The 72,089-nt window shown below is 36.1% G+C and overlaps 4 protein-coding genes and 1 non-coding gene across 11 annotated transcripts in view; 3 read left to right on the plus strand and 2 right to left on the minus strand.

Moving 5' to 3' along the window:
- LOC107048788 overlaps positions 1-1,384 on the minus strand; it is a 1,840-nt gene extending 456 nt beyond the window's left edge. The window contains exons 1-2 of the mRNA XM_015272170.1: positions 676-1,384; positions 1-571 (exon numbers count right to left, since the gene is read on the minus strand). The exon at positions 1-571 is cut by the window's left edge and continues 456 nt beyond it. Of these exons, the coding sequence (XP_015127656.1) occupies positions 1-571; positions 676-1,278 (1,174 nt within the window). The 5' untranslated portion in view covers positions 1,279-1,384. The remainder of the gene's footprint in view (positions 572-675) is intronic.
- The window catches only part of LOC107048789 (thiamin pyrophosphokinase 1), a 10,810-nt gene extending 7,951 nt beyond the window's left edge, over positions 1-2,859 (plus strand). Inside the window, exons 4-7 of one of the 3 annotated variants that reach the window (XM_015272172.1) lie at positions 1,802-1,906; positions 1,984-2,152; positions 2,213-2,407; positions 2,489-2,859. In XM_015272172.1, the coding sequence (XP_015127658.1) occupies positions 1,802-1,906; positions 1,984-2,152; positions 2,213-2,358 (420 nt within the window). In that variant the 3' untranslated portion in view covers positions 2,359-2,407; positions 2,489-2,859. Of the gene's footprint in view, positions 1-1,801; positions 1,907-1,983; positions 2,153-2,212 lie in introns of all 3 variants that reach the window. The other 2 variants (XM_015272171.1, XM_015272173.1) reach the window with 2 other exon arrangements.
- A 6,456-nt stretch (positions 2,860-9,315) lies between these two features.
- LOC107048790 (V-type proton ATPase 116 kDa subunit a) lies at positions 9,316-53,265 on the plus strand. Of its 5 annotated transcripts, none has more exons than XM_015272175.1 (14): positions 9,316-9,609; positions 38,042-38,183; positions 38,372-38,551; positions 41,325-41,453; positions 41,564-41,643; positions 43,541-43,667; positions 45,916-46,092; positions 46,177-46,389; positions 47,462-47,675; positions 49,177-49,603; positions 49,687-49,814; positions 50,461-50,693; positions 51,646-52,055; positions 52,875-53,265. In XM_015272175.1, exons 2-14 carry the CDS (start codon positions 38,067-38,069, stop codon positions 52,969-52,971), a joined length of 2,532 nt encoding a protein of 843 aa, XP_015127661.1. In that variant the 5' UTR covers positions 9,316-9,609; positions 38,042-38,066; the 3' UTR covers positions 52,972-53,265. The 5 variants fall into 5 exon arrangements, with proteins under 5 accessions (XP_015127661.1, XP_015127664.1, XP_015127660.1 ...); XM_015272178.1 differs by lacking the exon at positions 9,316-9,609 and adding an exon at positions 20,211-20,287; XM_015272174.2 differs by lacking the exon at positions 9,316-9,609 and adding an exon at positions 27,723-27,920.
- LOC114841742 lies at positions 25,340-25,466 on the minus strand. The gene has a single exon (XR_003783200.1). It is a non-coding gene; the product is annotated as a U4atac minor spliceosomal RNA (small nuclear RNA).
- Positions 53,266-71,603: 18,338 nt separating the features above from the next.
- LOC107048804 (aminopeptidase N) overlaps positions 71,604-72,089 on the plus strand; it is a 71,686-nt gene continuing 71,200 nt past the window's right edge. The window contains exon 1 of the mRNA XM_015272214.2: positions 71,604-71,664. The gene's annotated coding sequence lies outside the window, so the exon portion shown is untranslated. The remainder of the gene's footprint in view (positions 71,665-72,089) is intronic.

The following is a 72,089-nucleotide window of genomic DNA, read 5'->3' on the forward strand; positions in this document are numbered from 1 at the left end:
TTTTGGTGGCATTGGATGACCGTGGTGGAGGTTTTCCTACACTTGACTTTTCAAATGACTGTAGAATTTTTCTGCAACGTTCATTTTTGTGAACAGCTGAGTCGTCTACGTATCCTTTTGCTGAAGTGAAGGAATCCCATCCACCAAACTGCATAATTTCCGTGACGGTTGCTCCAGTATTAGCGAACTGAGAAGTGCCGGCCCGACGGAAACAATGGCCAGTGTATTGTTCTGGGTTTGGTAGTTTCAAATACTCTGCAATGGCTTTTGCGAATGAAGCAATTTTGTTCCTCCCAATCGGTTGATTTGTGCAGTTCCCCTTCTGATAATTCAAGAAAAATTTCTTCTCTGTTGCATGACCAGGTCTTAATTTCATGTACTTCTCAACAATGTAGTAGTATTCTCCTAGAATGCTGAACCACCTTGGCTTTTTGGTCTTGGTGTCAAAAAGCTGCACTTTGAAAAATGACTCCTTAGTCTCCTGGTCAACACAGTCATGCACATGATCAAATTTTAATTTCCACATCTCGATTGTTCTACAGCCACCACAAAGACCGAAAATCAGGGCGACCTGCAAAAAAAAGATATGTAGCTGAGGGATAAGAATGAATGAATTAATTGAATGAAAATTAATTCAATTATACAATTCATTTTAACATTAAGTTAATAGTTTACCTTCTCTACTAAATACACCTCATCTGAAGCTTCACGAATGAATTTTGCAGTTTGAGGCTCCCAAAGAACAGCAGCTTTTTTAGGCTCGTACCCTTTTTTGAGAACTTTCAAAAAATGGAGTTCTGTGTGTTTACTCAGATCGAGATTGTGCAACCTTCTGACAACACTTTTAATGGCTGAGAATGTAGACCAGAGACTATTTGGTGCAGATGATTGGGACCTTTCATTGAAATATGCCAGCATTATTTCCTCAGAGAAGATGTATTTGGGTGAATTGTCTTCAAACTCATTCTCCTCGATCCAGTCCCTGTACCTTCTGTAAGTTCTCATGTACCTTTCTCGAGATTTTTCTGGCATTGATTTGTCTCGTGCATTTTCAATTGATTTGAGAATGTTCTCTGGAAGTTTTGGACGATCACTGGCTACTGCTGGTTCTTTTGGTACCCTCTGATGTGGTTTAGAAGATCTCTGAGTTAATAACTCACACATGTCCTCATCTTCACAGTTCACATCCATCGAATCATTTTCCATGAACACTGAATCGAACAAAAAATTGTCGTTCTCATCACTTTTCCACATATCATCTTCTTCAATCCTATCCATTTCACTCAAAAAAAAAAACTGAAAGATTTATTTTTATTCTTTCTTTTGGTGGTGTCTAGTTGGGTGTGACGCGTAGTTAAGTGTGGTTATGGCAGTCGAGTTGTTATTGTCGGTGTTGACTGTCATTGGAGTGTATCCAGGACGATTACACTCGACTCGGTGGCGATCGCAGCGCTGCATGTTATCGCCACGATTACCACCCAGTCGGCAACATGTAAACGCTGCGAATACACGCACGTGCAAGGAAAAATAACTCAATTTCCGTACACTGTCAAGTACAAGATTCGAACTGAAATGAGGCGAAAAAATGAAGAGCTACTGCAGAGTATTCAAAAGCTATGAGGAAATATGCGAAATTAAAAAGTCGGGTAGCCTCAAATACTGCGCTCTGATTGGGCGAACCGAGGAGGGAGGAAAATCTCATAAAAATTGGTTTACTAATTTTCCTTTTAATCCCGCACTAATCTGCAAATAAAGAATAAATTTATTATGTGTAAAGATAAGATATTATTCTTCATTTCAGATCGACTCAGTATACACCTTCCATGACAATGGAGGTAGATTCGATCACACAATAGCAAATATTAATACGCTCTACATAAGTCACGAATTGATGGGCGACAAGCACGTAATAACAATCAACTCTTCTCCAATGGCTCATAATTTGCATTCAATTTTTCTAACAAATACTCATCTCAATTGCAGGTCGACAGGATAATCCTGGTGTCTAGCAATAGTTTAACGTGGCTGTTGAGAGCTGGAAGGCACAGGATAAAAATTCCAGCGGTTCTACAAGGAAATAATTCATGGATTGGTCTCATTCCATTCGGCTGCACTGCTAATGTCTCAACAACAGGCCTCAAATGGAATCTAAGTAATTATTTCTCTATCAACAGTCATTCTAAGCGATCCTTTACGTCTACATCGATTGCAGGTAATCAACCGTTAGCTTTCGGAAGGATGGTCAGTACTTCCAATACTTACGATGGATCTCCGGAGGTGACGGTCAACACCGACTCTGATATTATTTGGACAATGGGAATTAAACTGTTGTTGGAAATGACAAATGGGTGCATCTAGCATTAATTTCTCATTTAGGAGTTCGAGAGGCGTTTGAGGGATTATGGCGGTCGGGAATTTATATAATTGTCGGAGTACTTATTTTCAGGTAGACGGGTGTAGTGTTCTGATGAATATTTTTGAATTTCAGGATGTTTCTCCAAAATCACAAGCACTCCAAAAAAATTAGGATTTTCCTTCCACTAAATGTAGACGTTAGCATGAGTTTGTATGGGGCTTAAATAAGTGGATTATAAACCTGGATACCTTGGATTTTCCCTTGACTATTGGATTCAACACATTTTTTCACATTGCTCTCTATTTTTTTTTTTTTTCGTTTTTGGAGTCTTCCTGTAGATGAATTATCAATTTGAAAGTGAATCTCATAAGACGCCGTGTATAAGAAAAAATTCATTTGTTTAATTTTGTCAAAGTTACTGTGACTAATTTTTCTTAATTATTAGAAATGTTAGTTAAATATGTTCCCTGATAATGATAAAAAATTACAGAATTTTTCTCGAATATTAAAAAATTGGATTTTCAAATAATGGATAAACATCCTTAACACAGATACTGGAACTTGTATGTAAAACATATAAGGGAACAGAAACAAAAGTTTTTGTTTTCAGGGATATGTCAATGATTTTCATGAATCTTTCACTAATTATTGGTGAGTCTGAACACCCACTAGAATAACCCTAATTGTCAGTGATTTTAATCACTAAAATTTAGTGCCAGATTTCTGAAAATTAGAGATTGAAAATTAGGAATGATGTCACTAGAAATTGGTGATAGACCCACTAAAAACTGATGACGAAAACCCTGAATTTCAAAATTTGGCACTCACTGAATTTCACAATTGTGAATTCTTAATGATTGGGGATAAATTACTGAGAATTAGAGACATGTTCCTGAAAACTAAAAACTTTTTTTTTTAATTTTCTCTGTAGAGGAAATTAAAGAGAACAGAAAAGTCAACCATTTATTTTACCCAACTATTTTGTTCTATTCTTCCACAATCGAAATCATTTAGTACTTAAAGCGCAGTACTTATGAAGTGTTCGAAAATGGAAACAATGATTTTGAAAAAAATCCACGACTTGAAGATTATATTGACATTGACCCAATAATCATGCATTCATACACACGTACTTAATTTCAATTGAAGGAAAAGAATACGAATGTTTTGATATTTTGTTATTCGAAAAATTGAATATTCACTCTGCAGCAGAGCGAAAAACAAGAGGGTATTGTTATCAATTTTTTGAGCCATGACCAATTCCATTTTGATAACATTTATTTGAGTGATCGATGAAAAATCGATTTTTGGAAAAGTATCAATTTTTTTTTAACTGATTGAAAAAAATCAATACAGGAAGCTGGGGTAGTCATCAATTAATTGAAAAGGATCAATTTTTTTCAATCAGTTTAAAAAAAATTGAACTGTTTTGAAAATTGGTGTTAATGAATAGAGCTTACTAAAGATTATTTTTATGAAAAATTCATGGAATTCGATCGATCCCTTACAAGAAAATTTTGAGAAAAAAGTGAACAAAAAAAACATATATACATACATACACGCACACACATGCATCCATACCTAAAAATCGCATATTCGGACTTTTTACACCATATTTAGTGACCCTACAAAAAAAATAGAAAACTTAAATTTAAGCGATTACAAAGCTTTCATTCGGAAGCAATACATGTTCTCAAGCTGTAATACACAAAATCATGATGATTACATTCTAGAATTTATATTAAACGACTATCACAAAGGAATAATTTACTATTAGCCCCCCTCCCCTTCCCGGTAGTCATTTCAGAGACGGAACCACAGTTGCATGTACATCACAAACCCCGACACCCAAAGTGAGTCACTCCCGCATAGCCGAAGGTCATGACCTCATAACTCGTGACTCGAAACCATTACTATAATTACTGGGATAGTCATGAAGAAATAATAAAGCTGCCACAGATAAAAAAAACTTTCGACCGAACCACAAAATTCAAAAGAGCCCAGCGAAATAAAATTTATACAGCGGAAACAGTGGTAAAGTGATGAAACGTAAAATCTTGAGGTCTCGTGCCTTACAAATTTTGAATGATCATAATCACGAGTCGTTTCAGAGAAACTGTGGAGAGGCTTTCTCACCAAAAATTTCCTCAATTACGACAGATGTCTCGAGATATTTTCTCCTAAAATGATTCGTTCCTGAGATGAACGCACAATTGCCGAGCATATCGAATTTGGTTAACCGATTTTGTGAGGGGAATAAACTGATATTGTTACGAACCAAACATTTGTAATACACTGAATAAACACAATACAATAAACATTCAATCCAAGAAACTTAATGTTTCATAGCACCTTCCTAACTGCTGAAACTTAATACAGTAGAGGCTTCGTAGAAGATAATTAGGGACAGTAGGAGAGTGGAATTCCTGGAACCCCCATGCCCCCACTACGCGCTCCCAGAGGAGAAAAATAGGGATCAGCGGGTTTCAAATAAGATACCTCGCTCGTTGCGCCCGAATTCAATGACATTCTCATTTTTACTGAATGAATATCGATAACTAATGAATTTATAACTGTTTAATGTTTTGGATTCGTATCGCCCGCGTTCCCTCTTCTCTCTAAACATAACCCCATGTGATAGAATAGCAGCTGATGTTGGGGGCATTGTTGGTGGACTCGAGAATAATAAATTAATATGATGATATGCTGAACGATAATGTTTACTCATTTTTAACGATTGAATGGAATTTATCATGTAATAGATAACCGTCAGGGATGAAGCTTTTATTGTGCGGTACCGGAATTTTTACTATGCAGCACCGGAATTTTTCTGGTGCTAGATAATTGAACCCACTTTACCAGATGGCATGGCAATTTTGGACTGGATTTCGCCAGAAAAACTCTGGAATTTTTTTCTGCGTGTATTCGCACAGAATAGTATATTTCGATACGAGTGAGACGGAATTCTCATAAGTGTGAAGTTGGCGGCCCGAGGCAAAGCCGAAGGTTGCCCATCACACGAGCTGAAAATTCTCGTCTCATATATGCCGAAAAGTGCCTTTGTGTTTACTCGTAAACAAAAAGGCTTTCCATTTATTTGTAAACGAAAAGGCACTTTTTAGCACGAGGTGAACGTAGCAGCAGTGTGAAAATGATATTGTAAAGTTATAAGACCAGTTATCAATGGACAGAGTTTATTAAATAAATGGGGCGAAAAGAATGATTAAGACCAGTTATCAATGGACAGAGTTTATTAAATAAATGGGGCGAAAAGAATGATTAAAAGAAATATAAAAAGGAGTGACACGTCCGCGGACTAGGAACGAAGATAAAACAATAATGAGTTAACAAGAGACGATCGTACATGAAGGTACGATAAATGGTCTTATAACTTTACAATATATTTCGATGATTTGGTGATTTTTAAATGCACTGCCAAAATGTCTCCATATTTAATATATTCATGATGTAACGCGGAACGATAATGATAAATGTGAATTTATTCGAGTTCCGCAAAGCGCAAACATTCTGACATTTAACCCGCTGAAAATAATTTACCTCTCTTAAGTAAATATGCTCTACATATTAGGAAACTTTTCTCTCAGTATATTGTAACTAAATACAATATTTTCAAAACCAGTATTCGAAAATCATAGTGAACCGCATGTCGATATATGAATTTTTCGTAGAGATATTTCATAAGGAGAAGCCTATTTATATTATCATACGGCATATACTAATTCCCTTAGGAGTGATTATGCGGGGAAATGTTGACAGACGTTTTTTGACGGAAGTTGCCGCAGTCACGGGAACGTTCTTCACTCGTTCAAAATACGTAATGCTGTTATGGAATTATTGACATTGTGGTTCAGTTCAATAATATTTGTTTAACAATATATGTTTCAAGGCGAAAGAACCTTCAAGGTTTTATCTAAAGTGGCTTAAATAATTCAAAGACTTGTGGTTCGAATAGAAGATTTTTGCGTTAAATCGTTGATTCGGACATATCGGGCGAAAAGCGCAAGGCCTGATTAAAAGAACATGTCTATGAATGGAAGGCATAGTTTTAAGAAATTTGGAGACGCTTTCACCTTTGATACATGGGCCGGGAGTCTCAGTGGATTTCTCCTTGCGCTTAGCAGTCATCACTTCACCTATTTGGTTACATCCTTACTTTATTATTTGGTTCTGGAGTTGAGAACAATTTAAACGCAAAACAAGCAGTCCCCAGTTACATAGGGATTATTCTGACTTGATTTGATAGATATTATCGGAAGGAATATTTTAACGTTAGAAAAATTCAATTCAGTCGTGTGGTTTTTGAAATATTGAAGATTCAGACATCAATTATTAGATTACTAATATTAAGAACTTGCGCTTTGAAATAATTAACATTTATCTATCTTCATGGAAATTTGATAATTTGAAAAACAATGAAATAATTGATAATCGAAATTTTCAGTGGAATATGAATTGAATAATCGATAATATAATAATTAGAAATTTCATAAAGAGATTTTTCGATTCGCCAAATAACCGTTAAACTTCCGAACTCAATTATTGATTGCTAAAATAATTCGGAATTTGAATATTTAATTGATGATTGATTTAATAATTAAAAACTTGGTGAGTCATATTAACGGACGAAAATAAAATTTTACCATATCATGGATTAAAAAATCCTTCTACGTCAGAAAAATTCTTACACATATGTAAATAACTACGCAATATTGAGCAATTATTCATATTCATGGTATTATTTTTATGGAATAAATGGTAAATTTTACAGTTTGGACACAAATTACACTCACGTTTAGTAGATTTTCGAAAAATTCACTACAGTGAATTTTTCTATTCGTCTGTCACTTTTTGGCGCGATATGGAGAGAAAAAGACCTAGAAATGGATTCCGTTCCACGATTACTTGATTTGTTTGGTAATTTTTCTTCAATTTTTTTCTCCACGTTTCATGATATTCTACATAATTTCCAGGCAAAATTAGAAGATTATCAAAATCAACGATTACGAAGATTCCATTCAGAAGTCAAAGTTCCCTTCACGGAAAGAAATTGTTTAGAAAAATTCTAGTGCTAGTGCACACAGAAAATTTCTCCAGAAAAATTCCAGTGCTCGCACGGGAAAAAAGGCGCAAAGTGACGGCCAAGGAAAAATTCCAGTGCTGGCAGTGGAAATTTTATTGGGTAATTCGTCAATTTGTCTCAGATTTCAATAAATTTTTCACTGAAATCCCCAGAAATTTTAGCCGCAAGCCCTAGAAATTTTACATTAACAGCACTAGAATTTTTCATAGACGATCGGCTGTGATTTTTTCCAGTATTCATACTCGAATTTTTCTAAAGAATTTCTTTCCGTATAGTGAAAAAATCGTAATCCACAGGCTATGAAAAATTTTAGTACTTCTGGTTGTCTGATGAAATTTCAGGAAAAATTTGATGTCAATCTAAGAAAAATTCACGTGTTAACGAATAAAACTTCCAGCATTAACACTGGAATTTTTCCCTAACAGACACTTTACTCCTCTTCCCGTGCGAGTACTGGAATTTTTCAACAGAATTCCTCTCCGTGTAACCATTCTTTTTCGGAGGCAGTAAATTCGACATAAAAAAAAAACAAAGAAAAATGTCAACACATGCACATTCCGCATTTTGTCATGTGAATAAATGGGTAAATTGTCCCCGAACTTTTCCTATCTCGTCGATCAATGTTACACCCCTGCCTATCGTAAAAAGCTGGCAAAACAAATTACGTCAGGCGTCCCCATACATTAAAAATTAAATACAAAACTAGAGCTTTCCCTACAAAATTCTATGAAAGTTCCATTACAATTTTTACGAAATAATTTCTAAGAAACTTAATTATGTATGTCTTACGAATTCTATTAAAAATTATGCGACTTGGCTGTGCGTTTTTCAATATATATTTTTCGATAGAAAAAAGTCTGTAGATCTTGATTTTTGTAGATAAAATAATTCTGTTAAATTTTTTTCTATAAAAATTTTTGGGCATTAATTTTTCTAATTTTTACTCTCAAATTTTATTGATAGAAAAAAAATACAACGAAGGAAAATGTAAAAATTTGTGCTCAAGAATTTCTATAGAAAAATAGAAACCTATTGATTTTTATCTATAAAATATCTGTCAAAAAATAGCACGATACACTGAGAGAAAGAAGTCTTTTAACAACATAAGATTCTCTTGTTCCGAGAAAATTGTCAAGTCTTTCGATAACTCCATATAGTTTACGTTATATCTAGAATTTAATGAATTGTGAGAATTCACACTTTTCAGATCTGATCACTCATCATCTCCAACTGAGGAATTCTTGTTTCAATTGCACGACGAATATTTTTATTATTAATTCATGTGCATAGAAGATCTCAAGAGTTGTCCTCTTTCTACAAGATAATCTTGATGACGCGGAGTTTTTCAACTCACTGTCGAGTATCTATCTAATCCTCTATATTCTGATCCTCGCCACAGACGTTGGTCCTGCTACCACTGATTTTTTATTTTATAAAGAATTTTTTCAACTCCTTATTGGATTTAACAAATTTTCTCATAGACATCTGACTGTGCCCTATGCTCATTCATTTGACATTTCTGACTTGGTTTTTTTTCATTTCTCTTTATTTTTAAAACTTTCTACTGTTCAATAAGAATCAAACAAAACTTTTCCTTGGCACATTTGTTTTACAAAAAACATTTGTTTTCGTTTTTTCAGGACTTCAATAAATTTTCCTCGAGAATGCGCTAGGTGTTTCTATCAAATTTTTCAAAACATGCGACCCCACGTAGATAATCATAATCATTACTCATAAAAAAAGTGAAACGAGAAATGGGGGAGTGCCACGGCGAAGGACAGAGCGAGAGTGGGGTAATTGAATGAAGTGGGATAGCCACCGAGAACTTGAGATCCGCAGTATTACTAAAGTCGATCAGCTGTCGTACTGTTTACATTTGTCGGCGATCGCCGAGGTATACGTACAGTGGGGCCTACGGCCTATGGCCAGTCTTTTACCGCCCGTCGTACAGTTGCAACCGCCACGCGAGTCAGAACCGAAAACCCGGTGATTCGTCTCTCTCCGGTTGTGACATAAATAAAAATAAATATTGCTGTTATATTGTGAATTGGATTAATCATCGTGAAGGAGGGAGTAGGTGGTGATCCGTGCAACAGGTACTCAAATGCTGCGTCGACCAATCAGGTGGATGCCAGCGATTTTGGAGCGACTTGTAAGCAACTGCCAAATACTACAAAAATGAAACGAAACAGAATGGAACAAAGAGTGAGAGAATTTCCGAATGAATGCCAAGTGTCTGTGAATCCGTTACAATTCTTCATTCTCTAACTCTTAATATTTTCTGACAATCTCGGAGTTCGGATGAATCACAAAACATTAGTGTGAAATTACACTCCGCCACATCAACTCGTAAACAAAGATGTGTTATTCATTATCATGAGATATCTCTAATTATCACGACGGCACCAATCATTACCGAAACTTTTCATTTTCGGGGACGTGAGTCACCTTAATGATGGAATGAATAATATTTACATGTTATCAATAAATATTAACATTAATTGATATTATTATTTCAATAAGACTCGTATAAATTCCTATTCCGCAAAATTAAATCAGCAAAACCGAATGATTTCCCTGAAATGTTTACATCATTACCCAAAACACTATCACAAATATTTCAATACCCATTACATTCTTCACCTTATAAAATTGTTATCTTATCGTACACACGGACTGGCACTCCATTCATAATTATTTTAACCGACAACCTTGCATTGGGACACCGGACTCTTCAAAAGCCTCATTTATTTCCGGAAAAAAACCCTATTGTCAATGTTGAATAGTACTTTCGTCATTATTTTCCTCAATTCACTTCCACATGTCTATTTCCTTCATGTTGACCATTGGCCGCGAGGTAAAAATATACGGGGACGTTGTATCGATTGTTGTCGGAGCGTAAAGGGAGCAGAACAAGGCGGAAGGGCGAGTGTACACTAATTCTGGTCGATACCTTTATCGAATTAAGAGTCGAGTCATGAAAAGCATTTCCAGGAAATTGAAAAAAATTCGAATGAGTTGTTGGTCGCTCGCTTCGCTCGTTCCCACTGCAGGTAGGTTGAAGTGGGTCTAATCTATTACGGATCGAACCAATAATTTCCCGAGCAATTTGTATTTTTCTGTTTATTAGAAAAAAAAACATAAATTTTGAAATTTTCATCCGAATAACAAGAAAATGGCTGAGAGTAATGAGAGATGTCGATTTTACTCAGAATCCACTCAAAATCAAATTACATGTAGATATATCGATCGTACAAAAACAAGTCGAGAATAATCCCCCACAGATGAAAATAATCAATAAAATGACGATACTTGACTTTTTAGAAAAAATGATTTTTGCATGAATTGCTCTGTACCAAGACGTATTGAATCGATCGACGCAAAATTTTATACGAAAGTGGGACCCAATAATACTAATTAGTAGCCAGAATCTCAGATGTTTATTCCAAGTTTTACGCGTATTATGGAACGCCACATTAACTGTCAATTGAAAAAAATAGAAAAACGCAAATATCTCGAAAACTTTGTATGAACGGGTATTCATATTTTTATTGGTCTTGATAGGGGGCGGCAAGACGAGTATTTTGAAAGAAAAATAAAATTAATCAGTAGTTAATTAAGATCAGTAGTTTGGGAGATATTGGACAAAATAGTTTTTCACAAAAGGTAAATATTTTCTAAACCACTTGGCCGATTTCGCCTACTCATATTCCAAATGAATTCCTCTATTGGAATAATCCATGGGAATAAAAATACAGAATTGTCCGAAAAATTCAGAGAATGAGAAATAATACGACCTCGGAATAAGCAAAAGATCTCTCGCAAGAGCATGATCCCTGCATACCGAGGTGGATTATGCAATGGCCCCGATCTCGGTGAATCGCTGTCGATACCAGCCTGACTTTTACGTAATAACAGATTGTAGTCGTAAGTGAGATTCGTCACTGGTCAATGATCGAATGAATTGACATGAGTAAAAGTAGGAAGCAATTGAGCATTTCTTCGCGTGACCTTTTACCGTATGATAGTGATATATGGGGAGTTAAGTGGAATTTGTTGAGGAGGGAAATTGTAGTTACGCATTGTTAGATAAGGCGTGATATTAATAAATCAAGTGGAGTTGAACGTTGGCTCGGTTTAGCGCGCCTGACCCATTGCTCTGGGTGTGAGCAGGAGATACTTTGTAATCTGGCCAATGTCTGTGTGTCACTTTGGGTTGTAGAGACTTGGGAGTTCATTCGGAGATGGGTGAACGGTTTTTGAGTTTTCCTCCCGGAGGTTTGAATGTCCCGGGTGATCTGCGCGGATTCCGATGCACCTGTTGCTTGGTACGGGTTTTTAGAGACTGGCGGATACGAGGGGCCATTCATTTGTAATACATTGGAAAAAAATGTGAATTCTGACGAGAGACACTTTTTTTGTTAAGTTGGAAAGAGACGTTAATCCACAATCCATAGGGTAGACTTTACCTTTAGTTTTCATTAATTGCCAAAGGTTGGAAATCAGGATTGATCAATCGGAAATCACGGAATTTCCATGATTTCTACGTAATTTTCAAACAATTACACCGGTAAGTGGCACCATGAATTTCATCGATATACTCTGTGTTTTGCTGAAAAAACTTCGATAAACGTTCCATCGAAATTGATCGGCTGATTATTTCTATGCATTCCGATACCTAACTGCGGATTTTGATAATAAGACTTGATGCAACCGGGCCTTTACATATTTATTCATTTAAGCGAATGGAAAAAGGTGATAAAAATGATTTAACAAATGTCACACCATTAAATGATGTAAAGCATTTTTTTTCAGTTTTTCTGGTCGTTGGTCATCGTATTCCGACGTATAGAGAATGACATGTTGCGTATCACAGTGATTTTATTGCGATTTTTCAATAAATTGACTGCCCAAAGGGAAATTTTCACTTGCGCTTTGCAATGAAAAAGATTGAATTCTTCCATTCTACAGAATAGTGAGACGAGACTCCCGTGACACGTTGATTTCCACCCATTTCCGTTTCGTTTCACACGACAACCAGTTGTCAATGCAAAACAATTAGTAAACTTCCCCAATTCTTCAATGATTGTCTCTCGCAACAAATAGTCAATTTTTTTTCTGAATTTTCCGTGTGGAATTCCCTAAGTTTTTAACAAGAGCCATTTCCACTTCAGAGAACCCGTCGTTACAAAGTCACATACTCAGAAAAAAGTTTCTAGTTTTCAGAATCGATGTACTAAATTTAAGAAACTCGTGGTTCTCGAAGTTATGGTTCTAAGAATAAGAAACCGGTTATTTCATCTCAGTAAAAAAATTCCTTAGAGAAAAGTCTTTAAATCGAGAACCATTGGGTTCTAAACCTGTCAGTAGGTGTCAGTAGGTGCGCTATGGAAGTTTGTCTCACAAAAATTTTGAAGGTATAGAAAAAATACCTTAAAATTGTAAACATCGAAAGAAACCTTTAGTATATGCCTCAAGTAACTATACTGCGTTCTCCTGGCGCAAGAAACTCCCTTAAAACAGAAATGTTCAATTTTCTCCGGTGGACACATCGTTAAAAAAATCGAAATCATTTAGTACCGAATTCTTAAAATATTTCTACCCTAGAATTTAAGAACTTTCAAATTTTCAATTTTCAATTTGGTCCATAGTTGAATGGAGTGCGAAATATATGCTCGGTATACAGTTCCACTTCCATTGCAACCTTTCCAATAGCAGAAAAATATCTTCATCGGTTATTATTGGTTATTTTATCAGCCTCCACGTTTATGGGTATACCGCCCAGAGTTTCTATAGGGCTGCTAGACTCTGCAGCTAGAGGGCGGTCAAGTGACAGCTCGATTGTTTGGGGTAGTCGCGGGCCACTGGATCATCGGGTAAATTCAGAATAATTTATTATTATTCACGTGAAATCTTTCTGAAAATGAAGCCAAAGAATGGAAACGAAGGATGAAAATAGAAAAAATTTTCACGTTTCAGATTTTTTCTCATCCATTCCTATAAAAATTGCAGGAAAACGATTCCCTACTGCGGATTATGTGAATTGTTCTGTAATTTTTACTGCATATTTCTCTCCGTAAAGGGGGACAAATCATGAAATTTCAGATTTTACTGAAAAATTTATGGAATTTCAAATTTTCTAACAGCATTGAAAGATAAGAATTCCTTAACCTTTCTGAATGTTTAATGAAATCATGAACATTCAGTGGCGAATTACGATGAATTTTCAATTAATTTAAATTTCAAGAACATATTTACCGGATTTTTCCTGATTTATACTAATTTTCAGGGAAGAATTGAACTTATATTCACAGTTCTCATTGATTTTTCCATGAAATTCTGAATTTTCAATTACGAAACTCCTTGAAATTTCAGTGGAATTAACAAGTGATAAAAATTTCCGAAATGTGTACCGACAATTTTAGACAAAAATTCTAATCCCCTAGTTTATGAGCCACTAAATCCATTTTTCCTCGCAAAATTTTCCAACAAACAAATTAAGTTAAACAAAAGCGTTTAAAAGTTCTACTTGTAGGGGTGATACTTCCGAACGGAATGAGGAAAATAGGTTTTGTGCGATAAGAAGAATTATGAATTCGTTTCAAGAATTGTGTGAATGGAGGTCAGTAAGCTCCAAGGTTAAGAGATAATCCGTGATAAATATACTAATTGGTTTGAGTGATAAGAGGTGAGTGAATTTTGCAAGTAAATTGGGAAAATTTAGCAAACTTAGTTGGTTAAAAGTTTTGTCATGAAAACACGTACGTATCTCTGACATTCAGTAGATAATTCGGCTTTATCATATACCTAGTCACTTACGAACACTATTAAAAAATCATTGAATGTTTATCTTCATCGACCATAATATCAATTTTCATGGATATCTGGAAGTAAAAAGTGATAAAACGTTTTAGGCCGATATGGCTGATTTCAATTGTTGGATTATCTCGATATTAAGCGATGTTATGGAAAATAACCAGAAAACTGTTTTTTTAGAAAATTCCCTTACCTACAAAAATGTTTTCCGATATTGTTTGCTTCCGAATGGAAGCTTTATCCTCTTTCAAATTCAAGTTTTCCATTTTTTGAGTTATATCGAGCCAGTCCTTTTTCATAAAGTTGATTGACAATAAATGATTGTTTTGATTGTTAACTTTTTATTCGCCTTGTGATCAATCAATGATTTCCATGACTACGAGGATGTTATTGTGCGTTACAGCGCTCACTTGAAGGTGATCGCGCGCGGTAGCGCGCATGATTGCCTAGTATGATCTAAAAAGTCCGAAATAGTACATTACATGCCTGAGCCTTGGAAACAGATCACCGCCCCCTACGTGCAAGATGGCCTTCCGAGTCGAAGGCGAGGATGGCAAGCACGTGGGGGAGGGTGATATGTTTTCCATGGCGAGATGTGTATATTAATTTTCAAGTCCCGTGATATAAAAATGCAATTTTTAGATCTCGTCCGTACGTGTGTGGATGTGTGTAGGGGAGACCGGGGCAAAGCGGGGTAGCTAAAACAAAGAGGCAGGTGTCAGAGCTTCTATCATACTGATATTGCTTTTTAGCAATCACAATTCACATTCTAAAATGATCAACTCGCGTCTCCAATGTATTATAGTTGGGAGCACAGTGGGATAGTGTCCAAAAACTTTAAAATAATTATAAATATTGTTTCTTTGTTTTTTACCTTCCAATCTCTAAAAAACGACAGAAAAACTCTGAAATCGGTAGGGTTTTAATCAAAATACCCAATATAACGGTCAATCTTTTTTTTTCAAATGTAGGTATTGTCACATGTAGGCATTGAGCCCTATCAATCGCCATTAATTAAAATTTATTTCATCTATTCCTTTTTCTAATTGTCTAATTTCTCCGAAAATCAGTAGTCCCATCGTTAATTAAAAAAATGTTCTGAACTGATTGAATAATGGCTTGAAAAATTTGTTTTAATGTCCTTTTGACCGAGTTCGAAGATGAAGGTGATTGTAATAATCGCTATTTTGAATTATTTGAAAATTGCAAAATTTTTGTATTTTTTGAAAATCTGAATTCCGGGGATATCTTTGAATATCATCCTTTAAATGAATTTACTCATCGTTTAAAATATTAGTTTTAATGCCATTAAGTCGAAGTTAAAAGATGATTACGATAGCTATATTGATTGATTTGTTTTTTATGATTGTTGACAATTTCGAATTTTTTATGAATTTCCCTGAAAGTGAGCGTTGTGATGGTATCTTCAAATGTGATGTTCCAAATTCACTTAAGTATGTGTAAATAAAATTTTTCTATTACTATTTTATCGAAGGGCTGAGGGGAGAGATGAAGCTGTAAAAAAGGCAATCGGTTGTATAGAAGAAAGGAATAATAAGAATAATGATGATGATAACATTCAAATAATTGAAAATCGGACAAAATGAGGTAAAAGGAAATCTTATTGAATTTAATAAAATGAAATAAACAATAAATTATACATGATAGAAGGAAATGATGTGCAAAATACCCATTGGGAAGCATGTTATTAATTTATTAGCTAAAATAACTGTACTATATGCAATACGAGAGCAATTTTTCGCTTGTTTCTATAAACATTCATTTCTTAGATGATGACCAATTCAATAGATAATTCATACTCACAATTCCCCAAGTTACTTACGAACTTTATCGAAAATTTATTAAGCGCTGTCATCTCTATCAGAATTGTTTTTTTCGATGTTTCTAAATACCCTAATAAATTTTTATCATCTGGTAAAGACGTTACAAACAGTCTGAGTCAATATTACTATCGCTAATTGCTGAATTATCGCGGTACAAAGTGACTTTACAAAAAATAACCAGAAAACATTTTTTTCAGGGGCTTCTCCAATCAGCGAAAAATTGTTTTGACAATTCTTTCTCGGTCCATTTTTCCCTATAAAATGCCCCATTTATCCAAACATTAATCAAACGCTCAATTTAATCACAATCGCTCTACTCGATGTTTTAATATATTCTTACTAGTTTTTTTTTCAAATATAGTTTGTATCATCTAATATTGAAGCAGTCAAACAGTAGGATTTTTATCAAATGCTGAATGGACTCTATAACAAGTAACTTCGTGAAATCAATTTAATCAAATTACGCTGAATTTTCAATGAACTGAACATTCAAGAATTTATTCACATAAATTTTTATGATTTATGTCAGTTTTCATGGGCTGATTAGGTTGAAAATACGAGACGAATAGTGAATTTTTTTTGTTGGCCCGCGAAAATTTACTGAACGTTAGGGTAATTTATGCTGAAACTTTAAAATTTATCCTGAATTCCATGAAAAATTATCCCAGTGAACGTGAATAGTTCAATATTGCATATAATTGTTCTGTAACGGAGAATGATTTATTAAAAAATTCACGTTTATTCTTTCCCATGACCTTCAGATGGGTGTAAGAAAAAAAATACCGGTGTGGGAAATTTTGCTGTACAGGAGGAAAATTTTTACATCCGTAGATGTGCTTTTTATCGAACGAATCTTAAAATATCCTCCACAGACAGGTAATTTTTCATTACAAAAAAAAACTAAATTAGCTGTGTAGGACCCCAATTTCAAAAAAATAACTCGTAATTGCTATTGTACACTTTTTTCAACAATTTTGGAACAAAAACCTTTGTAGTTCAAAAATTGGAGGCACTGGACTATTTTCAATACTTCAAGCGTGTGCGGGGCAAACGAATAATAAATTTTTTTTTTTTTTGCACTAATTATTCTTTTGTAGACACACAATCGATATTCAATGCATGATAAATTTCGCTCCTATAGCCCGCGAATTTTAAAACTCATAGTAGTCTCTAGTCTTAAAAAATCCGCAGTAAAGCTGCGAAATTTTTCAATAGAATCAGCAAAACATTAGTCGAATTTTCCACAAAAGTTCAGTAGAAATCCAATCAAATTTTCTGGCTAATTCGCAGGATTCTTCTGTACAATTTTTCATGCATGTGGAAGACCTCTCGAAATGTTTTCATAAGCCCACTCATTTCCCACACAATCACCCATTCACCAGCAATTTCCCATCAAACCTGACAAATGTCACCACTCGATAACTAAAATAATCCATGTAAAACGATACGCTATGATAATCATTCCAAGCAATTGCGCAAAGTGAACGTACGAGTAAGTCCTTTCGCCCCAAAGTTTCCTTGACCCAACCTATCAGGTTCAAACTTCCTCGGGAAAACACTGTTTCTCATAGACATGTCTCCACTCTACCCCGCGTAACTATTTAATGTCCAATACACAGGTTATTCGGTATTGCCTCTGACTGAGCCTCCGGGCACATCTCCGATATTTACCAAAAACCCCTGGTATGTATCGAATATCGATAACGAAATTGTTTGAAACAGTAAAACTGTCTGAGAATGGAAGCCTCAGTGGCCTTTGCATGAGGTTTTATTTGGAGCATATACATATTGAATCGTTCGGTTTAATCAGGAAGTAGTTGTTTTATTTTTTCTGCAACGTTGTTATCCCAATGGGAGAAATTCGATAGTTATAGCTGACGTCTGGAGATTGGGCAGGTTGACGCCATTCGGTCGAAGAGAGTTTCTCGAATAACAATTTATCATCATTATATCTCATTTTTTGGATCAGTTTCAAACTTTCGATTTCATTCATCATGCTATTTGTGTAGATCTCGTGTAGATTTCCAATTTGATATTCGTCATTTGTTTAGACTAAAGTTCTCGGATTGCGCCGCCAAGGAATCAATACTCACGAATGTTTATTCTATAGTGCGGCGAACCCTGCGAATAAAACCGTCTTTGTTCCAATCAGATGACGATTATGATATTTCTTCTACATACCTTCTCGTAATTTTATCTCAGGGGACTTATTACTTAACCGTCAATCACTCGCGCTCGGCCGCCAGCCTTCATCCGTCACGCTGTTAGCGCAGCGGCGCAGCGCCGCTGGGTTAAACTGAGCACGCTGTTGCCACGTTGGCGCTTACCACTATGCACGCATTTCAAGTGTGGCAGTAAATGTAGCAACACTGTCGCTTGAGCGGTCGACAAAAACTCGCACTGGGCGATGCGGCGCCGCTTTTCTGTCCCTTCGACGTATCGTTTTTTTGAACTAAACACATTTCCCGATAAAAAAACCAACAACGCCATCGATTAATAAAAGGATTGAACTAGGAACTCTATTTTTTTCAGAATTTTTAAGTGTCGAGAAACACGCTTAAGTTAAAAAAAAAATGAAAACGGCTGACGCCGCGCTTATTGAGCGAATGATCGAGGGTTACGGTAATATATGAGGTATTCCATGCCAAATGAGTCAACGGCTAACCCGCACCCTCTTGAAAATTGATGGCGATTTTTTCTACGATTAGGAGGCTTGCAAAACTATCTCTCAAATTTTTTCAGATTTTTTTGACAGCCCAATTCGGAAATATGATTTTTTTCAAATTGTTCTATTTTTTTACAATAACTCGAGTTCTACTCACCCGATTTCGATTTATTAGGGGGCAAAATTTTCTATTTTTCACTACCTATAAGAATGTTTTTTTTTCCATTTTTTGCAATCTTTAGATGCTCGAAACTTCGACGAGAGTAAAAAATTTATCCATCAAATTTTCATTGACACTGACGATAATTTTTTTCATTATGCATAAAATTGTTATTCACTTTTTTCTGACGTTTTTTAATTGTTTTCTACATTTTAATCCTCTCTTTAATCTCGAAAAATTCATTTTCACATAAGACTGTGTTATTTTGCCTGTTGAATCAATTATCATCAATAATACTAGACTGCTAATGGAGCACAAATGTAACCAAAAAGTTTTTATTCATATCAACTTGCGTTTGGAATTTATTTCAGATTTTCATCTTCAAAATTTAAGTAATGTTTATACTACTTTGAAGAAAACATCAGAACACATTTTGTATGATAAACTTCAGAAACTATAAAAAATTCTCCGACATTTCTTTCCAAATTCACCGCCGTCCAAAATATTTTCAAAATGAATTTCTCTTACTAATTCATTCGAGATCCAGGAAATTTATTCTCCCATTTTTCCATTTTCTGTCCACACAAATGGCTGATGCATTCTCATCCATCCACACCTCGGAAAGGATGTGGAAACAGTGACGTCACGGTCTGATAGTAGGCAAAAGTTACATAAAACGTAACCGGCGCCTTTTGTGGATATCCACACCCTTGGTTCCTGTAAACTTCTACGTGATATCATTTGAACCAGGAAGAAAGTGTGGCCCTGCCGTGTATATACATATATGTACACAGATGGCGGGAGGGGGGGGGGTGACGTGAAAAAGACAAGATAAAACCCAACAGCTGTTGCGATACCTTCTTCCTCTTTTCCCCTTTCTTCTATTTTTCTTTCAAGAATTACGGAAAATCGGATCTCTTTTCACTCGGAATACATCAGGATCAGTGCTCCCGGGCTCCATTCGTTCCGTTTCAATTGCCCCGATATTGAATTGCTAAACAGGAAAGACTCGAGGAATTTCTCCTCTAGAAACAATCGGGTTTGATGCTCTCGAGAATGGGGAAGTAAATTTTTTTCTTGCATTTCTAGCTGATATTAAAATAGAGAGAAAATTAAATAATGAAAAGATTATCGTAATGGAAATGAAGGTGATGTTTTGTTGACGAATGTTATGAATGCTGTGACGTCTGGTGAGTGTCAGCCTGGCGAATGGAGAGAGGGGAGGGCGGATTTGAGACACGTGAGTGCACTGGCACTACTCATTACACTCTCAACAAGTCAAGAAGTTTATTTATCACAGGGAACCATGCCGAGCGCGAGGCCACTGGCTGCGATAACGTAGAAGGTTTTTGTTCAAATTCTTATTGATAACTCTGGGGGAATTACTGATTTTTAGATGTGACGAATTAATTATCGAACACTTGGAATATTACGAATTAATCATTATATTCGATTTAGTGGTCAGTACAATTTTGACAATTTTTGGCTCGAATCTGGTATATTTCTTGAAAATTTTTTAGAAATTTTGGCAGTGTTTATTTACAAGCTCTACGATAACTTTGACCATGGATATATTGGAGATCGTAGACCCTCAACTACTACTTCTCAAATTAAAGACCCATCGAGTCAATTGATAAGTGATATGCAGACAGTAGACTAGTAAATTTTCTCAAAATATTAACTCGAATACGAATATCAGCCTAGATTAACGTACGAGATGTATCGAACTGTGGTTCCTTTTCTGAAACAGACACATTTATGTAAACTACATAATCTAGTCACTGTTGATTGTTAAATTAACTTTTTGATGAAATGAATATAATTTTGAACCATTGAAATTTAGAGTCAAGGGGACATGAAAATGGAAAAATACGAGGTATGAAACACCGTGATATTTCTGGAATACAATTCGTCTCGGGGAGCTCAAATTTGAATTGTCCACATCAATTTCACTAGACTAAACGCAAATAAAAGATGAAATAAACAGTTTTTTATATTTTATATGAACGTTTTCTCAACAATATTCATATTTGTCTAATGAGGATTGTCTAGGAGTCTCCCCTGGTTGGAAAATCATCCTTAGAATCCTCAGCACTATATTTCGATACCCGCTCCTGCTTCGGGCCCCAAAAAAACATTCACATCTTGTCTGACATCTCTGCTATGAACTCTGGAATGGAACTCTGGAAGTAGAGTTCAATACCAGAGTTGCGACAACATTGTCCAGTGGGATCTAGGAGTCTCCTCCGGTTAGAAAATTGTCCCTAAAATCATTTGCACTATATTTCGGCACTCACTCCTGCACTCGGAGCCCATTAGACAAATATGAATATTGTTGAAAAAACGTTCATATAAAATGTAAAAAACTATTTATTTCATCTTTTATTTCCGTTTAGTCTAGTAAAATTGATGTGGTACCAGATGTGATCCAGACATATTAAGAAGGTGTTTCATACCTCGTATTTTTCAAATGGCGTTAGGTATTTTAATTAATTTTCTTTGCACGCGATCATAATTCTGAATACTGTATTCTAATCCTCTTATCTTTAGAATCGCGAAGAATCTTCAATCTAAATATTTTTATAGCAACAGTGAGCTCTCAATAATCTCTCAATAATCAATTAATCTTTATTATTGAAATGATTCATTTGTCAGTGATAGGGACCACAGCGCCGGGATTAGTTAAAAAGGGAGAGAAAAATGTCATGTGAATGTTTCATTGGTGATAAGTACTTCTCGTTTCTTTTGTATACTGTCGATTTTCGAGGCGGGCAATCGACAATATTATTGCAATTTTTCTATGAAATATTCATATTTTTTACCAATGCCCGTAAAATTTGCGAAAATTTCCACAGAATTTAAAAATGAATTCAACGAAATTTTCTGCCAAATGGCGTTAGGTATTTCAATTAATTTTCTTCATACGTGGATCACCTCTTTATCACGTGTACCGCCAGATAATTCTGAATATTTTATTATAATCCTATTATCTGTGGAATTGCGAAGAATCTTCAATCTAAGTAATTTTATAGCAAGACCGATCTCTCCTTGATCCACAAATTGTACCCATCACCGATAATAAATTAATCTAGAGTATTAAAACGATTCATTTGTCAGTGATATAGACGACAGCGACGGGATTAGTTAAAAGGGGAGAGAAAAATGTCGTGTGAATGTTTCATTGGTGATAAGTACTTGTCACTTCTTTTGTATACTGTCGATTTCCGAGGCAGGCCGTGAATGCGCTACAGCTGTCGACGTCGGCTATTAGGGTCAGTCACAAGAGGTCTGTTGATTGCTGTCCAAGGCTCCTACTGTTTAGGCATTTCGTGGCTCACCACCCTGTACGTGGGTCGCTAGCCAATGAGCTGTTTTACATTTTTCCACCGAGTATAGCAGTGAATTTTATCAATTAATTTCACTCACTCGTCAAATTGAAGAAACAATTGCGAAAGTTCGCAGGGGAATTCAATGAGCAGAAAAAATAGTGCGTATGTGAGCGTAAAGCATGTGAGAAAGTAAATTGCTCATCATTCTCCAAAACTTTGGCGTTTGGTATTATCGGCGTTTGCAAATTTAATATATGCTTGTTTTCTTCACATCTTCTTCAACATTTAATGTTAAGGATAATCGGGGGAGGAGTAGGATATTCCAAAAAATACAGCCAATTTTATGAAGATTTTTTCACACATTATTGAATCCATTCAGACACCGTTTGCAAAATTTGAGAAACCCCAGAAACAGAGCAACAAAAATGATTTGTAATGTTGCTGCTTATACGTGAGGTTAATTTCAGTATTTTTTTCATAGTGCCCAGTGATCGATAATGTACGGGAAATGCACGTGGTATCGATCCGATTCGATAAATATTATCATGATGAATATTTTCATACCAAAAAATGTTCATTTGATGTAGTAGTTTTCGAGATATTGAGAAAAGAAAAAATTTTCGGAATCGCTGACTCTCAAAAAATACTGGACCGATTAAGCTGAGAGTTCACCCAGATGTGCTCGCAAATAATACCAATTGAGAGGCAAAATTTGAAATGATTATTTATGATTTTAGTCCTTTTTTGTCAAGACTAAGTACTTGGATATCCCACACGGAAAAAAAAAAAATAAAATATATGGTTTATATATTTTTTGATGGGGCACCCTTAATGTGGTACATAGTTGTCACTTGAAGCAAACTGTATTATAATTTTCTATATTCTCCCTGTGCAATAACACTAACTATTATTGACATTCAATCATCTGAGAGTTATTCAAAATAACTATGCTCACATCTTAATTATAATCCCATCTTAAATAATACTAGTTTGAAGGGTGATATAGAATTCTGTGGTATAAGTCATGGTATTTACTGTCGGAATATAAAAAAATCTATTTAAAAATTATTTAGTTTATGTGGTTTTTGTAAATAATCCTCATTAAATTTTATTTATTTTCCCGTCTGATTCAATTGCCAATTGAATAAAAAAAAATTGCTTTTTGAAAAACATTGAACTACTTCATTCTCACGAATTCAATTCAATTGGAAATAGTAAGCATAAAATATCCGTGAGAAAATAGCACTCAACTGTTTCTATTTCAAGTTCAGATCGTTTAAACTCGTCATCGCTCACTGTTTACATTCAATTATAAAACCTCTGTCGGCGTTTTCCAATGACAAACAATCCTTCAACAGCGTGGAATTATCTGGAACCCATCATTGTTAGAATACTTTGGTAATAATCTTCGGATGAAAAATTCTACGAGCGTAGTAACACACTGGTGCGTGCAACCATGTTCAACTACGGTGTATTGCCACGGGATAAGTCGATAAACGCGCGCACTATACCAGATGAATTTTACGTTTTTTTCCATCCAAACAAAAGATTTTCACCACCTGCGTAGCATTGTCAGACTTTTTTTTTTCAGTTTGTATATTTTTTAGTATTCAAGTCATGCCGTGAAAAATTCTCCGGCTCTCAGGATGGAAAAAAAGAGAGAAAATATTGACGGGGGATTTTATGGTTCAGTGCCCGCAAGTATAAAATTTTTATTAAACTCGGAATGTTTGTTTTCTCAGGGGATTTGTTTTTTTTCATCAATACAAGGTTGAAAAAAGGTTTCTAGGTTTTCATTGCACATTTGATATTTATTTATTGAAGATTCAATAGCGTAGAGAATATTGCTGAGAAATTTTCAATTTGATTTAATTAATTTTCACTATCTTTTAGAGGGTGAGGCTGCGGCTAAACGGATGGACTTTTTTTGATTGGGGGAATTTTCCTACATTTTCAATGTCACTATTTGTAATCCTCGTTATTATCATATTCTTAAACCGGAAAACTTGTTCTTTAATTGAGATAAAATATTCTGAATCTCGCAAACTCGTTGTGGAGCTCAGAAACTTTTTTTTTCTCTGTGAACCACAGAATCGATTTTTAAAAGAATTTTTTACTAAACCATTCAGTAAATATTAAACAAACGGGAAATAGTTCTCGTATAGTATAATTATATTTGCTAATGAATTGGTTGAAGATTTATATAATCGATCTTCAACGTATGAAAAGTCTCACTCCAATACCCCACGACTTTTAAAACTCACAGTAGTCTCCCCTTAAGAAAATTCTCAGTTAAATAGCGAAACAAATAAAAATAATCTGCCCATCAATTTTGATCGGAAATTCTCATCGATGCCTCATCCCTATTTGCCAGTAGTACTATTCATTTTGTGATATTTAATCGATACAGGGAGAGAAATTCTTTAGAAAAATTCGAATGCAAATACTGGCAAAAATCATAATCAACCCTCTATGAAAAATTCTATTCTGCTGTTAAGGTAAAATTCCTGGGGCTTTATGGTAATATTTCTGGAGATTTCAGTGAAAAATTCCATTAAGTACGATAAAAATTGACGTGGTATCCCATAAAGTTTCTAGTGCCAACACGGGATTTTTTTCTGGCCGTTAATATTTCTCCGCGCATTTACGACCGTATGGTTGAATAAAAGCACTCTACAACAAATTTCTACAATCCTCTAACTGTGAAATAAAATTACTCCAGACATGAATTTATTCTGAAGATTTATTTCGTAAATAGAGCTCGATGCAACCCCCTCAGTGTAATTTGGTACTGAAGATTCATGTTTTGATTATAAATTCGAGTAATGATTCAATGTTCTTCAGCTTACAACTCAAAAATTCAAACTTTCATTGATTTTTCAGTGAAATAAGCAATTTCATGACTGATCTCCCTAAATCAAATTCCATGTCACTCCTCATAATTATTAGTCAACTGACGATAAAGTTTCAATTTACTTCTTACAGTGACTAGTCTCAACGTTTAATCGTTTTTCCATTGTTGATCGATAACTGGACTAGATTTTACAGCCCCTTATGAAGTAAAGAGGCCGTCCAAAAATTGCAACACGTGTACATGTGTACACGGATGCGGGTTATTCAATTTACATTGGTTTCAGCATCAGTACCCTCACTAGACGATCATTGAATACTATGCTCCCCAAAGACAAGGACGAGTTCGTAAGCGCTGCGATATCTGTACTTACAGGTTTGTCATGGGGTTTCACTTGCGAAAAGTTTTGGACATCTGGCGACCACAGACGGAACTTAGACGGAGCGGGGTTTATAATTCTTCATGGCAATCATTTTCTCCCCAAGTGGAAATTGATTGATCAGGAGAGCCTGTTGATTCTCTTCTACATACGATACGGATTACGTCAGATGATGACGAATCGCGCTAATTGATTGCGTAGTTATTGAGAGATGTGAAAAATTATGTAATGCTTTTTTATTCCTGGATTGAAATCAGTAGTAATGGATAGATGTTATGAGTGGGAAATTTATGGACAGATAATGTTTTTGTCGTAGTAGGAATGAAAAAATCGGTTATTATATCATGAAAAACAGGATTTAAAAAAAAATGAAATTGTCACTGGCTTGGTTACACCAAAATTTTTACTAGTTGAGGTTGAAAAAATGGTTCTTTTGAATTAAATAAACCCTTTGTTTAGTTATTTCAAGGATATATTTGTTAGAAATGAATAAACTTGTTTACTTGTTTCAAGAAAAAGGATTTAATTATACCTTCTAAACAAAGAATTTATTCATTTCAAATGAAATTTCTATTAAATTTGAAAAAACAATTCATTTCTTGCAAATAAATCAACTTTGTTTGATTCCAACGAATCATTTTTCTGGATGTATTGATGTATCATCACATGTGTGCTAATAATATCACTAATTACGAAGTATTAAGTCGATATTCACGACCGAATGGCTGAATGAAAGCACCCTACGACGAATTCCTAAAATTGTTAAACTGCGGAATAAATTTGATCCAGACATTAATTTATTCTGAGGATTTATTTGACTACCAGAGCTTGGTCCTACCGGCTAACTGTCAAGCAAATAAACCCTAGGGTAAAATTTATGCTTGAAGTGAATTATATTTTAGGAATCATACTTTTTGAAAATTTAACCCGAGGAATATTTCTTTATTCAATCTGCAGTCTTATTTGAATTAACACTGATCTACCGCTGGGATTAATTATGTTTTGTTCTTGGGATAAATTTTAGATATTTCCCCTGGTAAACTAATTCATCGTAGTTCCAAATTGAAATTTTTTCTTAAGCGACGATTTTGTTAACTGAAGCTGGTGCAACCGGGCCTTATAATGAAATTTCTTATCACTTCAGGTAGAATAAATTAAGAATAAATAATTGTCACAGGCAGTCATAACAAGATGGTATTTAATTGAATAATTGGCACATCTTAATTGAATGTTTTAATATTGGATTATGGACCTGCGAAACATAATTAGTCAAAAAACTATTTCAAGATGTGAATTCATATCTCATATCTCATTTTTCACAGAAGATTTTTCAAGTTGCTAAAAAGGCTTCTCGTTGTTTTCTCGTGAAACAAATCATATTTGGGATAATTAAGGGCAAGTGGCGTACAACGTGTTATCATTAATCTTTAATAACTCGCTAACGATAAATACACTACATATGTTTTAAACTTCAAAATAACTCCCGGTTCATAAAAACGTGCATTTTACCCTCCTCTCTCCAACATAATTAGTAACGTTATTCTGAGTTATTGCAATTTATCCTTCGAATACAGATATGATCAGAATTATTTCAATTAAAATGAAGGTCAACCACCGAAAATATCTTAGTAACAAAAAATTTTATTCGCATTGTAAGACAACTTGAAAATTACTGCAGAACATAATATTATTTCATCATCATTTTATAACTTGTTATTTCCAATAGAATAAAATCGCAGTTTTTCACATAATATTAGTTACATCAGAGGAATAAACATCAATTAACTAAAGGTTACAGAAAATTGTATAATAACCTTTTCCAATTTCAGTTCAACAGCACTCAATATTGAAAAATATTTCCACGTGATATTATTACAATAAAATGCCTGCGTTTTTCTTTCCATGAAAAAACGGTTATAAAGAAAAATTATCTTATTTGTTACTGTTGACATGGAATTTTTTATCTTTACGACAAGATAAATTCCCGATTACATAATCCGCCAGTAAACTGTATACCAGTCTACCAATAATCAATCAATCAATCTCCCTCACACGATGCACACATCATCTACAAGTGTATTCCTCACAGTCTATATGAATCCTTGGGCTGGTTATTCACTGCATCGTGATAATCCAGTTTCCATTTAAGACCATAACGATAAATTCTGAGAGCCCGCGTCACCGCGCACAAACCAACAGTATATTTCTTCCACCTTGAGAAACATCAACCACTCCTGCCACAGCGTGAAAACCTCCACTGAACCGGTGTAACAATCAGTGTATTTAGTTCACGAGTGTGACACTGTGAGATAATAATGCAGCCAGACATTATCATTTAGTGTTTATGACTTTTTCCTGCTTAATGCAAGTGTAGTCGGTTTCATTGGGATTGTAAACATTTAACAATGAGGATTTGGAGGTAATTGCGGGAGTAATTGTTTGTATCCTCGAAATTATGGAGGCGTCATGTAACCTGAGATGATGAAGGTGATAAAGTCTATAATGACATCCCCACCAACTAGAATCAGGAGATGAATAACAAATAATCACGCAGCTGCGGAAAAAGGAGTCTTTTGAATTCAAAAAAATTATTGACTTAAAATTTTTGGATACTTTAATAGTATATTAGACCACAAGGGCATGAATTTCGTTTTTGACGAATGTGAAGTTTACCGGCCTAGTCGAAGGCGAGGTCTGTACTCACATTCGTTGAAAACGAAATTTATGCCCGAGTCGTCTATACTATTTTATGTTACATCCTGCGATAGTGGAGTTGAAAGCACGCTGCGCGAAGCGTACGTATGACTTATCGTGCGGAGTGACATAAAACAATTTTTTGTTGGAAATTAAGGAGACACCTTTAATTGCCTTGCTGACGATTCTAGTGCTAATTTTTTATACTTGAAAAATGAGAAGAAATTGAGTTTTAGTTTTTTTATTGACGGCATGTGGTTGTACAGGCAGAAGATCTTCATCATAGTTTCCTTACCAGAATTTTGATGGATTGACTTGAATTTTGGTTCCCACATACACAATATAGTGACGAAAAAAAATATGTGAGCTTCTTTGAAAATTCCAATTTTTCGACTTTTTCGCTTCGAATTGGTATTTTTTTTTAAATTTTTTTGCTTACTCATTTTACAAAACTGCCTCTGTGTATGTATTTATTACAATGAAAAATTTGAACCATTCATTTATATAAAGATGAAGAATAGATATAAAATGAAGTTTAAGTTTTAATAAAAATTTCTTCAAGAACTATTCAAATAATCCTATTTATTTAATACAAATCTGTCATTTTTCTGGGTATATGAACAAATAGATGGAAAAACCTAGCCTTTGCTGAGAATTTCTGTAGGATGTCTATTGGATTTTTTTAGCACATTCAATTATTTTTCCACCCCTTTCAATTCGGATTTTTTTTTCCATCGTCAATTCAAAGTTCCGCGACCCTCTTTACTGTTCTAACAGCAAAAAGTAAAAGCATTCAAATTTTTCAATGAGGCCTATTCTCTTGACATTCTTTCTATAGAAATTCTTGGGAAGAAATTTTCTGAATTTTTCCCCTTCACTTTGTTCTATTTTTCTTTGTAGTATAAAAAAAACAGGAAAATCAAACTCAAGAACTCTTACAAAAAACTCGCGACGGAATAAATAGTGTAGAAAAATCAGCGTCTATTAACCATTTTTCTGTATTTATGAAATTAAATACAATGAAAAAAATATATATGCATGAATGAACAAACGAAACTTAAATAAACCTGATGTATGAACAAATATATATTAATGTACCGAATGTATTAAGATCAATTAAAGTAAACAATCAATGTCATTAAGCAGCATGACGTTTATTTGATCTTCAGCCGATGAATAAATGCCACGTGAGGTAAATATAAATTATTGGCTGAAGGCCCTCGGGCGATGGCCTATTGTAAGAAAATTATTTTTTTTGTATATTTTTTTTTATTGTAAGAAAAATATACAAAAAAAATTTTATTACAATAAAGTTCGTTAAAAATTAAAAATTAATCAACATTTTACATGCAATATCTCCAAATGAAATTCATATTTCGACCTGCGGTTAGTAGGTACCTAATATCAAGTACTGGCATTGCCGATATTATTTTCAGTGAGCTTGTCCTTAGGAGATCATTTAATTCGAGGACTTCTAATATCTACGAGGATTGCCTTCCTGCGGGTTCGGAAATTAAAAATTATAAAGTACAATTATATCATTTGGGTAGTTCACTTTTCGAAACCGTTTAGTGTGCATAAAGTGTTTGTTTTATGCACTCTAAATTCACTTTACATACGACCTTGAACATTACTCACTTCGTGTACAAACACAACCATTTTACAGGGCAGGATCACGAAAAGTAGGAAAAAGTGGTTCTTTACGCACTTCTAACACAATATACTATTTCATCACTTGTGAGTAAAGTGAAATTTTACGCACGCTCCACGTGCACGCTCCGCGTACGCAAAATCCCGCTTTATGCACAAGTGATGAAATACTATAAGGTGTTACAAGTGCTCAAAGTTCCACTTTTTTGCACGCACATATAGCATATTCTATTTTTTGTAATATCTGTCGAGTTCACTGTCCGGAATGCTAGTGGAGGTAAAATTATTGTTTTTTACCCCGAGTGCGTAAAATTCAAGAGCGTGCGTAAAGTGAATTTCGAGTGCATAAAGCGAAGCTTTACACACGAGAATTCACTTTAAGTACGCTCCTGAACTTGACGCACGTCCTGCAGAAAACAACCTCTTTACGCACGATAAACCGTTTCGAAAACTGCACTTTACAGGCAGGTATCACAAAATATACTATTTCGATAGCAATCGCCAAAAAAACCATAAATTTTCGAATGAAAATTTACTAAACCTTCAATAAAATTTCTCAAGAAAACCCCTGGAATTTTTTGAGTGAAGACGTTGGAGTTTCTATTCAATTTTGACACACGTGCTCATTTTCATTTCGTCAGTTTTTTCTACAGAAAAAAAGACATCAATTCTTTTGATAGAATATAATAACTTATCTATGAAAAATGTAATTACCAATGATTAGATTCTTCTTCTTCTCTCCCCCTCCCCTATGAATTCCTTACGTACAAGAACCCATCACCTGTGTTTGACGATTCTCCTATCTTATCAGCAAAACGACTACGACCAACAGTAAAAACGAAGAGAGGGAGTTTGAAAATCTCATTATATTTTCACTGAGAACCTGGCTCTCGTAATTGCCCACCGAGATATGCCCCACTTTATACAATAGGTTTCGTATTTTATGGTCTACGTAGTCTGTAACTCGAGCGTCCACCTTGATCAACATTCCGTTGTCACTGAGTCTGGTGTAGCAGTGGTGTTTGTGTTCACTCGTTAGTAACATCACTCTTCATTTTCACGGTTCAAATATCTTCATTGATACTTTACCTTTGATTTCTTGCGCAATTATGTGGTAATCTTGGGAGAGAAGTGTCGTCAGTGGAGTGAATTCTTAGAGACAATCATTGTAAGTTTTTTTTTTTACTAGAAGATTTTTCCGGTGCCGGGAATTTCTCTGACTGAAACAAAAGGCTCGATCCAGGTGTTCTTTCAGTAGCATTTGTAGGCAAATCTCAAGCATAATCGCGGATAACTGGTTATCGACTTGTTGTTACAACACCAGTTAGTTGATTGATCATAAAAAATCAATTATCGTGATGAGGATTGTTGGCTAAATGAGTGAAACTAATTCAAAAGATCAATGTATGTTTGATTGAGTTCTAATTGGAAATTTACTTTGTTGCTTCCTACAACCTAGTTTTTTCAATCAATAAGAATTGCCAACAAATTTGGGAACAGAACTTATACTTTTGGAATATACCTTTGATGAATGAAATTTTGAATTTTTCCTGAAAATTACAGATTTATTCTAAAATATTCAAGGTCGGTTTTCATTTTGCCAGAGAAATGCACGAAATTTCATTACGACGTCAGAAAATGACGGGACGATTTCTGTTTTTCTGAAAAAGTTTGCATGGATCTTCAATGAAGGGCCTTTAATGACAATTGCGGTTGCAGATTTTCACTAGAGAATGAGTGTCAATTGAAAAAATGAAAGTGGGCTCGATGATTTAGTTTCAATTATGGGGATTCATATTGCGGAGTATTTCTGTCAAACTAGAGAATACTTAACTCAGATATCCTGAAAGTTCAAGCCAGATCTCTCGGTTTTCAGTTTTTTACTAAAAATTATAATTATGTTGATATTATATCGGGAAAAGAACTACCTTTGATGTATGGACTTTTCCGTTTTTCTCAACTGTCGGTTATTGTCTGATAACTTTATTGCCCACGAAAAAATGTGTCAAATTTGGTGGACTAAAAATCGTAAATGCGCAGCACGAGCCATTTTTTGCAAAATTGTTATGCAGGGAATGCTTTTGAATTTCTTCTATGCAGGGAATTTTGAGGAAAATAACCGATAATTTTGAAGCGAAGGATTCTGTTGATGAAAGTTTTGTGAGAAAAAAATAATCTCCGGAATATCTCTCGACCCTCAAAATTATTCAGATATTTCCGTCAAGGCTTCCTGCACAGCAATAAAGTCGCCAAGTTTTTCAGGAAAAATCACTCGTGCTTCGCACTCGTGAGTTTTAACCTGAAAAGCTTGGCTCCAGCATTTGCTTGCAATGAACCTATCAGGAAATACCCAATAATTTCGAAGCTCTCACGGGATTATAAGTGAATATTTCATTTACTCAAATGTACGTTCATCGGAGTGCAATATTTGATTGAGTTACTAATGAATTTCTAAGGATAAATGAAGAGCTGCTGTGCACTTGTTCGTAGAAATTTCCTTTTAGATTTTCATCTGTAAGAATTTCCGAATTGAAAAATAAAAAAAAAACGTTTTATCAGGAAATGTCCAATAATTTTATAGCTTTCATGGGATTATAAGTAAATATTTAATTTACTCGAATGTAGGTCAATCGGAGTACAGTATTTCGAAAGAAACACGAATGTAGTACTAATGGATTTCTAACGACAAATGGAGAACTACTGCGCAAATTCTCGTACAAATTTCCCTATAGATATTCTCTAAAAATTCACGAAATAAAATAGTCTGACGGCCTCGAATACTGTATTGTGATTAGCTAACATCCGAGAGAAAGAATCATTCTTTGGAAACTTTGAAAAGTTGAAGACTTTTAACAAAGTGTGAGTGGAATTGAGTAAATCAATTGAGAATGGAATGTTTCAACGCAGGGGCAAACTTGGCAGTACACCACAAAAAATCTCTTTTTAATTATCAGAGAGATTGATAAGATTGCAACTTCTTGCCTGAAAAAGTTGAGCTCTATCAATTATTTGATTGTTCATTGTAATCAATGCAAGGTTCCATGTGGAGACAGTGCATGTAAAATTTCCCTATGAATTTTTCCTCCACACGAGGATTCTTGATTATATATCCTAATCTATGTTTGAAGTGGAATTACACGTGTTCAATTACTGGATCGATATAAAGCGTCATGAGTTGAACCGCGCCTAAACCAGGATAGAATATGTTAAGAAGCTGATTCAAACCTGTTTGATGTAATCGATAAAAAAAGTGATTCCGTATCAAGGCTGAATTGGTGAATATTCTGTCTAACACTGGGTTTTGCTCCATTTTTTATCATTTCTGACTTGTTAACACATCACGAAAAGTCTTTATTGCTGCGGTATTTGCTCAAGCTGTCTTATCAATTCACGAGGGCAGCCAAAGGAGTGGAATAATAGAAGATTATTCTTACTTCGATTCACTGATAGTAGTGAATAACAGGTATTTTGGTCTTTGAGGATTAGAAATTCTGGAGTGAAATAGAACGCCAATGAGTTCGTTATGACATAGCAATATTAACTTGGATATTACCCTGGAATATATGCATTTCTGCTAATTGTAAATTCATCTCGGAAGAAGGTTACATTGGGAATTTCCCACGACATATTTCCTGGTTAGAGAACATACCAATAAAAAATCCTCTTGATTTTTTGTCTAAAACCACTTATTATCAAGATATTTTTATTAACTGTGGAAAAATTTTATTCCAAATTCTCGGTACACTTTTCGTAAATTTTGATCACATTATAGTTTCATTGAAATTTTAAGGAATTTCTTAATTGAAAAGTCCAAATTTTACTGAAAAATCAATGCAAACTGTAATTTTAGTTCAATTACCTTATGAAAATTAATAGAAATCAGAAAAATGCAAGTGAATATAACATTGAATTTTCAATAAAATCTGAAACTTCGTGATTTTTATCCCTTGAATCGAATTCAACGTCACTTTCCTGGAAAATGTTAATTAACTATCCATAAAATTTTGGCAATTTTTCAATAGTGTAAGTACAAAGTTGAAAAAATCTGTTCTATTCCTTCAATTTTTTTCGGTTTATTGAAGAAGATGATCAACACATTTGTAATCACCAACACAAATCATTCTATACAATTACAACCGAATAAGTCGACAGAGGAAAATCTATTGATTCTTCAAAATATTACGACATATTTTCTATTGTACATTTGAAATTTTCAGCTGAATCGGCGAGAAATGAATCCAATTTCTAATAGAATTGCAAAAGAAATCCAATAGAATATTAATGTTACTAGATCCGTTCCTCATTTTCGAGCCCGTAACATAAAATAGTTTAAATCACACAGTCTGCAATGTATTTCCTAAAAATCGAATAATAAATACATAACGATCATAAATAATATGTATAACCCACCACCTTATAAGGGCGCGCGCGATGCGCGCTCCACTTAGATCCGATCAATTAGCCCCTCATGTATAGATATTCCAAATTTTAATTTTTTTCCTCATTGAAGTAGTTTTGAAGAAAATTGCGAGCTAATAAAAAACATTTGCTAGTTAGTACTTTTTTTAAAATAACTTTTTGAAAAATCACCCCTGAAAAAAAAGGCGTTATCCCCCCTATTTCATTATTTCCAAAAAAATTTATCACCAATCGGTAGCGAATTGTTTGAAGATTTTTGCGAGTTAAGAAAAAATCGTCAATGCACTCCTATTATTGTGTAAATTAACAATTCCAATTTCAACTGAAAACCAGAGTTGATGACCAGAGATGTAGCAGGGATGTCAGACAAGATGTGAATGTTTTTTTGGGCTCAAACGAAAGAGCGGGTCGAGAAATGGCGTGCTAGGGCCTCCAAAGATGGTTTTGAACCAGGGGAGACTTCTAGACCCCACTGGACAATTTTGTCACAATTGCGCTCTTCAATTGAAAACAGACATCATCTTTAGAGACATTTGTCATCTTTAAAGACTTCTGCACGCCATTTTTCGAGCCGCTCTTTCATTTGAGCCAAAAAAAACATTCATATCTTGTCTGACATCTCTGTTACAAACTCTGGTCATCAACTTTGGTTTTCAGTTGAAATTGGAATTGTTAATTTACACAATAATAGGATTGCATTGACGATTTTTTCTTAACTCGCAAAAATCTTCAAACAATTTGCTATCGATTGGTGATAAATTTTTTTGGAAATAATGAAATAGAGGGGATAACGCCTTTTTTTTCAGAGGTGATTTTTCAAAAATTTATTTAAAAAAAAGTACTAACTAGCAAATGTTTTTTATTAGCTCGCAATTTTCTTCAAAACTACTTCAATGAGGAAAAAAATAAAAATTTGGAATATCTATACATGAGGGGCTAATTGATCGGATCTCTCCACTTTCAATCCTCCATTAAACAAGAGGTGAAATATTTTCGGCCAACAATATATTTTGTCAAGTTTATGTTAGACTTATAAATATTTCACGTTTATCTTAGCTTGAAAAATTTCTTCCTAGAGATCTTTTTTATCTCAATTCTAAAAAAAACAGAATTTATTATTTAAATGAATAACTAATAATAATGATAATAATAAATTATACTTCTTTTTGCTTCCGAATGGAAGCCCTGCGTTGAACCGATTTTTCAATTTTCTAATTTTGATTGGAAATGGTCCTCAATGTTATATGAAACGTGAAAATGATGTCTTTAGATTCATACCTGCGTGTACATATGTAACAGGTTGGGATTTTGGTGATTAATTTTTAGAAAATTCTACATAAATACGGTGAAAGTTATAGATAAAAATCGGAAATTTCAGCCCACTATAGCTATGACACAGCTTAACTTTGGTGCGCTCTTTCAGCTCGATTGGTTCGATAATTCCGGAGATATAACAACTTGTTTAAATTTCGTTTTCCCTCAATATCTCAAAAACGACTGCACCGATTTCAATTTTTCTTTGTTTAGAATACCCATCTCGATGGCCTGTATCTAGATCAATCAAAATATATATACCCTTTGATGTAAGGTTTGCCATTTTTCCGTTTTTTTCATGCAAAATCTTGTACGCACGATAACTCGAGAAAGAATTGACGTAGCAAGTAGAAATTGGATGTGATCCTAGCTTTTATAATACTAAAAGTAGATATTTTGGATGGGTACAATCGGCCAAGTGGTTCCTGAGATATGCAACCTTGTGTGTAAATATATTTGGTTAAATATCTCACAAACTACTCAACGGATTTGATTTTTTCTTTTTTCAAAATACGCGTCTCGATAGCTTCCATCTAGATCGATCAAAATATCTATACCCATTCACATAAATGCTCAAAATATTGCCGTTTTTCGTTTTAAACATTTTTTCATCCTTGTACGCACAATAACTTGTTTTTTTTTTTTTAAATCGTGAACAAAAAATTTTAATTGATGTGTTTGCCGAAAAAGGTTCCAATTCACCATATGAGATTAAGATCAGCATATGAGAGAAACGCCATAGCAGACGGTTTTTCGTTAATTGCCATTGCCTGCCTAACCGAAAAAATAGAAAAAAATTGACTTTATCAATTGAAGTGTCTAAAAAATTGTTGTAGTTTTTAGATTACTATAATCCCAGAAATTCATAAAGAAAACAAATTATTCAACAGATGAATTATTTTGTCCCCTATTAAATAAAATTGCCCGTTACACGACGTTGTCGGAAACTCGCTAAACGCGCCCGGGCGATGTAGAGTGAATTCGGCATCGCTGGAGTCTAAATAAGAGGGCGGGACTTTCAGTCTAGGGTTAAACACTATAAGACCGAATATTACCTCCCATTTTAGTGAATATAAATGAGTCCATAACAATCGTAAATAATATGCATAAACTACTAGCCAAAACGCGAATTAGCAAAGCGCACTCCCTATCCTAGTGACACACTGTTAAAAATGTTCGCCTAAATTTTCCGTCTCAAATTCCGGAAATTTTTATCGTGTTCGAGTTCCACTGGAATTTCAAGAAATCTTGTCATTGAAAAATAGAATATTCCATTGATTTTTTGTTCAAATGATTTGGAAATCAGATCATTTGATAAAATACTTGATTTTTCAGTTCAGTTATTCTATGAAAATTCAGAAAAATCAGGGAAGTTCATGTCATTTTGTTTCTGAATATTCATGTTCCACTGAAAATTCAATCAAGTTGTGAAAACTCCATCTCGCTTCCACTGAAAACCCATCAATTTCCGTGAATTTTACATCAAACTTGAAATTTCATAACCATTATTTCCCTAAATCAGATCCAGCGTCACTCTCATGAAATTTATTATAATATCCTCCAAGAAATTTCAAAAAATTTCTAACATTGCATGAAACAATTAAACCCTCAACCAATCATCGAAATCCGCTGTGTCATCCGCAATACTAGGATAAAAATCATCCTTTGCCATGAGCCTTCAGCCTTGACGCTACACAAAAGATCTTGGCGTAGAAAATTATTTCCGTCTATTAAACCATTGTGCATCATTCCATATCACATTTCAGGGAATCGCATATCAAGTATTCCATACGTATTACCCAAACAAAAGGACAACCTACTACATCCAATAAAAAAATCGCAATTTTCACAGTATGAATGACAATCGATTCCACGCTTCAATCCATTTAAATTAGATAATTCGTAGAAACTCGTCAAGTCATAAAATTTTCGATGATAACAATCAATGTGTGTGCTCTTATCACAAGAAATGATGCAGTAATCAAAAACACTCGAATCGACACAAGGCTCACGAGATAATCCACATACATCAAACAAAATACTCTCATCACGACGCATCACATGAAGGCTCCGCTCCCATTACAAATTTAACACCATTCAGACGTAATACTTCCTCATATCTCACTTGCAATGTCACTCTGGATCACGACCTCGTGATTCGCAGTTACCGAGAAATGTAGGGAATTACAAATGAAGCTGTGCAATAATAATTCGAAAAGTAAAAATGAAAAATAGATAGAACGTATACGCGCGTTCCAGTCAGCTATCGACACAACCTATATTATCATTAATCATTTATCATTGATAAGAGACTGAAAAATTGAGTAGACATAAAAGACCATGAAATACACAAGTACCTGTTAACAATGAAATCCAGTCTGAGAGTGATCACGTAGTGGGACGGTTGGTGATTGTCCAAGCCGTCGAATTTTCTTTTTTTTGAATTTGCTCCTTTTTTTCCAGGCAAAGAGATAAAGCCTTTATCAATATGGGGGGCATGTTCAGGAGCGAGGAAATGGCACTATGCCAGCTGTTCATTCAGCCGGAGGCCGGTTATCTCTCTGTCTCAGAACTCGGTGAGACCGGAACAGTCCAATTTCGAGACGTAAGTGGGTCGATTAATTATTATCTCGTTCACTACTTGAGTATGAAATTTATCAATTTCCCTTTTTCATTTTTGTTTTTATTGCCTGAAATCGTTGACATTTTATGAGTCCATTCAACCCGACATTTCAACATTTTGGTTCTAGTAAGTTTGATAATATTATATTCATGCATGTGGAATGTTCACAGCTGAACGTCGATGTGAATTACTTCCAGCGGAAGTTTGTCAACGAAGTAAGAAGATGCGATGAAATGGAAAGGAAATTACGTTACATAGAGGCAGAGGTGAAGAAGGATGGTGTTCAGATACTTGACAACCTCACTGACTTACCTAGGGCACCCAATCCCCGGGAAGTTATCGATCTTGAGGTAAATAAATTTTTATTACGCAGGGAGATGACTTGTTTGGCGGAATCGAGGGATTTATTTGAAATGATGATGAAACCAACACTTGGAAATTTTGACTGAGTTTTTGTCAATTGAGATACCACGTATACTGAACATTGACGAATTATTTCATCCATTGAGGCGAGCGCAATGCTAAGCTTGGGCGAATAGAGCTGTGGAAGCCTAAGTACCGTTGAGTGTAGTTGTTAAGCGGATGGGTGACCAAGTTAAAAATGAAAGAGAAAGGTTTTTCCTCTCGACTTCCATCTGATACGTAATTGATTCGATGAGAACGAGCCGAATCCATACCCAATTTACGGAATCCTTTAAAATTTAGAATTCAAAAATATATTTTGAAAAAAAAAAATAGGGAAGCATGATCATTATTCTTATGAAGATTCTCTTTTTTGAAACGAACTGAACGTAATGAGTAAGTTCTGACACTCCCACGTACGAAAAAACGAATGGGCCGAGCTTGGCCCAAGCCCGGTGGCCGGCCTGCCGAACTTCGGGACCCGTTCCTCAACCGGGACCGCGCCGGACTTGGTTGAAACCTGGAATGATAACATCGGGCCAGGTCTGGGCGCCCATCTCGGCCCAGCGTTGATTGCCAGTCGTTGGCCAGGCTCAATTAAACATTACTTAATTACATGAATATGATAATATGGGTGATTGAAATACAAGTAATTTAATATTACTCCTCAACATTCGTAATAGGTTCAACGAGGAAAAAAAATCAATACCGGCATGCGACTGGTGCCGCACTGGCTGCCAAACTGTTCATGGCAATTATCAATAATAACAAAAACAAAATAATTAACATTTTTTAGGATGATTTTTAGTATTGATTGTGCCCTACCTACCAAACCCTAACGCAATCATCGCCGAAAAACCGATTTTGTTAACTTAAAATATTACCCCCTAACGTGGGCTCGAACCCACGACCTCACGACTACTAATCCGACGCCCTAACCACTAGTCTACCGCGCAATTCGTAAAACCTCTACTTCAAATCTTCCATATTAATTCCATCTCGGTTTTTTTCGACTTGAATGTTTTATTATTCAGTTGATAGAAATATTAAGTGATTCAACTACAGTTTAATCGGTAAATTAATTCAATAATGAATAATAATAATTATTATTATTAATTACAATAATAATTGTAACAATTAGGATTGATGTTGAATGACGATTCTTCTTCTTTTCGTAATAATTAGCGAGTAACATGTGACTTCAACACCTACAATGTCACCATTTTTTTACGATTACACCCTTAATATTTTACCCTCAAGTTTCCACCCTTACCATTCAACCCTCAGAATGTCAGTCTTATGATTTTTTCGCCCCTTTCCATTATTGCGATTTGACCCTTACAATTTTACTCTTCAGATTTTACCCTTATGATTCCACCCCTATGATTCCATTCTCATCATCTCACCCTTACGACTTAACCCTTACAGTTACACCAACGGCTGGAGCCCAATGACCAAGCTCCGGGCCACCGCTGGCTGAGGCTTGGTTATCGAGCTCCGGCATGCCAATGTCCGGCCAAGGCTGGGCCAGATCTGTCAACCAAGGCTCGGTTACCCGCCCTTCTCCCGAGACTCAAGCCCTGGTCCCCAGGGATGGCCGAACCTCGGTCCAAGCCTGGGCGCCCAGACTTGGCAAGCCCAGGCTTGTGCCAGGCTTGGCCCGTTTCTCCAACACTGGCATTTCGTACGTGGGCTGCTAATCACAACATCTATCCTTCCACACTGTTGAAAATTTTTGGCTGAAATTTCCGGTGCTATTTTCGCAAATTTTCATCACATTCTAATTCCACTGGAATTTCAAGGAATTTCGTCATTGAAAATTCAGAATTTTATGGAAAAATCAATGAGAACTGTAAATTTCGGTTGAATTATTCTCTGAAAAGTAGTAGAAGTCAGGAAAATTCTGGTAAATGTATCATGGTATTTGCCATTCGATACAGAATATTCATGATTTTATTGAAAATTGAAATAGGGTGAAGAATTCTCATCTCAACGCTGTTAAAAAATTTGAAATTCCATTGAATTTTCAGTGAAATCTGAAATTTTATGATTTTCGGTCCCTTAAATCGCATTCAATGTCATTCTCCTGAAAATTACCAGTCGACTGTCCGTGGAATTCCAATTTTTATCTAACAGTACACATTTTTCACTTATTGTTAGAATAAATAATTTATTGAATCGCTGTTGATTTTTTTTCTCATAAAGGAACGAAATGTACCAAAAATTGATTGTTTACTTTGCTTCTTCGGAAGTAGTATATAGCCACAAATAGGCAAATAGAGTGATAAAAAGTTAATCAGCGTTGAGTGTGGTTACTAAATGGATGGCTAATCAACTGTTGAAGGATGCGTCTCCACTTAGTGTCTCTGATGAATTCAATAGTACATTTCGTCATTTTGTTTTGACTTTTGATTCGCCGAAGGCGAATGCTACTCTTCCCAGACTCAAAGGACACTTTTCCTACTAGTACCGAACCCCATTTTTCGTCACAATGTATGGAAAGAAGGGTTCTGCGCACGCGGAGCGTGCGTAAAATCTCACTTTACGCACAATTGATGAAAACAAACATTCAACAGTTTTTTGATTATTTTTGACGATTGCAAGCTTTGCGTGGCGTGAAGCCTGCATTGAGTTCATTGTAGAATCTCCGTTATGCACTTGTACCATTAATTCCCACCACTTACGATAACAATGTGCTAATAGAACAATCAAATTCTTTAGGCACACATCGAGAAAACCGAGAACGACATCCTAGAGTTAAGCCACAATGCCGTAAATCTGAAGAGCAACTATTTGGAACTCACGGAACTGCGTCATGTTCTTGAGAAGACCCAAGTATTCTTCACCGAGGTACCTAAGTGGCCCCCCTCAGAATTAACAATTTCACCCAACACTGTCTTGTAATCGATATTACCGTTTAGTCGAAGAATCAAGGCTCGTTTCTGTTTCTCTATCAACAGGAGGAGGCCAACGACTCGATCACCAGGGCACTCATAACCGAGGAGCAGCAGTATCCAACTGGAGGTCGTGGACGTCTCGAGTGAGTTATCACCCACCTTCCACTTCATCTTCATTAAGGGGAGACCGCGGTGGAATTTCAAAGTCCTCGTTAGAGTTAGGGACTTATTGAGCGCATTTTGATATATGACGGCATATGTTGAAAAATCGGAACAATGACGAGTCCAATCGATTTTTCCTCATGCATCAATGAAAAACAATATTTTCCGTTTTACCTGTAGAATCTTCCAAGTGGATTGACAATTTTGTTTCTCTAAATGTTCGTCAATCCCCAAAGAATGTGCATCCATTCTACGGTCCATTGGACGGATCATGAGAAAATTGGAAATAAATGTGTTAGAGTTTACATTCCATGAGGATAACAGTTTATTTAATATTTTTGTATATGTTTACTAGGGGGCTACGCCCCCTGCTTGCTCCGCTCGCCAACCCCAAAATGGCCCTCATCTAACACCCATATAGCCTCATATAAACCCCAGGCCCCTTATTTGGACCCTTATTTTGTCCGTTGTGATTTCAACCCTTAACTTGGAGTCTTACTTTCGAGTACCACATTTTCATCACCAGAAGTCGATTCGGATTTTTATAATATAGAGAGATATTCTGACCTTTGTGACCTTTAATCTGACCCTCGTGACCCTTATTCCGACCTTCGTGATCTTTATTCTGGAACTCATCACCCTTATTTGAATCCTTAATCTGATTTTCATAATAACCCTCGCGACCCTTATTTTAACCTTGGTTGCCTTTACTTTCTCACTTTTGGTTTTGACCCCCATGGCCCTTATTCTGACCCCCGTGACCCGTTTTTTGACCCTTGTGACCATTAATTTTGGAGTCTTAATTTCGAGTACCACATTTTCATCACCAGAAGTCGATTCGGATTTTTATAATATAGAGAGATATTCTGACCTTTGTGACCTTTAATCTGACCCTCGTGACCCTTATTCCGACCTTTGTGATCTTTATTCTGGAACTCAACACCCTTATTTGAATCCTTAATCTGATTTTCATAATAACCCTCGCGACCCTTATTTTGGCCCTGGTGTCCTTCACTTTCTGATCCGTGGTTTTTGATCCCCATGACCATATTATGACCCTTTATCTGACCCTCGTGACCCGTTTTTTGACCCTTGTGACCATTAATTTTGGAGTCTTAATTTCGAGTACCAAATTTTTATCACCAAAAATCGATTTGGATTTTTATAATATAGAGAGACAATTTAAGAGAACATTTTTCTCGTTTGAAATTCTGAGAAGCGCGAGACGTGGTGTTTATGCGTTTGGTTTTTATCACTGAACACAATTGGAGTGAATAGAAGCTTTCATGGGTCTATGTCGCCAAAGCTTCAGATAAGACCTCTGAGATTTTTGTTTCTAGAGTTAGTTCCTCCGAGGAATTGGTAGCGATGCATGTATCTTCCGAGCAAACAGTTTCGAATATAGATTTTTTCTCATTTATCTAGAATTATTTATTAAATCACTGATATGCTATAAAATGAAATATTGATAAATTAATGCGAAAGCAATAAACGAAAAAAAACAAAAATCTTCAATTTTTCTATGACAATTTTTTCACACTCTTGTTCGTTAAAGTCTAACGGACATTATGAAAAAAAAGATGAAAACTGAGGCACTTGAGCGATTCTAGAGGTAAAACGGAAAAACGTGGTTTTTCGTTGATTCACGGTGCAAAATCCATTACAGTTATCATTTTTCCCACTTTTCAATATGTCCCATCATATATCAAAAGACATTGAGAGATTTTTTGCGGTTTGCATTCTTCAAAAGAATGAGATTTCACCGCGGTCTCGCTTAATTCGATGTCAATTTTTAATTGAATAATATCCATCTTCCACGAGGCATGAGCTCTTCTTTTTTGATTCTCCATTATCAATAAAAACTGAAACTCTTTTCAGGTTCGTTGCTGGAGTGATTAATCGTGAACGAGTGCCGGCGTTTGAGAGGATGCTCTGGAGAATATCCCGGGGAAATGTATTTCTACGACAAGCGGAGCTTGATAAACCACTCGAGGATCCGAGCACGGTGAGCCTAGGATATCACTGCCTGATTGAAACATCGGAGCAGTTGCTATGGATCGATAGATTCTCCCATAGACACTACAGAATAATTCTCGTGCAGATGAATTGATTTTGTAGAATCATTGCGATTCAATGACAAAGACGCGCAGAGAAAGAAAAGTTGGAGTTTTTAGGGATGTCTCTTATAGTTAGGGATGAACTAACTAGGATTACCCTCAGCATTAATCATTTATCACGGAGATTCACATACACAGAAAAGTTTCTGAATTCCAGTAATCGCCTCTAGATTTCAGTGCTATTCATTTTTTACTTAGGTTTTTCTTGTGAAGTAATATTGAAAATGATCCTAGTTTCTCTCCTATCTACTCCAAAACTCTATCCACCAATACCCTGTGACATCACAAGATGTGGAACATTACATATTAGGGCAAGGGGACCCTTTGGGGGGGGGGGGTCTGGATCATGCACGCTTAAAACGTCGATTCCAAAAAGATCGAAAAAACAAATGAAGCAAAATTTCGTGTCCTAACGCAAATAAAAATAGTGCATGGTGAAGGCGAACTTTTTTCCATTTGAATAACATGGAATTTTGTGACTCTCTCAGTCTTGATTTTTTAATAATTCAGATTTCAACGATAAAAATTCATACTCTGCGGAAAATTCATGATCGTCAGTACTATTTTCATAATTTTTTTTTATAGAGCTCAAGACCAATAGGTCTTGAATTTTTTAACTCATCCCGTTGTTACCTTGTAAAATATTACAAGGTAACAACGGGATGAGTTAAAAAATTTTCCGTCACGACGAGCGCGAAGTATACATTTTGCCCTTCGCGGGAGGGAACTCTGATTTTGTGCCTACACTGGGGCGAAAAATAGAGTTCCAACCATGCGAGGTAAATAAAAGACCCTTAGCCGCATGCTTCCGTACGTGGGCATGACTCCTTTATTTTTGCTCCCTAGGTTAGAAATATACTATTACACCATATTTTTTATCTATTTTTTTCGTACCGATTTATGGGGCGTAGATGATTTGGACCCCCCTAAGGGCCCCTCCGCGATACATACTACCATCTTGGGTGAAAAATACCACGGGGTACTGAAATCCCGATAAACAAAATACTCCATTGAACTGAAATTTCTCTTAGAATCAGATAAAAAGTTGTAGTCCTCAGTAATTTTTACTGAAATCCAATACCCAATGCACTCAAATCAAGGCACTTTGGTAGTGAAATAAAAAATCCCGGATTCTTAAAATAAAAACGTTGAGGTTCCAAAATTGACAGGCTTTTTTCCTCAAATTATCTGCGTCAATTATGGTGTGATATCACAACTCCCGGCTGCATCATGAATCGTCACAAATTACAAAAGCTCTTTCCCTTCTTAATTGCGACGCAATATTTGAATGCCCGCAACGGCTTTTATTCTACGAACCCAGAATTATTGATTTCAATGAAATTTCTTCAGAGAAAAAGTTCTAGTTTTTAGTATTTTTTACTCAAATCCAGCAACCGTGTTACGCAAATTAAAACACTATGGTAGTGAAAGCAAGAACCCTGGGTTCTTATAATGAAACCCTCGAAGTTTGGAAATTGACAAGCTTGTTTCCTAAAATTATCTGCATCAATTATAGTGTGAAATTGAATCCCTTAAAATTAGAGATATACACCCCAACAACTGATCAGGAGATGCGGTAGTGTCTCTGACCGAGTGAGAGCTCAACAGAGTCTACTGCACTCCTATTCGGCTAAAAAGAGTTCCGCAAACCTCAATTCAAGAAAATGCAATGAAAATTTTTTTTCACAAAAAAATTCCATCGCGCCTTGATTTAGTTTGGGTTTTCTTATTCTCTGCGCACATACTAATATCAAGAAAAGATGTTTTTCAATTAACTATTAACCAACGACGGTGAGGCCGACGAACCTGCGGCTTCGGCGAGCAGGAGGTTGCTAATAGAGTAATCGCGTGTACCGGCATGGGTTTCCTGTGGTTTCCTATGCTACTCCTATGTTCTAGGAGTTATGTTATAGGAGTGCGAATGCGGTACAATGTAGAACCCACAACCGCATGCATAGGGTTGGATAGAGTGCCGAATGGGACCCAAAAAGGGACTCGAAGGCCGTAAAATTAAAACTATTTCTGAATTGCAAATGTTTCTCCCCATAAGTCTCCATTTGCAATTCATGAGTTTCTCCTCTTTGATCTCAGTTATTCTTCCCCAATTAACTGGATTAATAATTATCATTATTTTAGGGAAACGAGATATACAAAACGGTATTCGTCGCGTTCTTTCAAGGTGAACAATTGAAGAGCAGGATTAAGAAAGTCTGCACTGGTTTCCATGCATCTCTTTATCCCTGTCCTAATAGCCACGCCGAGAGACTGGAAATGGTTAAGGGTGTTCGTACTCGTCTTGAGGATCTCAATTTGGTATTCAAAGAGAAAAGTTAATGCTAGACGGCAAATCGGAGAGAATTGTTTTTCCAATTTTTCTTTGTTCTTTGTTTCTTTGAGGTTCTCAATGAGACTCAGGATCACAGACAGCGAGTGCTTCACAATGTCGCCAAGGAGATTCCAAATTGGAGTATTATGGTTCGAAAGATGAAGGCGATCTATCATACGATGAATCTGTTCAATATGGATGTGTCCAAGAAGTGCCTTATCGGGGAGTGCTGGGTGCCTATGTCTGATCTTGGAGTTGTGCAGAATTGTCTTACAGAGGGATCTGTAAGTAGAGATTAATTTACGAGCGGATTACCTTTTTCAGGATTTATTGAACAATTGATGTTCACATGCATCTCAATAATGATAAAATTACTTGAGGATCAAGGGATATTGGAGACCTAAACAACTTCTTTGATTAAAGTAGATCTACCCCTTCGACGGGCTGCACTATAGAAATGGGTATTTTCAGTTTTCGAATTTTTCAACTAAATTGCATGAGAAAATTTTGAAAAAAGTCACATCCACTAAGTATTACTTGAATTACATTTTGCAAAATATTAATAGGTTTTCAAACGTTGCCGTCTTGTAAAGCAATAATGGAACTTGTTTGCAAAACGATCCACCATTTTCTGTTAGATGTCAAGAAATTTCTTGATTTTTTGCCATCCAATAAAAAAAAAATCAGATTTTAAAGAAAAATTCTTAAGCCCAAATTTTTACTACGCCTTTTCCAAGACTTCAATTCATATTAAAAATCCGACGTCGGTGGCCGAGTGGGCTAAACGCAAGTCTAGTGTGCGAAAGGTTGTGAGTTCGATTCTCCATGGGACTGAATTTTTCAACGGAAGACTCCGGCGAGCGGGAGGTTGCTAATAGAGCAACCGCCTGTACCGGCATGGGTTTCCTGTGGTTTCCCCTACTACTCCTTATATGTTCTATAGGAGTGCGAATGGGGTACAGTGTAGAATTCACAATCGCATGCATAGGGTTGGATAGGATGCCGAAAGGAGATCCGAAAAGGAGACTCAAAAAGCCGTAAAAAAAATCCATATTAACAATCAAAATATAGTGATTTGCTCTACCAGAGTTTATTAATGGATCGTACGGTAGAGTTAAAAAAAATGCAATGTATGAAAGTAAAAGTTTAGACAGAAATGTATAAAATTTCTTGAAAGCACCATGCATTCCTATTAAATTTGTTCACACAGGAATCTTTGACAATTTAATGAAAGAATCTGGTTTCTTTCTCAAATATCCCATGATCTCCAAATAAATTTATTAAACAATTCTTTGAAAGTTTTATCATTATTGTAGAACTGTTTGTATTTAATATTTCACATGTTCGTAATTTTAGAGACAATGTGGTAGCTCCATACCCTCATTCCTGAACGTTATTCATACTGACGAGGATCCGCCAACCTTCAACAGAACCAACAAGTTTACCAAAGGATTTCAAAATTTGATTGATGCATACGGTGTAGCATCATACCGCGAGGCTAATCCGGCTCTGTACACTATAGTTACATTTCCGTTTCTCTTTGGGATTATGTTTGGTGATGCGGGTCATGGTGAGTTGACATAAAGTATTTCGAGATGAATAAAATTTACAAACTTGGATGTTTTGAATGCTTGCACGTTTCTAGATTCACTGATACAAGCTTCGACATTCAACTTTACACTTGTTGTTACATTGTACGTGATTTTGATGCGCGCTGTGTCGACTATTATTGAATTATATTTTTGACAACATGAGCGTGACGTAAATGTTGAATGCTCCCAATGAGATAATGATGGAAGAGATTTTATATTGGTGTTGAAAACACCTTTAAACATGTGTAGAAACATGTGTTTGAGGTGATGAATTTTATTCAATGTAAATATATCTGATGCAATAATGTATTTTTTCACCGAGAAATCAAAATACAGTTTTTTGTCCCGATTAGAACTTTCACATTTAAGGTCAAAACGTATACTCGGCTCATCATTTTTAATTTGATTTGATGGATTTCCTTTCCAACGCAAGGGCACTCGTAATAATATGCGTTCAATATTTTTGTCTATGTTCTTCTAGTTGATACATTACGAAAAATTGGAAACATGTGGGAAATGTATTCAATTTCTACTGCAACTGAAAAGAATTCAATTGATAGTTTCGCAACTTTTTCGAACAATTTTTGCAGAAAATTGATTTTCAAAAGTCAATTTGCAAAAATATGTGGCGTAATCTTGCCAATACAATAAAGGTATCGGAAAATAACCGATGATTGTAGAGCATTCGTGGTATGACTACTGAAAATTTTTAGGCATAAATGTTCTAAATGTTTCCCTATATATTTTAGCTTGTTTTATGTTACGAAATACAGGAAAAACACTTGAAAAAATCGAGATCTGTTGACTCTTTTCTATGGAATATCTAAACTGATAAATTGTATCAGCCAGTTATATCATTTTCGATAGAAATCAGGAAGAAAAAAAATATAATTGCAATAGGATTCCTATACAATTTCCCAGAAAATACTTTAGGTTTTATTTCAAGCTATTTCATGTTTGCAAAATTTCCAAATCATGTGCAATGTAAAAATCTGGAATATTTGATACGAAGTTCTGAAAATGTGCATTCTCCTATGTCAACAATTATTTTCTCGCCAGATTTTTATTCAGTTATTTTCTTCACTCATTAGGAATAATCTTGAGTTTATTCGGTGGATGGATGCTGCATTCTCCTATGTCAATAATTAAAAAATTTTTTTCATCTCGTATACCCTTTCGGCTCTTTACGATTTGTTCCCTTCCCACCCACCAACCCCCTGTACCGCACTCGCCGAAGGACAAGGGAACACCTCATTTGAGGGAAAAACCTGCCCAGGTACAGTCATCTCTTGCGAAAGTCCCGCTCGACAATGAAACCGTGAGATTTAGAGTGTTACAAATTTTGGCCACCCCAGCCGGGAATCGAACCCGGGTCTTCCGCATGCCAATCCTACACTCTAACCACACAGCCACCGCCGTCGGTTGTCAATAATTATTTTCTCTCCAGATTTTTATTCACTTATTTTCTTCCCTCATTAGGAATAATCTTGGCTTTATTCGGTGGATGGATGGTCGGCTGGGAGAAAAAATTGCTGGCAAAAAAAACAGACAACGAAATTTGGAACATATTCTTTGGTGGCCGATACATCATCCTTCTCATGGGGCTTTTCTCCATATACACCGGAATTATCTACAACGATATATTCTCAAAGTCGGCCAACGTTTTTGGATCCAGTTGGCACGTAACTTACAACTTTTCCACAATCCACGACTCCATGAAGCTCACACTAGACCCTAAATCAGACAAGATCTACTCACAAGTGCCTTATCCACTTGGTATGGACCCAGTTTGGGCACTAGCCGAAAATAAAATTATATTTTTGAATTCTTACAAGATGAAATTATCAATCATCTTCGGGGTTGTTCATATGATATTCGGAGTGTGCGTCAGCGTTATCAATATTGTGTAAGTACAGTCATTCGATTTTGTAAGAAAAATGATGAGAAAATAGTAATTGATAATTTTTCTTCTGCTCTTCTCTTCTCCAGGCATTTCAAACAGTACTCTCGCCTATTCTTCGAATTCTTACCACAATTGTTGTTCCTTGTTTTGCTGTTCGCTTATCTGGCTGCGTTGATGCTCATTAAGTGGGTTCTGTATGATGCTAGATCGAAAGGTAAGTGTCAATTGCATTTTAATTGTTTTGACCATTTTTCAATTGCTGCATTATCCTGACTATAAATAATATTAAGACAAGCCAAAACTTACTTTTTCAGCACTTGTTCCGAAAGTGAAATTTTACGCACGCTCCACGTGCGCAAAATCCTACTTTCACACGTTGTGATGAAAAATAACGTTCGACACCTGTGGGAAAAGTGTTCTTTGATCCTTGGCACTCGCCTTTGGCGAGCGCTACACACCTCCCACGCAGCGAAATTGTATATTGTGCACCAAGGGCGGAATAGTATATTTCTATATAATTGCGTAAAAGTCTTCATGCCGAAGGCGAATGCTATCCTCCCACGGGTTAAAGAAATGGCCAATAAATTTGGATAATTTCAACAATTTATCCATTACAACAACAGGCATATACAATGCATTTCATGCATTCCTCATGCATTCGTGTTTTAATTTCTATATCCTACAGCGGTTTACAAAGGCCGAATTTTTATAGCAAATTCTAGATTCCTTTAGCCTTTCCTGTATGAAATGATTCTTATAGCAATATACAGAAATTTTCGATAGGTTTCCTTTATGCGTGGTTTTATTCGACTGCTTTCATAAATTCACTGCTTGATTTTAACTATTTTTTCTCCTTTTAGATTTTGCCTACACGCCAACGTGCGCTCCTTCAGTTTTAATCACCTTGATCAACATGATATTGCAAGGTGAATCAAGAGTGCCAGAAGGCTGTTCAGAATTCATGTTCGCGGGCCAAGCCGTTCTCCAAAAAGTTCTTCTTCTTGGAGCTCTCGCTTGTGTTCCAGTTCTGCTATTTGGAAAACCTTTGTGGTTCTTGTTCAGCCAAAAGCTATCAAACAAGAAAAAACGAAGAGTAAGTATTAATTTAATAGCACCTCCAACGTAGAGTATTCTCACCACCAAGCGCACGTCCCACGTGTTCTAGACTGCGCAACAGTCCCATCGCGTATCTCTTTTTGATTTATCGAAATTATGTAAATGACAAAAGTTATTCTAAACAATTGTAGAAATATTTCATAATTTGGAAATTTTCACCTATCCAGAATAGTTTAAAAGCTACAGCGTTTTAAACAATCAAAATTGTTGATAACAATTAAAGCGACAATTTTTCGAACTGGTAACTAAGAAATTCGGAATCAGCGACCCCAAAAACATTAAATTCAATCAAGGTGTCACGCGGACCCTTTCATGTACACAGGATTGTCGTAGGCGTAGGAACTATTGATTACACGAAGAGAAATATTCAATAACAATTACATATCTTTTCCGTAATTCCGGAGCGAAATGTGGTTGTAAGAAACTTTACGGAACTGTCACGGAATTTTTCCAGAGCGTTCCGTAATTTTTATTTGAATCTTCTGAGAACAATTATGATACCGTCACTTAAATTTTCTGAGTCGATTCCGTAATCAGTGAGCGAATTGTGAGTTCCATAACTTTTATTGAACTTTTCTCTCCGTGGAATTTGAGATTTTTACCCTAACATATTCCTCCTGATAATATCGATCGAATGATGTGACAATATCCTTAGGGAAATAGAAAAAGTTTGATTATAATTGGCATTCTTAACTTTTGTGACACACCGAGTTTATCAAAAAACGATGGCTTTCAAAGAAGTGAAATACAAAATTGACATTTTGTAGAATTGTAACTCTTATGTGAAAATGAATGAGTACTTTCGAAGATATTAAATTTTCTATGAGAACCGCTTCATTCAACATCTCCAAAACTGTTGCTTAAGTGTCAGTTTTTTTTCCAAATAACTCGTCTTTTCTTTCATCTAATGGCTGAATAATTCTCATCAGGGCAATGGTGTTCCTTCCCAAGACATCGAACTCCAAAACGACATAATTGTCAATTCTTCGAATGGTGGTGCAGCTGGTGCTGGTGGATCAGGTCATTCCGATGAACATGAAGAGGATAGCTTCGGAGAAGTAATGATTCACCAGGCAATTCACACTATCGAGTATGTCCTCTCGACGGTGTCCCATACCGCCTCGTATCTGCGACTCTGGGCGCTCTCATTAGCCCATGCTCAACTATCTGAAGTACTCTGGGGTAGAGTAATGTCGGCGGGATTGGGAGCAGAAAAAGATGAGTGGGTGAGGTCTGTTGTGTTGTTCGTTTCCTTTGGCGCGTGGTCATTCTTCACGATTGCCATTCTTGTTATGATGGAGGGATTATCTGCCTTCCTGCATACTCTTCGACTTCATTGGTAAGTTGTTAGATTTCAAATTATTTTCTATGATATGTATCACTCTTATGAAAATTTATGGACAATAGGAGATGAGTAAAGACAAAAATCATGGCGATTATTGTATGAATATTCTTTAAACTTTAATTTCGATAAAAGACTTAATATTTAATATTCATGAAACTATTCATAAAATAAGACTTTTATTGAATTTCTCTGATTTTCGTCATTACGAAGATATTCAGTTTTCATTCAGTTGTTTTTTTCAGTTGCGGAATTAAAAAATATGAATTCAATATAGAATCATTCTGTGGATGTCTGGTCTTTAAAAATATTATTAATATATGTTTCACATGAAAAAAGTCGTGAAGTACGGAAGAAGTCGTTGGAAATTTTGCCCAAAAGTTGAAACGTGTTTCACATTAATGTATAATAAACTCAAATGTCATGTTTGATTATGATTCTCATATGGATTCTCTTGTCAAATATGTGCGAAATTTACGGGTTTTGAGAAGGATATCACTGAAAATTCTTTGTAATCTGCGAAATTCTTACAGACGATGTCATTTGATGATTTTTTCTGAAGTCCTTTATTGTGGAGATGTATACCGAATAGCGTGCAGATTTGTTTTGGACTCGTCTCCTTTTATATTATTCATAATATCACTTTTGCAGAATCACAGTCTATTTCCCTTTAATGGACAGCAATCTGCTGACGTATAAATTATTCATTTGATGAGAAGAAATGATCTCTAAAAATAACCGCCCATTCTTTTACTCTAACAGTTTTCGACTTCAAGTAAAATTATGATTATCATTTCCCTTTATGATAAATTTCAGGGTCGAATTCATGAGCAAGTTTTACATGGGCCAAGGATACATGTTCCAGCCATTCTGCTTCAAGAGTATAATGGATACCGAAGACGCCGAGGAATAAACTCCATTTTTTATACTATAAAATTATCAGAACTTGCACACATAGTTCGATAATAAACTGTTATATTCAGAGATGATGTATACCTCCAGGTACCCACGATTCAACCAGTAAAGAGGAGAAATTCAGTCGTAACCATTTTATCACCATTATGACAAACTTTTTAAAGCAATTCCGAACATTTTTACCTGCTCTTTACCCCCAAGCAACTGCTGTTGAATCACTTGGGGTCAATTGTGCCTCGCAGAATGAGATAATTGGAGAATAAAAAGAGAAGATAATCGATAAGAACAAATATCTGGAATCGTGTTGCTTATTTTTCCCTTTGAAAAACGACGAACATATACATAACATGGTGTGAAAATTCTATATTTCGATACGAGTGAGACGGAAGTCCCGTCTCACATGTGTCAAACAATATTTTTCACAATAATGTTACAGCGAATGGCCGAATTGTCACTTTTTCGTTTACAAGTACAAGAAATAGTACATTACATGTCCGGGCCTTGGAAAACAGATCACCGTCCCCCTGTTCTCCTTTTTCATTTTTACTCCAGTTGTTTTCCCATCATTTCTTGATGGCTATAGAAATGTTCAGTCTTGGCTACTGTTTTCTATTTTTCTACTTTGTTATCATGCTGTACTGTACTCAAAATTATTTCTTACTAGGCTTATCTCATGTAATTATGCACCGATAATTCTCCTTTTACTATGTCTTACTGCTATGTTACCATTATTTTGTTTAAATTCCTAAACAATAAACTCGTTATCTAATCTAATCTATAACTAGGCGCCTTCGGCTCGGAAGCAATCGGCAATCTTGCACGTGGGGGAGGGTGATATGTTTTCCATGGCGAGGTGTGTATTAATTTATGTCATTAGGCCCGATAATCCGCAATTCTAACCTTGCTTCACTCGATTAGATCGCGGTTTTCGGGCCCAATGACATAAAATGTTGTATGTCACACGGCGATGAAAGTATTATCTGACGAATGTGATTATAATCCTCGCCTTCGGCTCGGATTATAAAGCCACATTTGCCAGATAATACTTTATCGTCTGACGGCGATAAGCTTATCGCCTGTCGGCGTTTGACGGACATCAAGTTTGACGACATTTTACGGACAGTGTGATGAAATATATTGTATGTCATACGGTGATAGAAGTACTATCTGAATCACGTAATTATAATCCTCGCCTTCGGCTCGGATTGTAAAGTCACATTCGGTAGATAATACTTTTATCGCCTGATGACATAGTGTACTATTTCGAAACCATGAGGAAGCCTATTTTTTGTCACAACGTTCGTGAGCGGCTTTAAAGGATTATGCCACAATAAACGCACACCGAAACATACACAACGTGTAAAATAATCATTCCATTCCAATATTTTTCGAATGTTTGTGACAATTACAATCGTTGCGTACATCTGGTATTGCATTCATTGTAGCAAAGCGAAACTTCACGAACTGACGCGAAGCTTCACGAAGAGACAAAAATGAAAGAATCTTGCTCTCATGAAAGAATTTCTGTTCCGGCGGGAGCAGTGACATTTCCCTCCCGCGAAGTGGGAGGACTGACTTTGCTCCTACGCCGGAACAGAAAAATCGCGTTCTAACCACGGAAGGTAAAATAAGAGACCCTTGCCGATGTGCTTATCAACCTCGCCTTCGGCTCGGCTGATAATTCTGCACGTGGGCAAGGGTCCTTTATTTTACCTCCCTAGGTTAGAAAGGTTCGTAGGCAGTGTTTCTGTGAATCTCTGCCTACGACCGGAATGACAAAAAAAAATTTTCATGCGCCCTAGTATCGAAATGTATACTATAATCTTTTGACCGATTATATCTTTAGGAGTACTTAATTTCGAGGTAAAGGTTTGAACTACAGTAGACTCTCGTTATAGTCGCATTCGTTATAGTCGCATTTCTCCTCATATCGATTTTTTCGAGCTCGAACGCTTCCCCCACTCCGTACCACCTCCGAGGTGTGGATTTAAATGCCCCTGTGTTTTCTCGGAATGGGCTTTGTTTTGCATTTCTAAGAAATTCGGGAAATAAAATTTAGGAAAAATGAATTTGCGAGAGAGAAATTCAGTTCACTCTTGACTGTCATGAAGAGAGGATCTTTGCAGTGGTGCATAATCCTGCTTTTTATTTGAATGAAGTGAATAACTTTTGGAGTGTGTTGAACAATGCGATGTTATTAATATTTCTATTCATTTCATTAATTTACTAAAAGTGTTCAACGCAATTCATTTTGTTAATTTAATAAAAGTGTTTAATGAAAATAATTTTTATATTTAATAAAAATGTTCAATGCAAATTGAAGAGAAAAATAATTGGAGTAAAATTTATTTTCTTATCGCTCCCGATTCCCGGAATTTAGGCTTACCGTGAGCGCCTGGTGGGGGAAGAGAAATACAGCCCCATTCTCAGAATCGGCTGCCCCTACAGCCCCGTGAGTGCGACTATAACGAGAGTCTACTGTATTACACGAACATGATAACGGTTTCCGGAGAGAATATGTACAGTACACTCCCGTTATAGTCGCATGCCTGGGGCTGCAGGAGAATTCGATTCGTTGAATGCGACTATAGTTCCTTACCCCTATCATGCGCTCAGTTTTTTAAAAATGTACTTTTGAAGTGTTTTATATTTACTATCTCCTGCAAAGGTGAAATAATAGCGCATCTAAGAAAACATCGATGCATTTACATTCAGGAATCGAGAGGGGTAGGGAATGGGGGAGTAGAAGTCTTCACGCTGGCAAAAAAGTGATCGAGGGGAAATTCGACTATGACGGCAGCGACTAAAATGAGAGTCTGCTGTACTTTCTTAATGGAATAAATTGGACACAATGGAATCCTCACATGGATTTGAGGCAAAAACGATTTAACTTTTCCGAAACAATTCATTTCTACCCTACACTGTTAGAAATTTTTTAAAATTTCATGCAAGATATTATAGTAAATCTCATGAGAGTGACATTGAATCGGATTTATGGAAAAAATAGTCATGAAATTTCAAGTTTTAAATATAATTCGCGGAAATTCATGACTTTTCAGTGAGAGTCAGATGGAAATTTCACAACTTGATTGAATTTTCATTGGAACATGAATATTGAGAAACAAAATGACATGAATTTTCAATTTTTCCTGTAATTTTCCTGATTTTTTCTAATTTTCACGGAATAATTGAACTGAAAAATCAAGTATTTTATTGATTTCCAAATCATTTGAACAGAAACTCAACGGAATGTTTGATTTTTCAATGGGGAGATTCCCTAAAATTTCAGTGGAAGTTAAACGCGATAAAAATTTCCGGAATCTGGGCCGAAAAATTCGAACGAAAATTTTTAAGTGTAGTTATTCAGATCTCACAGAGCATTTATGCATTCTCAATAATAAAATTGACCTAGTATAAGGACTCATCTCTTCTATGCACCACATACCCCTTACGAGGAGAAGTATTATTCTGTCCCTAGTGTGAAGAATTGCAAATTTTTATCTTGAAAAGTCGTTTTATCTCTACATGCGTAAAAGAATCTGTATTCCCTACAGAAGGTGGATTGCAGCTTCATTTAAATTGCTCGCTGTGAAAACGCGAAAAGTATTCTTACAAACTCGGAAAAAAATGAAAAAATAAATTGAGTACCTGATTCAATCTTCCAGCAGGAGCTGTTAAGTTTACCGTAATTAAAAAAAAAATTCTACGAAGGAAAAAAGTTGGTAAATAGCACTTGGCTAATTATTCAATCACGTAGCTAGGTGGTTGCACGTTTAATGGAGAAAACAGAGGATGAGGCGGGAGGGAGTGGCGAGAGAATGGAAGAGGGATTGAGCTGGAGGGACGAGGGACCAGTGGCATCGTTGCAGATTAAATTCTCAGCATTGAACTAAACTGAAACACAATTATCCCTCAACTTGTTTTGTATATCTCAGGACCATATCATTAGGAGGGTGCATACGGTATCTCTCTATATAATAATTTCGTGAATTAAGACTATGCAAAAAATTTTAGGGTTCATATGGGGATTTTCGGGGCCATATGGGGTCTTTTCTTCTATATTTTGTTTCAATATAATACGAACACTGTTAAACAATTTCGTCTGAATTTTTTGTGCCAAATCCCGGTAATAATCATGTTTAATTTCTACTACAATTTCAGTAAATTTTGTAATTGAAAAAAAATATTCCATTGATTTTCTTTTCGAATGGTCTGAAAATCAATAAATTTCTTATTTGCGCTGTATTTTTGCTTTGTTGAAGAATAATTCGTTAACAAAGCACAAGAGACAAAAATTGTCCGCGTGTTCCGCACTCGGGATTTTTGGTCTGTATAAAACTTGATACCTTCATTTGTTTATAACGAAGCTGTCGGGAAATATTCGATAAGTTTGAAAGTCTCGGGGTATTATTATTACAACTGAAAGTTCATAATTTCGTTTAAAAATCTGTGAGAACTGTAAATTTTAGGGCAATTATTCCAGGAAAAAGTAATGAAAAATAAGGAAAATTCAGAGAAATCTCTCCTTGAATTCCAGATTCCTCTCAATTTTCAGAGGATTCCTTAAAAATTCCCGGAATTCTGAGAATTTTAAAGGAATTCCTTGAAAATTCAAGGGAATTGGGCAGTGAATATTCATTTTTACTTGAAAATTCGCGTAAATAACGAAATTTCCATCTTCCGGCCGCTGAGAAATTGGGACTTTACTTGAATTTGCAGAGAAACTTGAAACTCCATCGATGTTTTCTCCTTAAATCGAATTCCAGATCTTTTTCAGAAAAATCCGCCCAGTCTGTTTCACAGTATACAACGACTTCAAGTTTAATTATAATTTTATTTTCATTGTTAATACCAAATGCCGCATCTAGAACAATAATGTTTCATTAGAATTACAGATCGAATTAATTTCCAATGATTGTATAAGATTCAATGTGATTTGAAAAGGTTTCGAAAGGAAATGTTCTACATTCCTCCAAACGTGTCTGGACTACAAGAGTTTACTTGTGCACAGGATGGCAGGAGACAGCCTATGCCATTCAAATGTTATTCAATTACCCCAGAATTATAGGTCGTTGCACTGAAATTCTCGGGCGCCACAGTTAGCATTGCATTTTCCTTCGATGGTTGTGCAAATTACGGGGTCGCCTGCGGTGACGTGTTTTCATTCTGTCCTAACGCAGAGATATAGCTACGGTAGACGGGAGTATAGCGTGTCTAATGAAGACTCCTGCGGACGTAGACCGAGTTATCCTTCGTCGTGTCCTTCAATCTAACCGACCTCGACACGCCCGCCCATCTCAGAGATTTTGCACGATGTCGAAGAAGGAGATTGCGGAGTTATCCTGCCCCTAGCTTCCGTAATTCTTCAGACTCCTAGGGTGTGTCGTTGGATTTAATGAAAATTGTAATCTCCTCTGAGCCGTTTTCATGGGGTTCTAGTCGATGAGGAAACGATAGCGACAGTATTTCTGACAGATTTTGGAGATTGGAGAGAATTCAACATTGTCTATCGACGAAAATTACTTTTTACATGACTAGGACAAAGAATTTTATGGAATTTCACATATGAAACGGACCAAAACATAATTCGCGACAAGCTCACAAGTATGAAGAAACTGAATATAGCAAAAACTCGAAAGTTTATTGGAACTCTATGAGAGTTCCATTGGAATTGTACCAGAATTTTATAAAAATTATTGTTTTTTTTTGCATTGATTTCGATTGAAAATTATGCAATGTTATCGTATGAGTCTTCGCTGTTAAAAATTTACGTCCGAATTTTCCGTGCCAAATTCCGGAAATTTTTATCGTGTTCGACTTAGGTAGGAATTATATAGGCTGACGATGGAAACAAGCCTGTCCCACGTACGAAATGCCAGTGTTGTAGAAACGGGCCAAGCCTGGCACAAGCCTGGGCTTGCCAAGTCTGGGCGCCCAGGCTTGGACCGAGGTTCGGCCATCCCTGGGGACCAGGGCTTGAGTCTCGGGAGAAGGGCGGGTAACCGAGCCTTGGTTGACAGATCTGGCCCTGCCTTGGCCGGACATTGGCATGCCGGACCTCGATAACCAAGCCTCAGCCAGCGGTGGCCCGGAGCTTGGTCATTGAGCTCCAGCCGTTGGTATAACTGTAAGGGTTAAGCCGTAAGGGTGAGGTGATGAGAATGGAATCATAGGGGTGGAATCATAAGGGTAAAATCCGAAGAGTAAAATTGTAAGGGTCAAATCGCAATAATGGAAAGGGGCGAAAAAATTATAAGGCTGACATTCTGAGGGTTGAATGTTAAGGGTGAAAACTTGAGGGTAAAATGTTAAGGGTGTAATCGTAAAAAAATGGTGACCATTGTAGGTGTTGAAGTCACATGTTACTCGCTAATTATTACGAAAAGAAGAATAATCGTCATTCAACAGTAATCCTAATTGTTACAATTATTATTGTAATTAATAATAATAATTATTATTATTCATTATTGAATTAATTTACCGATTAAACTGTAGTTGAATCACTGAATATTTCTATCAACTGAATAATAAAACATTCAAGTCGAAAAAAACCGAGATGGAATTAATATGGACGATTTGAAGTAGAGGTTTTACGAATTGCGCGGTAGACTAGTGGTTAGGGCGTCGGATTAGTAGTCGTGAGGTCGTGGGTTCGAGCCCACGTTAGGGGTAATATTTTAAGTTAACAAAATCGGTTTTTCAGCGATGATTGCGTTAGGGTTTGGTAGGTAGGGCACAATGAATACTAAAAATCATCCTAAAAAGTGTTAATTATTTTGTTTTTGTTATTATTGATAATTGCCATGAATAGTTTGGCAGCCAGTGCGGCACCAGTCACATGCCGGTATTGATTTTTTTTCCTCGTTGAACCTATTACGAATGTTGAGGAGTAATATTAAATTACTTGTATTTCAATCACCCATATTGTCATATTCATGTAATTAAGTAATGTTTAATTGAGTCTGGCCAACGACTGGCAACCAACGCTGGGCCGAGATGGGCGCCCAGACCTGGCCCGATGTTATCATTCCAGGTTTCAACCAAGTCCGGCGCGGTCCCGGTTGAGGAACGGGTCCCGAAGTTCGGCAGGCCGGCCACCGGGCTTGGGCCAAGCTCGGCCCATTCGTTTTTTCGTACGTGGGGTGCCAGCCTAGGTTTGGGCAGGGTTGGTGGCTCAGGCCTAGGACGGGCTTCATTTCATCGTTCACTCGAGCCTGAAATGAGGGCGATTCATGGGGCATTGCCGAGGTTCAATTCAGGCCTAGTCCAGACTTTGAGTATTGAGGCTCAGTACGTCAAGGCTTACTCGAGCCTCTGCAAGGCCTCAAAAATGAAAGTTAGTTTCGATTATATTCCTCAATTTTTATAACGATTAACGTTTCTGATGCTAATGAAACACTCGGAGGTGCCAGAAATGTCGAAATAAATTTTTTTTTTTTTCACCTGGGGCCAAAGTGTCATCTTGGATTTTTCAGGGGAAAGTCGACTGTCGGCAAAATCGAATTTTTCCGCTGAGTGAACGTTGATTCTGTATTTTCTGGCCCGCCTCATGCCCCTGAGACCCTCACTTGCCCCAGAAACCCGATTATAATTTTTTTTTTCACCCGGAGCCAAAGTGCCATATTTAGGCTTTTTTCGGGGGGAAAGTCGACTTTCGCCAAAATCGAATTTTTCCGCCGAGTGAACGTTGATTCTGTATTTTCTGGCCCGCCTAATGCCACTGAGACCCTCACTAGTATTGTATCACAATATGTATTATTACCATCATTTGATGATCAACTTAATTCAACTAGTAAAAAATATAATAACAATAAGAATAACAAATGAACTGCACGATTGGAGAAAGAATGTTTGTCCCTGTAAAGACGTAGAAACGCTACATTCTCTCTTTTCTTTAATTCTTTTTCTTTTCTTTCTTTTCGTTTCTCTACTTTCATTTTCATTTACTCATTTGTACTACCAGGATTCCTCCTGTGAAAATGATACCATGTATCAAAAAACTAAAATAATAATAAATGAAAATAAAATAAAATAATTATCATCATTATTTGTAACAGTAACCAGGCAATGCAGCGCCTCTCGCGCGCGCAGGCATTGCTGAGTGGTTTATACATATTATTGTTAATCGTTATGTATTTATTTATTTTTTAACCCTTGACTGGTCGCGCTTTTCTAACATCTCACTCGCTCTACAGTGAGGCGCCCTATAGGTTGCGTATGGTTTAGCGGGGATTCCCTCATGATGCGACCACTTAAGGGTTACAAACGAGTCAATATTCGCTCGTGATATGTTTAGAATTGGGAAAAAGTTGAATCTTTTTCGATAAGCACATGAATCAAAATTCCTTGTTCACAATTTTGGTTTAAAGAAACATCATTCATCATTTTAATTATTACTATTCATTTTTTAGATAATAAAAAATATTTATCATAAGCAATATTGTTTCATTATAAAAAATATAGATATAAACATATATAAATATGATATTTATACATATACATATACATTTCTTGTTCAAAAATTAGTATAGAAAGAGATGTTAAGAACGAAATTTTTCGAAAGCTAAGGTAAACTTGAAATATAAGCCTAGCATAAGCTTAGCAGAATCGGTTGCTGACCGAACATACTGTACCTGTTTTTTATTAGAAGATAAAAATAATAATAGTGCATTGGGATGGCAAGAATTAGCTTGAACATTTCATTTCTATTTTGATTTTCAGAGGAAAATCAGTTCAAGATTACCCCTGAATTTTATTAGTTGGTCACCCAGGCTATTTTCCCTGAATATTAAAAATTATAATAACCATAACATGGTTTATTCTCGTGCACTCACTTTTTTTGATAAATTTTTTGTAAACTCTCCAAGTTATGTCATGAATTTTCTGTATCGTAAACGGGCACCATACTTCGGCGGGAGAGCATGTCATGACTGGGGTCTATCACATTATAAACCTAGTATGTGCTGCTAATTGCAGGATTATTCCCTCTCCAATAAGAGGTTTCGGGCGACAAGTGCTATCCCGCTCCCGATATTCGGGGGAATTGCGCCTACAAGTCACACATTGTCTAGCAGTGGGAGGGGGAGGGGGAGCGTCTCGTACATAGTTTTAGATAATCGGTCGATTGTACAAAGCCCAGTGACAATTGACATTGACATTGTGTCTTCACAGCCGTGTTTCCAAGACACTCATTTTTGCTTCAATTGAGTGTGCGCTGCAGCAGTCACCCATCCAAGTATAAACTCAGCGAAACGCTCCTGAATATTTGGATCCACCGAAGTCACAGTCAATTCCTGCAACCATTACTATCGGTAGTTGATACACTGTTAGAAAAAAACTGAAATTTCATTGACAATTTCCTCAATTCTGACTTTGACCAATCAGAGTGCAGTATTCGGGGTCACATGACGCGTTTCACACTGATAATTTTCCCGGCTGCAGGGAAATTATCAGTCTGATAATTACAGACTGATAATTTGATATCAGGCTGATAGTCTGTAGAAGTCTGTCTTGTTTTCTACGAATTGGACAGATATTCCTCACATTTTGGTGAAATGTGTTCCGTAACCCCGAACACTGCACCCTGATCGGCCAAAATCAGAATTGAAGAAATTGTCCTCTGAATACCCCTCGACCTTCAAAATTCATCGGCTATTTCCCTCAAGTTTTCCTGCATATCAACGATCGGGATCAATTTTGCAGTACAATTTTTAGTCTGCAAAACTGATTCCTCTCGTTGCTAGGCAACAAAACATTCGGGAAATATACGATAATTTTGAAGGTCTTGGGGTATTATAGCTGACAATTGACTACTAATTTTTAGGACAGTGACATTGAATGCGTTTTAGGGGGAAAAAATTCATAAAATTTTAAGTTTTACGGAAAATTCAGTAAAATTCCAGAATTTCAAACAGCACAACGACGAGAATTCCTTAATTTATTTGAATTTCCAATCTAATGTGAATATTCAGGGCCCAATTACATTGAATTTTCAGTGAAATATGAAATTTCATAATTGTTTCCCCCTAAATCGCATTCAGTGTCACCGTCCTGAAAATTCAAGAATATATTTACCGGAATTTTCTAGTTTTCTATTCATTTTCAGGGAAAAATGGAACCGAAATTTACTGTTCTTTTTTATTTTCCCACGAAATTCTGAATTTTCAATGACGAAATTCCTTGAAATTTCAGTGGTAATTAAATTCGATAAACATTTCCAAAAAGTGTACCGCAAATTTCAGACAAAAATTTTTGAACAGTGTAGTAATGTTGATTTGATTGATAAACAAATCTTAAATGAAATGCAATGTGGGTATTTCATTTTAGTGGTTTTATTGACAACAGAATATGTATTTGCAAAAATGTCTAAATGTGGCATGTTGGCCATGATGGATTTAGCAGTGGATAAATACAGGTTAGAAAAACCGCTGAACTTAGAGTCAATTGTGTCTCAATTGTGTTCTAATTTACATTATTTACAAGACTGAAGACTAGGAAAAAAATCCTATTTTTTTGGGAAGCCGGGGTTTAGCGGTGAGGGTTCCTGCATCGAGGATTTTTTTCTTAGGGAGCGAGTGACTTCATTGACTCGGGCTGCTAGTCTAGCTTCAAGAATTTGGACACATATTTTTTGCACATATATCGAGCTCCACCGTCCTTCATACGGCAATCATTTTTCACTGAAGACAGGACTTTATATAGCGCTCCACATCTTGTGACGTCACAGGATATTGTTAGATAGAATTTTTGGAGTAGGTAGCCTCCAAGGTGATTATGAATAATATGTATGATCGACTAAACTGACAATCATTCTTAACCGTGGTATTTTGTTCTGTCTCCTTAATTATTATCATGGGCAAATTACCTGCAGCGATATTCTTAGATTTCTGTCCCGTCCTCAATCTATCATATACAGTTTTCAATTAATTATACCTCCTCAATCAATAGGTAAAAATGGGCGAAACAACTTTGGAATGTACGGATAGAAGAATTTAGTTGCTATTGAAGAAGCGTCTTAACTACTAGCATTATTCGTTAATACTCAACGAATTTCATTAACAGTTGAGAAGCCTCGTCAACAGCAACGAAATCCTCCATCTTTTCTATCCGTGAGCCTATTTGCACCGTGGACTTCAACCAGAGTTGAAGTAACTTGTCTGTGGAAAACAGTAGAATCTACTATTGTCCATGGACACGCATAGCGCTAGGCATCCTACACATGTAAAAAGAGAGGCGAAAATAATTGATAAAATGATGTCGTGTGACTTTTTAGAAAACAAGAATTTTGAATGAATTGCTCCATATCAAGATGTATTGAATCGATCGCTACAAATTTTTTTACACAAGTGTGACTCAATAATACTAATTAGTAGCCAGAATCGCCGATGTTTATTCTAAGTTTATAATGCATGTTATGGAACCCCACATTAACTCTGAATTGAAAAAATTAGAAAAACGCGAACATCTCGAAAGCTATGCATGAACGGGTACTCATATTTTTATTGATCTTAATATTTTTTCAAAAAAAGTTGAATATCTTCTAAACTTGCCCAATTTTGTATACTGACAATCCCATCTCTCACCAAATTTCAACATCCTATCTAAATTTTTCGGGAGTTATCGTGTACAGAACGATTTTTTCATAAAAACGAGAAATGCTGATTATTTGTAAACTGTCCTTAGTTACATAGCAATATTGTAATTTGAATCGCTAGATATTATGACAAGGAATATTTTTACGTCAAAAAAATTGAATTGAGTTGTGTAATTCTCAAGATATTAAGGAAAAAACATTTTTGGGAAAATGTTGTATCTCGGAAACTACTCGACCGATTGGGCTGACATTGCGGCCAGAAGTGGTCCAAAGCAATAGCAATTCTGTGACCAAATTTCAGATTTTTAACTTCAACTTCAGTCCTTTTTCTGTGAAAATTTATAAAAATATTCCGAAAAATTCGTACACATTCGAACATACGTACAAACATTTTCTGAAACCGTCATATCTTCACGCCCGAATCGAATAATTGGACCTGACGAAGACTCTTTCCAAGTGCTTCCGAGACCTTTCTACCTCTGGTAGAAGGGATAGGTCTTGGTATGTCCCATTTCAACACTCATTAGGTATAAGCAGGACTTGTACTCAGACTTTCCAAATCCTTGCTGGTCCCCGTAATTCTATGGGCGTATATTAAATCCGGGTTCATATCCCTGTTTACGCATGCGTTATTAAAATAAATCGTTTTTTAAATCTCAAAAATCGACANGGGGGGGGGGGGGGGGGGGGGGGGAGACGCATGTAAGCGGAGACTTCAAATTTTTACCCAACAAGGGGAGAAGTTTGCAGAATCTATTCTAGCCATCCTTGTCCCTCCACTTGCATGCGTTATCTAAATAAAAAATGAAATTGTTAACAAATCTGACCCTTGTTCCAAGTGAAAAAGTAAACTTTTTATTTTGACATTTCTGGCGTCTCCGATGGTGTCATTGGCATTAGAGGAGTCAATAAATACGGAATCAACATTCACGTGGCGAACGAATTCGATTTTGGCGAAAGTTGACTTTCCCCCGGGAAAAATCCAAGATCTGAAACTTCGGCACCGGGTGAAAAAAAAAAATTATTTCGACATTTCTGGCGCCTCCGAGGGTTTCATTGGCATTAGAGGGGCCAATAAATACAGAATCAACCATTTGGTGAAAAAATTCGATTTTGGCGAAAGTAGACTTTCCCCATGGAAAAACCGAAAATCTGACCCTTTGGCTCCGGGTGAAAAAATTTTTTTTTCAGTTTTCACTTTTTCCACATATTTTTGAGAGATTTGAATAGCCCGTCGCTCAAATAATTGGAATCAACGTTCACCTATCTAAAAAGTTCGATTTTGCCGAAAGTCGACTTTCCCCCGGGAAAAACCAAAAATCAGACCCTTTGGCTCCAGGTGAAAAAAAAAATTATTTCGATATTTGTCGCGCCTCCGGGGATTTCATTGGCATCAGGATTGTTAGAAAATACAGAAGCAACCTTCACTTGTCAAAAAAATTCAATTTTGGCGACAATCGACTTTCATCCTGACCTTTGACCCACGTGAAAATGAAATTTTTTTTTTTCGCCTTTTCTGTCACCTCCGAGGGTTTCATGGGCATCAGGAGGTCAATAAATACAGAATCAACGTTCACTATTTTTTATTTAAACACCACCTGCAAACGGAGAGATGAGGGTGGCTCAAATATACTCTGCAATCCTCTCTCCTAGTTGGCTACAAATTTCAACCCTCCACATACATGCCTTCCCCTCCACCCCCTCGTGAAATCCCGAGGTCTCGGTAGTATAGAGAAGGACTTCTCAGGGCCGAAAAGAACTGAGGATTCGAAAGGTCTCCGGAAAAGTACGTCGCCGAACTGATTAGGACTTACCAGGTCAATCTAGGTCTGGAGAGATCTTGAAAGGCCTGTGTACGTCCAATCAGAACCAAATCTTCGACTCGGGCGTTTCATGACATTCTACGTAATTTCCAATCAAAATTAGAAGATCGTCAATATTAACGATTGCAAAGCTTCCATTCGGAAGCAAAAAAAAACATTCAACAGTATCTAACTTCATATCTAATTGAATGCAAGTGCTTGATGGATAGGCTCAGTGTATAGAAACAAATTAGCCCTTTTGGATGATATGAAAAGTGGGATTGTCTCGTAGAGACACTTTAATTTGGAAATGGGTCAAGACATGAGTGATTTAAAGTCGTATATCCTCCTCACACCACCAATTACCAAGATAATTTCCTACGACACTTGATAGGCGATGAAAAATTGATTTCTCGTCAAATTCGTAGCCCCCATGCATCAAATTAAATTATCGCAACTTTCCAAAACATTTTCATGCACCTCTGGCAATTGAAGCGAATAATTTCCTTAAAAAATAATTCTCTCCATTATTTTTCCCCCCATAAAATTTTCCTCGAAATTAAATTGGAGAGAGTCACAAAAAAGTGAATTATAAACTCCAATATTCCCCGACGTTTCCGTTTCCCGACTCTGCTATCTCAATAACAAGCAAACACGAAATTAACGATTATTCAATGAAAATTTTGCAACCAATAATACTTTCCACTCTCTCATTGAATTACGGCCGGTATTTGCAAATTGATCGGTTTTGGAATCATGCCATGTCATCGCGTGGAATGTCAAGCCGCGTATGAATCCTCGCGATTGCTACGTATTTGGTGAATTATCATTTTCATCAGTTTCCTATCCAAATCCAATATTTGGATATTTGGTCTCTGGTGACCGCTGAATTTCCGGCTCAATAATTGTCATTGTGTGTCTTTGGGGATTAATTCGAAGGATTTTTTGTCAATCTGAATTGAGGTTTGGACGGTTCCCATTTATATTAATTCGATTTTTTCTATTGTGTTGATTTTTGGAGTAACCAATGAGGTCAAGAGTCATTAACGTCATTACGACAGTTTATTATAGTGCTTTTATATGGAGGCAATGGGGTGATTTCTGTGTTATTGATATATATAATCACAATATTATCTTTATTACCATTGATATTATGGATATTTTTGTAATGTGTAAATTTTAAATTTGGTAATGAAATTGCTCGCGAAAAGTTCGGAAAAAATTATACATTATCAAGGACATGTACATTATATTTGGAAAGATAATTATCTTGAACATGTCCTTCATATAATTATATTGATTGAATATCAAGAAAACGTTTCATCGATAGGGAATTGATTTCCAGTAAAATTATAAATATGAAAAAAAGTCGATGAAATAATGTTTTTATGAAAATAGTAATCTTCATACATTGCAATTTTTCGATGATTTTATGAGTCTTCATCAATAATCAGACTTTCAAATTGAGAATTAAATTTCGACCTTGAACGTTTAAATAAGAAAATTATTGCAGAACATTTTGCAATATAGGGTTAAATTTAAAGAGGATTCAAATCGAAGCTTTGATGTTTAACTCCAAATGCTGATAACAATTTAAATAAAAAATGATTCATCACTGAAATCTTTTTTTTTTTATAGTAATATGTTTCACAATTTGTAGTTAAACATGGAAACTGTCTTGAATGGAGTTTTCTCTTTATAATAGAGGGAGGGAGTGATGGTGTTAGGTGATTCGTAGTGTTATATAGTACCACAGTAACGAGCAAAACTGAAAATTTGTCCCTAATATCCGATAGCCTTATTAGTTCCACTCCTGAAATACACAACCCCAGTGACAACACGAAAAGTGCATTCCGAATAACCAGATTTTCGTTAATTCGAAAACTTGAGCCCGAACAGAATTTCTCCTACTACGTTATTCAGCGAGAGACATACGACATTACAGAAACACATGAAATCCGAGAAGTTGGTACATTAAACACTGCCCCCTGTCCATTAATCTAAATTTGTGAAAATTAGATTACAAGATGGGTAGATTACTGCTGTTGTAATGTCATAGTTCCCCAGAGTCTTTGACCTTCTCTACTCTTCAAAGAAGAATAAATACATGAAAACCACATTAGAAAATCAATTCAATCTGAAACCATGAATATCAAATTGATTAAAATAATTTAAGAATTCAGTTTCAAAAGTAGAGTAAGAATACACTCAGAGAAATTTCAATGGTAGTTTCAACTACAAGGGAATTGTGAAAAAAATAATAGTTACGGTAGCAATAAACATTGTAGATTCAAATATTACATTAAAGTGAAAATTACATCATAGTGTTGATGACAGTATTTGACATAGTAAATCGAAAGATGAATCCTAGTTTAATCTACAAAGTTTGTTGTTACTGTAAATATAATTTCTTTGACAATTCCCTTGTAGTTAAAATTACCATTAAAATTTTTCTCAGTGTATTTTATAAACTTCGAGAGTATTTTGGCATTGAGCCACATTAGGGGAAATGTTAGAAGACCCTTTTTTTTACGATGAAATTTCGTGTCAAAAAATCTTTTCATATAATCTTTTTAGCAGGACTCATCTTCTTATAAAAACTTCTGATGTTTTTCTCCAATATCACTCACTATCGAGATCTTTCTACAATGAATAAATTTTTAAGCTACGCAAATTGATTTCAGACGTGGAAAAAATAACTTTATCGGAAATTAAAGATTATTAATTCGGTACTACACTGTGGGAAAATTTTCGTCCGAATTTTCCGTGCCAAATTCCGGAAATTTTTATCCTGTTCAAGTTCCACTGAAATTTCATGAAATCTTGTCGTTAAAAAATCAAATATTCCACTGATTTTCTGTTCAAATGATCTGGAACTCGATAAATTACTTGATTTTTCAAGAGAGCCACTATCAAGAAAGCCTGTTTTGCAAGAGAGACACCATCATTATTCAAGCGAGAACGCTACAATCACCTCCATGGCCTAAAACACATTGTTCCGTACTGACCTTCACTTTTCCCAGTCCGGGGATTGGTATTGACCCTTCCCCGAACTGGTGAAAATGAAAGTCACTACGGAAAAATATCATTCGCACCTGGTGCCACAGGGATTTTCGACGAGTGTGATTGGTACGCCTCGCCTTCGGCTCGGTGTGCCAATCTCACACCTCAGTGGCACTCGACACACGGTTGACTGTATTATGTTACTAGTGTGTAAAGTTTCACTTTTTTGCACGTACGTGTAACATCACATTTTTTGTAATGCCTGCCGAGTTCACTTTTCGAGGGTGCAGGAGGTGCAACCCGAGTCGAGGATTTGGTTCTGATTGGACGTACACAGGTCTTTCAAGATATCTCCAGACCTAAATGGACCTGGTAAGTCCTAATCAGTTCTGCAACGTACTTTTCCGGAGACCTTTCGAATCCTCAGTTCTTTTCGGCCCTGAGAAGAACTCCGCCTCTATGCTACCGAGACCGCGGTATTTTACGAGGGTGTGGAGGGGAAGGCATGTAGGCGAAGGGTTGAAATTTGTAGCCGAGGAGACAGGGTTGTAGAATATATTTTAGCCACGCTCATCTCCCCCTTTGCAGGCGGTGTTTAAATAAAAATTAGTGAACGTTGATTCTGTATTTATTGACCCCCTGATGGCAATGAAACCCTCGGAGGTGACAGAAAACACCAAAAACAAATTTTCATTTTCACGTGGGTCAAAGGTCAAGGATCAGTCTATTTTTTCGCCAAGTGAAGGGTGATTCTGTATTTTCTAACGATTCTGATGTCAATGAAACCCCCGGAGACGCGACAAGTGTCGAAATAATTTTTTTTTTTTTCACCCGGAGCCAAAGGGTCAGATTTTTGGTTTTTCCAGGGGGAAAGTCGACTTTTGCCAAAATCGAATTTTTTAGCCGGGTGAACGTTGATTCCAACTATTTAGGCGACGGGCTATTCAGAACTCTCAAGAGTATGTGGAAAAAGTGAAAACTGAAAAAGTTTTTTTTTCCAGATTGTCAAAGGGTCAGTTTTTCCGTTTTTCCCGGGGGAAAGTCGACTTTCACCAAAATCGAATTTTTTATTCGGGCGAACGTGGATTCCAACTATTTAAGCGACGGGCTATTCAGAACTCTCAAGAGTATGTGGAAAAAGTGAAAACTGAAAAAGTTTTTTTTTCCAGATTGTCAAAGGGTCAGTTTTTCCGTTTTTCCCGGGGGAAAGTCGACTTTCACCAAAATCGAATTTTTTATTCGGGCGAACGTGGATTCCAACTATTTAAGCGACGGGCTATTCAGAACTCTCAAAAGTATGTGGAAAAAGTGAAAATTGAAAATGTTTTTTTTCAGATTTTCAAAGGGTTAGATTTTCCGTTTTTCCAGGGGGAAAATCGACTTTTGCCAAAATCCAATTTTTTAGCCGAGTGAACGTTGCTTCCAACTATTTAAGCAATGGGCTATTCAGAACTCTCAAAAGTATGTGGAAAAAGTGAAAACTGAAAATATTTTTTTTTTCAGATTTTCAAAGGGTCAGATTTTCCGTTTTTCCCGGGGAAAGTCGACTTTCGCCAAAATCCATTTTTTTTTTGCCGGTTGAACGTTGATTCCAACTATTTATGCGACGGGCTATTCAGAACTCTCAAAAGTATGTGGAAAAAGTGAAAACTGAAAAAGTTTTTTCTTTCAGATTTTCAAACTGTCAGATTTTTCGTTTTTCCCGGAGGAAAGTCGACTTTCATTATCAAATGTACAAAAATTCCCCCATTCACATAAACAAATTACCCCCTCACCGAAACGAGGCAAAAATCGATAAACTTTCAACCTAAAAGGACTGAAAAAAATTATCGTATCCATTGGAAAGTTTATTCGCCCCATTATCGGGTTTCTCGAATGGGTAAAAAAGTATGAATAACGGTGTATACCAGATGGTGGACATGAGGCAGACCAAGTGGTTAGGAATTGCCGCTCATGTGTACATATTTATCGTCGAAAAACGAAGCTCAACCAGAGAAAAAAGTTAAAAAAAATACACACCAACATATCCAGTTGTGCAAGCTGGACACCAAGTAAGGCTAATACCTGCAGGAGGGCAAGAGAGCCGGTCTGTTGCCCTCAGTTTTCGCCGGTGTTATTTGACAGTCTTGCGCGCACTGGGGTTTTCATGCGTTTTAACCGGCTGGCGCCGTGCTTGAGTTTAGTCGACGGCGCGCGTCCCTCCATACAGCACGTACAAACCGTAAACTGTATCATAAACCCCCGGTGTTTCGGTTGTCCTATCGTATGGGCCAACGTGGTTGCGTTAATCGAGGTGAGTGTTTGTTTACTATCGAAACATAAGGGTAGGGAAATGGCTTTTGCTCTGAAAATGACAAAATAGAATTCAAATCAAAATAAAGAGTGAAGGATTATTTTTGTTTGGAATTGCGGAAGACCTTGAGATTGAGATGGGGAGAGGAATTTCAACGAAACCTGTTTCAATGATTGTAATGGGGATCAAAAGATGCTTTACAATATTTTGCTTTTCTGGAATTTTCTATAGAAGGATTAATGAGGCAGAATAGATTGTTTTGGAGTTGTCTGGAATTAGTAGTAGAAGGTTTATAGAATAATTTCAGCATCACAAACTGTTCGGTAAGAAAGAGGCTCACGATAATTTTCCAGATACGTCTTCTTTGCCGAAAGAGGTTTGTCACCTATGGCTGGATGATTGTTTGTTTACTCCAAGTATAAGGG

The sequence above is a fragment of the Diachasma alloeum genome, unplaced genomic scaffold (assembly GCF_001412515.2).
Source record: "Diachasma alloeum isolate Michigan unplaced genomic scaffold, Dall2.0 Dall_scaffold_00197, whole genome shotgun sequence".
Lineage (NCBI taxonomy): Eukaryota > Metazoa > Arthropoda > Insecta > Hymenoptera > Braconidae > Diachasma > Diachasma alloeum.

What these genes read in the sequence shown, in the direction of transcription:
- LOC107048790 (XM_015272174.2), top strand. An exon ending in CACTCGAGGATCCGAGCACG is followed by an intron (nt 43,668 to 45,915) that starts GTGAGCCTAGGA and finishes TCATTATTTTAG; the next exon opens with GGAAACGAGATATACAAAAC. An exon ending in GTATGATGCTAGATCGAAAG is followed by an intron (nt 49,815 to 50,460) that starts GTAAGTGTCAAT and finishes TTCTCCTTTTAG; the next exon opens with ATTTTGCCTACACGCCAACG.